Source organism: Pyrus communis, chromosome 15, assembly GCF_041283825.1.
Source record: "Pyrus communis isolate YQ-2024b chromosome 15, ASM4128382v1, whole genome shotgun sequence".
In the NCBI taxonomy this organism is placed as follows: domain Eukaryota; kingdom Viridiplantae; phylum Streptophyta; class Magnoliopsida; order Rosales; family Rosaceae; genus Pyrus; species Pyrus communis.
The window spans coordinates 32,803,659-32,854,850 of NC_142579.1; the positions used below are offsets into that span (position 1 = coordinate 32,803,659).

At 37.6% G+C, this 51,192-nt stretch overlaps 7 protein-coding genes and 1 pseudogene across 11 annotated transcripts; 4 read left to right on the plus strand and 4 right to left on the minus strand.

Moving 5' to 3' along the window:
- The first annotated feature begins 385 nt into the window (after window positions 1-385).
- LOC137735992 (protein S-acyltransferase 24) lies at window positions 386-5,399 on the plus strand. Its single transcript, XM_068475345.2, has 13 exons — window positions 386-960; window positions 1,421-1,561; window positions 2,063-2,175; window positions 2,324-2,403; window positions 2,519-2,682; window positions 3,066-3,204; window positions 3,308-3,407; window positions 3,695-3,752; window positions 3,960-4,037; window positions 4,134-4,232; window positions 4,332-4,410; window positions 4,522-4,670; window positions 4,848-5,399. Exons 1-13 carry the CDS (start codon window positions 679-681, stop codon window positions 5,274-5,276), a joined length of 1,911 nt encoding a protein of 636 aa, XP_068331446.1. The 5' UTR covers window positions 386-678; the 3' UTR covers window positions 5,277-5,399.
- A 3,097-nt stretch (window positions 5,400-8,496) lies between these two features.
- LOC137729966 (uncharacterized) lies at window positions 8,497-13,935 on the plus strand. 4 transcript variants are annotated; one of them, XM_068469021.2, is made up of 16 exons: window positions 8,497-8,766; window positions 9,301-9,618; window positions 9,724-9,852; window positions 9,935-10,142; window positions 10,385-10,531; window positions 10,744-10,818; window positions 10,935-11,006; window positions 11,232-11,303; window positions 11,524-11,595; window positions 11,786-11,857; window positions 11,951-12,022; window positions 12,206-12,277; window positions 12,551-12,694; window positions 12,944-13,015; window positions 13,195-13,341; window positions 13,493-13,935. In XM_068469021.2, the coding sequence occupies exons 2-16, from the start codon at window positions 9,415-9,417 to the stop codon at window positions 13,675-13,677; spliced, it is 1,743 nt and encodes a 580-aa protein (XP_068325122.1). In that variant the 5' UTR covers window positions 8,497-8,766; window positions 9,301-9,414; the 3' UTR covers window positions 13,678-13,935. The 4 variants fall into 4 exon arrangements, with proteins under 4 accessions (XP_068325122.1, XP_068325127.1, XP_068325136.1 ...); XM_068469026.2 differs by having other exon boundaries at window positions 8,592-8,857; XM_068469035.2 differs by having other exon boundaries at window positions 8,636-8,766; window positions 9,308-9,618.
- A 234-nt stretch (window positions 13,936-14,169) lies between these two features.
- On the minus strand, window positions 14,170-18,104 carry LOC137729951 (protein PHOX1-like). Its single transcript, XM_068469003.2, has 4 exons — window positions 17,407-18,104; window positions 15,084-17,153; window positions 14,734-14,985; window positions 14,170-14,603 (listed from the first exon to the last, which is right to left on the minus strand). The coding sequence occupies exons 2-3, from the start codon at window positions 17,128-17,130 to the stop codon at window positions 14,837-14,839; spliced, it is 2,196 nt and encodes a 731-aa protein (XP_068325104.1). The 5' UTR covers window positions 17,131-17,153; window positions 17,407-18,104; the 3' UTR covers window positions 14,170-14,603; window positions 14,734-14,836.
- Window positions 18,105-19,337: 1,233 nt separating this feature from the next.
- On the plus strand, window positions 19,338-22,384 carry LOC137735346 (protein OS-9 homolog). The gene is made up of 8 exons (XM_068474771.2): window positions 19,338-19,564; window positions 20,046-20,122; window positions 20,577-20,780; window positions 20,921-20,992; window positions 21,491-21,606; window positions 21,717-21,783; window positions 21,873-21,979; window positions 22,089-22,384. Exons 1-8 carry the CDS (start codon window positions 19,480-19,482, stop codon window positions 22,249-22,251), a joined length of 891 nt encoding a protein of 296 aa, XP_068330872.2. The 5' UTR covers window positions 19,338-19,479; the 3' UTR covers window positions 22,252-22,384.
- Window positions 22,385-22,620: 236 nt separating this feature from the next.
- Window positions 22,621-26,460, minus strand: NUB1 (ubiquitin-associated (UBA)/TS-N domain-containing protein). The gene is made up of 11 exons (XM_068474760.2): window positions 26,066-26,460; window positions 25,402-25,524; window positions 25,180-25,276; window positions 24,926-24,961; window positions 24,590-24,777; window positions 24,397-24,499; window positions 23,950-24,131; window positions 23,794-23,871; window positions 23,585-23,687; window positions 23,411-23,504; window positions 22,621-23,260 (listed from the first exon to the last, which is right to left on the minus strand). Exons 1-11 carry the CDS (start codon window positions 26,368-26,370, stop codon window positions 22,872-22,874), a joined length of 1,698 nt encoding a protein of 565 aa, XP_068330861.1. The 5' UTR covers window positions 26,371-26,460; the 3' UTR covers window positions 22,621-22,871.
- A 2,576-nt stretch (window positions 26,461-29,036) lies between these two features.
- LOC137728978 (calcium uptake protein, mitochondrial-like) lies at window positions 29,037-30,853 on the minus strand (annotated as a pseudogene). The gene is made up of 6 exons (XR_011067951.2): window positions 30,770-30,853; window positions 30,489-30,649; window positions 30,244-30,327; window positions 29,969-30,139; window positions 29,569-29,865; window positions 29,037-29,463 (listed from the first exon to the last, which is right to left on the minus strand). The product of XR_011067951.2 is annotated as a calcium uptake protein, mitochondrial-like (transcript).
- Window positions 30,854-33,279: 2,426 nt separating this feature from the next.
- On the plus strand, window positions 33,280-34,490 carry LOC137740571 (uncharacterized). The gene has a single exon (XM_068480436.2). The coding sequence runs from the start codon at window positions 33,398-33,400 to the stop codon at window positions 34,196-34,198; it is 801 nt and encodes a 266-aa protein (XP_068336537.1). The 5' UTR covers window positions 33,280-33,397; the 3' UTR covers window positions 34,199-34,490.
- A 9,213-nt stretch (window positions 34,491-43,703) lies between these two features.
- On the minus strand, window positions 43,704-44,842 carry LOC137736041 (uncharacterized). The gene has a single exon (XM_068475386.2). It carries the CDS (start codon window positions 44,692-44,694, stop codon window positions 44,071-44,073), a length of 624 nt encoding a protein of 207 aa, XP_068331487.1. The 5' UTR covers window positions 44,695-44,842; the 3' UTR covers window positions 43,704-44,070.
- Between the last annotated feature and the right edge of the window lie 6,350 nt (window positions 44,843-51,192).

Genomic DNA, 51,192 nt, shown 5'->3' on the forward strand with positions numbered 1-51,192 from the left:
TGAGTCAAATGACTCAACTACCATGTAAATTATGACATCTCTTTTAAAAGAAAATCGTGATGTCTTTAGTTCTAGTTTGGCCTATTTGACATCTACTACGAAGATGTTTTAAAAATTAAAAATTAAACAAAAAGAGAAATGCCGAAGCCTTGAGAAATGAAATATTAAAAGAGTACATACTAATTTTTACCTTTCATGCATTATTCTCAAATTTTGGCCGTCCAATCTAATATATTAGAAGATTAATTAGCAAAAATTAACAAATAAGAATAGGTGTGTCAAACTATCAATAATACTAAGGAAAATTAATGAAAATAATTTGAAAACTTTAAATTTTAACGATAAGAACAAAATAATAGATAAAATGAATATACCAAAAAATTGATTTTTTCTTTAAAATTCCCGTACGATTATCGTATTGGAATCGGGCTACTGACAATCCTTAGGCAAATCCTTTGGCTTCTTCTTCTCTCCCCACCTCTCTCTCTATCCTCTCTCCTTCTTCCTCTCTCTCCCCACCACCCCACCCCAGTCAACACGGCCGGCTTCGCAGAAGAACCCTAAATATCCAATCCCCCAATTTGATTGGTTTATTTAATCCCAAATTGAAGGTCAACGAAACCAAATAAGCCAGCTCCGCCGGTCGTGCTGCTCAATTTTTGGTTTTTGTGCGTAGAAATGTCGTCGGAGATCGAGGTCGTCGAGGACGAGGTCCAAACCCACGATCGCGAATCTGCCTCAGCCAATTCAGCAAACAACAATGGCGAAGCCAATGGGATTGGGGAAGAGAGTCTGCGAAACGACGTGTACACGGCAGCTGCATACGGGGATTTGGAGAAGCTTCAGAGGTTGGTGGAGTGTGAGGGTTGCTCTGTTTCCGAGACCGATGGGCTCGGCTACTATGCCCTCCAGTGGGCCGCTCTCAACAACCGCACTGCCGCCGCTCAGTATATTATTGAGGTGAGGGTTCTCCATTCACTCTCTGCCTCCTTTTTTTTTTTTTTTTTTGTTTTGCATTTTCATGGAGTTTGGTGAATCAGGTTTGCTTTGTTTGATGGGTTTTTGAAATGTGCTTAAGTTGTTTATCCGAATTCGAGATTTCGTACTGATTCGAGGCGTTGTAGATAAATTTTGTGCTACTTGGTTAACTAAAAATCCAACATTTGCACATAATTCTTCTCTTCTATCTATGAAAAGGAAATAGAAGCCAAGAAATGAAATTTTCGGTCTATAGATGTTTGCTTTAGAATGAAGATTTCGTAAGGAAAAAAAAAAAGGTGAATTTAGCATTGGGCAGGTTGCTATTTTTTTCTTCTTGATGCTATTTATGATTATTGCTCTTTTTTATTGAAAACAAAATCGAATACAGGACATGTGTATTGGTATAACAGGCTTTTTATTTGGTTTTGTTAAATGGCAGCACGGAGGAGATGTGAATGCCTCAGATCATACGGGGCAGACAGCATTACACTGGAGTGCAGTGCGGGGTGCAATCCAGGTTGCAGAGCTATTACTTCAAGAGGGTGCTCGGGTAAATGCTGCAGATATGTATGGCTATCAGGTCAGTTTTACTTTTTATTCCCGTTCACAATCCTAATAACCCTTCTTAAGGAAATAGTATTGTTTGTTGATTATGAATCTTGGGATAGAATATTGGGATGTAAAACTTGTGCACAAGCATCTGTGTCCATATCTGCGTGTTTGTATCAGCTAGTCTATGTACAATATCTGCATTGGTAAATGAAATTTTCATGTAGTTGTACCATAAAATACAGATTTTGGGGTCATGGTGTGCTGCTAGTAATTTTGAATCTTTTTAGTCAAATCAAACATTAGCAACCAGCAGTTAATCATTTTCTTCAAGTATGAGTTACTGAAAGGCATCTAGTGTTACAATTTTGAACTGAAAGTGGACAGCTCAAATTTTTTTTGTCTTGCACACTTGTTTTAAGTTAAGTATACGGTTTTGGCAAAAGCTTTTTATTCCCCATTTTAACCTATAAGCTGGCTGAACGAGTCTGAAACATATTTGTTGTACTGATCAAATTTGATATGATCACAGGCTACACATGTTGCGGCTCAATACGGTCAAACAGCTTTCCTGTACCATGTTGTTTCAAAATGGAATGCTGACCCTGATGTGCCTGATAATGACGGGAGAAGCCCTTTACACTGGTACATGACAATATTATTTTTCTATTTTTTGTGAATAGTACTTTCCTACTCTTTTCCACGATGTGTTCTATTTTCTATATGGAAAATGTGCACTATGTTTCTTGTTTTGTTATGTAAATTTGATTCTCTCTTTTCCTTTTGAGTTTAGGGCTGCTTATAAAGGGTTTGCTGATTGTATACGTCTTCTTTTATTTCTGGATGCATATAAAGGACGCCAAGATAAAGAGGGTAAGTACCATATTTGTTCCGTTATTGTATGACTAGGGTAATGGATGCTAAAATGTTTTTGTGGGGTTCACCTATTATGCATAAGCATTAACTTATTGCCTTTTTGTTACTCCAGGTTGCACTCCTTTGCACTGGGCTGCTATCAGGGGTAACTTGGAGGCATGCACAGTGTTGGTACAGGCTGGAAAGAAGGAGGACTTAATGGTTACAGATAACACTGGCCTTACACCAGCACAACTTGCTGCTGATAAGAATCACAGACAAGTTGCCTTTTTCCTTGTAGGTGTTCCATAACCTAACACTTTTAACATTGGTTAGTAATGTTACTTATTTGGTCAATGAATTTGAGGACTTCAGTTTTCATGCTGTGCAATGATCTGATGAATCCTTTAAACTTTTGATTGATTCTGTTCTGGGACTTTTATGTTTAGAAAGAATGCCTCGTATATCTGACAAGTGGAGAATGTTGGTTTTGTTGTTTTTTTTTTCTATTCTCAACATGGTTTTATTTATTGACTTACCTGGAAGTTCCTCAATTTTTTTTTTCTTTCTAATTTGGTGTTTTTTAAGGTTTGAGCCTTACATATAATTTTTATACAGTTGAACTTGTGAATGAAAGAACAGAAAGAACTGACCATGCTCTTATAAATTTGATTCTCTAGGGGAATGCTAGAAGATTGCTTGACAAACGCTGTGATGGGAACAGTCGTCTTGGAAGAATTTCGAAACTAGGACTTGCGCCACTACTTTGGTGTATAATATTTGTGCTCCTGGTGACCTATACTCATTCTGTCATTGCGGGTATATGCCCTTAACTTTATATGGAAATTCAGTATGTGCCCTTAATGTCAGGATTATACAATACATACACCGACTCCTCTCCCCCTGTCCAACTTTGTTGCAGCACCAAATCTGCCAAAGTTAACAGCTGGATCAGTTTTTGTTGCATGGCTAGGAGTTTTCCTAGCAACATCTGGGCTTGTTTTGTTCTATAGATGCAGCAGGTATGTCATAGAGTATTTGTAAGTTCTATGATGTTAGTTGCCCATATGTTGCATTCACTCTATGATAATCAGATTTGTGCTGTTTTGTTGATACTTTAGCTGGCTGTAGACTGACGGCAATGATGGGAAGAATTCAAGTTTTAATTAGTCATGTTTTGTCTTGTGCACACACACACACCCACATTGTTTCGTGGATGTATGCATGGATATTATGGTGCCGTGTAGAGCAATGTCACTTAATTAAATGTGTTGTTGATTATTATTATTTTTAAATTGTTCTTTTGCAGCAAGGATCCAGGTTACATCCGAATGAATGTCCACGATTCACAAAATATGAAGGATGATGTTCGTACCGTAACTTTCTTCATCTTCTCTTATTTCCACCACCTTTCCACATAATTTTTTTAATCCATCTCTGGCCGTCCCACTTAAATTTTTTAACAGTTCAGAGTTATTATTATGACTTTCATATTAAAGATGAGAATCATAATGGGCTCTTGACTTACCGTTCCTATAAGTTAAGTTAACACATTGGTTTATCATTTTGAACAGGAGCCTCTTTTGAAGATTGAGATAAATAATCCTGCCTTGCTAGCTGGTAATTGGTCTCAGCTCTGTGCAACGTGCAAGGTACCATTGATTGCCTATTGTAGTAATTTATGACCCAATCCTTTTATTTAGTTCTCAGAACATATCGCCTAACATACTTGCTGGCGTTGTCATCAGATTGTCAGGCCTCTTCGTGCAAAGCACTGTTCAACCTGTGATCGTTGTGTTGAACAATTTGACCACCATTGCCCTTGGGTATCCAATTGCATTGGCAAGGTGCACTGACATTGATAAGTTTTGGTGTTACGGATTGTTTTTCCAACTTTTCATGTTATAGTTAGTTTAATCTATTTTCTTTCTTTTCATGCTGTACAGAAAAACAAATGGGATTTCTTGGCTTTCCTTTTTCTGGAAGTTTTGGCGATGGTGTTTACTGGAGGGGTTACTCTTACGAGTATGTCCCAGTTTCTCCAACCCTATTTTCTGAAGTTTCTCTAGGCATGGAATTGTTTGTGTGCGTATATGTGCTTCAACCTGCTAAGGGAAATTAATTTTCTTCTTTCAGGAGTTTTGAGCGATCCATTGAGTCCATCTTCTTTTGGAGCATGGATCAATTATGTTGCTACTAGTCATGTGGGCGCTCTTTCATTTTTGATAATGGATTTCTTCCTCTTCTTTGGCGTGGCAGTATTGACTGTTGTCCAAGCTTCTCAGGTAATTTTTCTTTTTAAAATTGACTTGCTCAATGCAAAAAATGGAAAAACTAATAGCGAAGATTGTTATGATCTGAAAAGTAAATATTTCCCGAGGCTTTTCTCCCCACGACAGCAGCTCTATGTAAAGAGTGCCGCCTTAGCAATTTGTTAGTCAATAATCTTTCTCTTGTTACAGATATCACGGAATATCACAACTAATGAAATGGCAAACATGATGCGCTATAACTACCTTAGAGGCCCAGGTGGTAGGTTCAGAAATCCGTACGATCACGGGATAAGGAAGAATTGTTCGGATTTCTTGATCAAGGGTTACAACGAAGATGTAGAATTCATTGAAGAATCAGCTCACGATGAGGAGGGTATTGGAATGAGGCATATAAATTCTTCAAACTTGCAAAACGGGGACGCCTATCCTCACCGCACAAACGGCAACAGTCATGTTGCAATCAATGTAAATTCTAATTCGACAGGACATCACGGTCACGTCCATTCTGCCCATTGCAGCCATAGCAATAGCCAGGGGAAACCGAAAACTGAAAACGTTCCATTAGGCTTGGGTCTTGGTCTGGGGCGGAACAGTGGCCGATCTGTTGTAGCTTCATGATAGTAATTTTGATGCCTGAGTGTAGCTGAAGATCTGTTGTGTAGTATAATCATATTTACACTTCAGCTTTTTTGTAAGTGATTGTCACTCCTTAAAAAAGCAGTCGCACCAAATTTGTTTAAATTGATCCTTTTCCCTGAGTTATGCTGTAGCTGTACAGATTGATTAACCTCACTTGCCTTGTGAATGTTGAGTGCATCATGACTCATGCTTCGAAACTTTTGGTTGGTGAGCACTGCTTTACACCATAACACGCGATCCGTTTGCGATTTGATTTCAAAATTTCATGAAGTTTGTTTGGAAGTGCTTTTGTAAGAAGCTCTTTTGCTCATAAGCACTTTTAGTAACACAAACCCAAGTCCTTCCTCGAGCACTCTTCTGCTTTTGTAAGAAGCTCTTCCGCTCAGAACAAGTTTCAAGTCTTATCCATAAAGATGTTAATGTTTAAATTATCGTGTGTGAGCATGAGCAGGACAATTGGCTTGTAAAACACTGTTAAGGTCATGATTTTGACAGCAAGACATAAGTTTCATCAACTTTTTTTTATTTTATTATTATGGTTAAATGAAATTTGATCAACTTTCAATCTTTTAATTAAGCGTTAATTGTCAATTTATTTGGGATATAAAGCCTTTAATTATTTGTGACTTGACCTTTGGTTTATACTTGAACTTGAAGCCTTGAAGGTTAGTTGTGTGATGAAAACAAAGGAGATTCAATTCAACTAACCAACCCCACCTACAAAATTTCAGTCATAAAATGGAATTTAAATGTAATTCATGCCAAATAATATACTCAAACAGAAATGCTAAGGAGACTCGTTTAACGTGTGATTCTCCATGTATTTTCTGATACCTCACACACAAGTTAACGTCAACTTATATGCTAACATTATAAACATTATGCAAAATATATAGGTTGTGTTATGAAAACAAAGGGGTTCACCCCACCTACAAAATTTCAGTCATGAATCGGAATTTAAATGAAATCCATCTCAAATAATATACTCAAAAGAGAAATGATAGGCAAATTCATTCAAAGTGAGATTCTTCATAGACTCCTGACACCTCACATTTTAACGTCAATTTATATGCTAACATTATACAACGTTGTGCCAAAAACATAAGATGATAAAAAAAACATAAAGAGATTCATTTTTAAGAAAATCTCATTAGCATCTCTCCAATGTATCCAAAGTCCAATCATTCTTATCCTCAAAGTTAATATATATAATTCTGCAACTTGTTTTTATTGAAAGTTTTTATTTATTAATGTCAACATCATTGCTAATCATGATTATTATTTGTACGATTCCATGATTTATTCGAATTGTTTAATTGCAAATTGTAGTCAAAGGGGAAAGCATTTCTTGGAAGATAGATCTTCTTTTCTTCCTCATCGGTTCATCATTTATTTTGAGACTATTCTCCTTCCACGTAACTGTTTAGCGCGAGGCTTACACATGAATTAATACTAGATATGGCGGTATTATTCATCTTACGAGCACCATAAGTTAATGTCACATGAATTTAAGATTATGTCTCGTTCGTTCCCATTGTATAGGTCACTTGTCAAATCCGGTGTACAAACATGTAATCAGGTGTTAGTCGGATGGTAGGCAGCATCCTAGTGTCTAGACAGAGGCGGAGGTCTAGGCAGTTTTTTTTTTTAATTTTAATTACGTTTATTAAATAACATATAAATGATGTTTACTTATACTTAAAAAAAAATACATTATTGTATTAAATACATAAATCGTAAAATAGAATGATATATAACACAAAAAATAGGGGGAACAAACATCTGAATGTTCATTCAAGTATTCAATAAGTCTCTTATAATTTATTGAAAAATAAAATGCAAATAAAAAATATTTATTTTCTGTCTAAGTAAGTCGCGACCTAAGCATGCTAGGCATCCTTTGTAAAATTCCAAATGCGTAAGAATTAATCAGGATAATAGTCAGCCCTAGCGCCTAGGCACAACTTAGATGACGCTAGACAATACTTTTTAAAATAGCAAACTAGCATCACTCTTATAAATTTTAATAAGAATAATAGAAAAACCAATGACCTCTAAATATGGCCATTAGCGTTAGGGTATTATATTCGCTTTATCTATAAATAAAAAGTTTTGTGTGACTTGGTACTACGGTGTAGTGGTATGCTTCTTCATTTATAAGTGAGAAGTCTTAAACTCGATTCTCGTCAAAAATAAATTTGAACCATATTTTTACTATCACCCCCACCTCTTTAATGTCAATAACATCGTAATTCTCGTGATTGACTCAAATAAATAATAAAAATATCTAATAAAAATAACTAACTTATCGTATTTTAGCTCATGTCTCTCACGTATCTAATGAATTTTTAGTCTTTCTAATTTCTCATGTTTTGTTCGGTTAAGTAGAGACTGTAGAGTAGAGGCCCATTGGTTCATCCTTTACTACTACACGCGGCAACGCCTTTGCTTTCCGCGCCGGCGGAAAAAAAGAAGAAAACGACACTTAGAGTGGGGCCGGCCCGTCCTAGGGAATGAAATTTTTAGTTGTGGCAGAAACACAGATGATACACCACGTGTTTTATGTAAGTGGTGAAAAATTTAATTTTTAAGTTATTAATCTTTTAACACATATATCCCACTATTTATATAAGAAGATATGATGTACCACCTTACGTGACGGTTATATTGAAAAATTTCTTCTAAAGGACCCACAGAACCCGTGACCACATGGCGCGTCGCTCCCTCTCATTACTCCTCGAATCTCTTATCCCATTTGAACTCATCGCGAGTATGGTAGATGAATACTGTCTCTCACGTATCTAATGAATTTTTAGTCTTTCTCATTGTCTTTCTAATTTCTTATGTTTTGTTGGGTTAAGTAGAGACTGTAGAGTAGAGGCCCATTGGTTCATCCTTTACTACTACACGCGGCAACGCCTCTGCTTTCCGCGCCGGCGGAAAAAAGAAGAAAACGACACTCACAGTGGGGCCGGGCCGTCCTAGGGAGAGAAATTTTTAGCTGTGACGGAAACACAAATGATACATTACGTGTTTTATGTAAGTGGTGAATTTTTTTAATTTTTAAGTTATTAACCTTTTAACACATATATCCCACAATTTATATAAGAATATATGATGTACCACATCATGTAACGGTGACATTGAAAAATTTCTTATAGAAAGGGACCCACAGATGCCGTGACCACATGGCGTGTCTCTCCCTCTCATTACTCCTCGAATCTCTTATCCCATTTGAACTCATGGCGAGTATGGTAGACGAATAATGTCTAATCAGCGCAAATGACACGTGGCGAAGATCAGATGGGCGGTGAGATTCGTCTCTCACCTCACCGTCTCTCACCTCACCTCTCTCTCTCCCCACTCCTCCTGCCAAGTCGCAACTCTCCAACCCCCACTCTGTTGATATTTCAGTTCCAATATCTCTCTCTCTCGCAGCTCGCTCTGCTAATTGATCGTTGATTGATCGGTGAGACTTCTGTTCGTGTTACTGCACACTCTGTTTCTGTTTGGTATCTGAGAAAATATGACGGTGTTACGGAAACCGAAAGAACCCAAGAGTAAAGTTTTGTACTTTCATGCTTATTCGATCGTTTGTATGTAAAAAGTGAAGATTTTTGTGTGTAAAATTTGATTTATTGATGTAGGTAATTCTCCACTTTTTATTTTTGTAACTTTCATACTTGTTTGATCCTTTTGTTCGTAAAAAGTGGAGATTTTTGTGTGTGAAAGTTGATTTTTGGATGTGGGCAGTTTTCCTTTTTTCGTTTTAGTATTGAAAAATTACACTGAAAGTGTTTCTGTTGCCACTGGTTGGATAGTTTTTCTCGATAGCTTTTACAACATTTTGTGTTCTGGGTTTGTTTTGGTATGATGCAAATGAACAGTAAAAGTTAATTTACCATGTTTGGTTTAGGAAATGAATTGGTTTGCTCAGAAGTTATTTTCCGTTGATATAGTAACTTTTGTGATGTAAATACGATGATACTGTTTGTTTCTTTAGCTTCCAGGATGAATTAGAGATCAATCCCATGAACCTCTTTTATGGAATGGGCCGGAAAGTAGTTCTTTTGCTGCGAATTGTGTGAGGTTAAGTGGTAGTTCAATCCACACTTAGATGATGGGGGGAATTTGTTCAAGAAAGCGAAACCAACCGGTCATTGAAGATGGCGTTTGCAGAGCTGTGTCTGGAAGATACGGTAAAAGTAGCAGTTCAAAATGGTTGACCAATTCATCTTTTCGACCCACTGTAGAGCAGCCTCCAGGAGGAACAGGGACTTGCCCATCTCTCTTGGAATTATGCATTTATAAAATATGCCAGGTACTTGCTTTCTATGGCTTGTAAGCTTGAACTTGTGTGTTGTGGGAGGAGATTATATGTGTAATAATTTTCAGGTTGTGATTTGTATTTGCATATCCGTTACAGAACATTGACAAATATAGCTCGTTTTCGATGCTGCCAAGGGATGTTAGTCAACAAATCTTCAACGAATTGGTCTGTTCCAATTCGCTTACTGATGTTTCTCTTGAAGCTTTTAGAGATTGCGCCCTCGAGGTAATGTGCTAGTGGATGGTTGAAATTCGGAAGTTTGGAAAGGCTTTGTCATTTATTAGACATTCTTCTTTTGTGATTGCAGGATATTCTTTTGGGGGAATGCCCTGATGTGAAAGATAGTTGGATGGGTGTCATCTCTTCACAAGGTTCATCGTTACTTTCAGTTGATCTTTCTGGTTCAGAGGTGACAGATTCTGGGTTGGCTCTTCTGAAAGGTTGCTCAAACCTTCAAGCGTTAACTTATAATTACTGTGACCATGTTTCAGAACAGGGACTTAAACACATAAGTGGTAATATCTATGTCTTTTACTTCTTGTATTTTTTCTATTTTTCCAATTTAAGCATTTTTCAGTTATCTTGTTTAATTTGTCCTAACTTTTCACTTAATGATACTGTTTATTGCTGGAGATGATAGTTAATTTAATTTGATCCTTTCCTTACTAATTTCACTCAGTCTTTTTTATCAGTCAAACTTTTCATGTTGGCTTTTCTGTCGAGTAATGTTTATGCTTATTCTGACCTTGTTCTGTAGGTCTTTCAAACTTGACATCCTTGAGTTTTAAAAGGAGCGATGCAATAAGTGCTGAAGGGATGCGTGCTTTCTCTGGCTTACTTAACTTGGAAAAGTTGGACCTGGAGAGGTGTTCAGCCATTCATGGTGGATTTGTTCATCTTAAAGGTTTGTCCTGCCTAAAGTAAAAAATGAATTATGACCGTTTTAACTAAATGGAACTTCTTGAGGCCATGAGAATTAGGAGTAGAGAAAACTAATTGAGGCCATGAGCTCTGTTGCATTGTAACGAATTTACAATTTGAGTGTTTGGTGAAAGATCTTACTATATGAAATTATTTATTCATCGGGGGTAATAAATTGTAATTGTATGCTTGCAGGTTTGAAGAAGCTGAAGTCTCTTAATGTAAGATGTTGTAGATGCATCACAGATTCAGATTTGAAGGCCATCTCAGGTATTTTTTTTAAATGTTAGATGAATTTTTGTAGTGGTATCATTATTTTTTTCTGTCCTTAATTGCACAGTAACTATTTAATCAACTCATGTTGATCTTGTTTTTGTATTTCTCAGGACTTATTGACCTGAATGAGTTGCAGCTATCCAACTGTAACATTACTGATTCTGGCATTTCTTATTTGAAAGGTATAATATTGTCCCTAGTTTCTGTAGTGATGCACCAAAAAATTCTGCTTTTGCTCTACTTAATTTGTGTTTGTGTAGGATGCACGCATGCACGCTCACACACACACACATCCAACAAAGACACCTCATATTGCTTGTTTGTCAGTACCTTTTAGTTTTAACGCATAGTTGCTTGTTTATCAGTACTTTTTAACGCAAGTTGCTTCATACCCTTGTGTATGGCAGGCTTGCACAAGCTTAGAATGCTGAATTTAGAAGGATGCAATATTACTGCCTCCTGTCTGCAGTCTATTTCAGGTTTGCTTTCTTCTGTGTTTTCTAATGATTCCATTAATATACTGATAATTGTTCTTAAGACTGCTACAACTTCTTAACAAAATATCCACTTTAATATGTCTAAAAGAAATGTGTCCAACTGTGGGTATTACTATTACTTTATTTTTATTCAGTTATTTTAGGGGATGAAGATTGTGACATGCATCCTATGCATTCTTAAAATTAATTGTTTCTGGTGCAGCTCTTGTTGCCCTGGCGTATTTAAATCTCAACAGATGCAGTCTATCTGATGAAGGATGCGATAAGTTTTCGGGTGAGTGACAATATTTGGCTCCACATGGATCTGGCTATTTGTTTAACAGGTTTGCTCAATGGGCTGAGTAGCTGGTAATCTTGACTTTTCCGCGCTAACCATATTTCTTTGACAGATTTCGCCCGTTTTTTATATTTTTATGCGGCTGAATAGTTCATAATCTTGACTTTTCCACACTATGTTTCTACAGGGCTTACAAACTTGAAGGTCTTGAGCTTGGGATTCAATGAGATCACAGATGCATGTTTGATGTATCTAAAAGGTCTCTCTCTCCCACGCACACACACACAACTATTCTGTATATTAAGTTTTTTTCTTTTGTTCATACATTTATTTCCATGATTGCTTCTATCAGGTTTAACGAGTTTGGAGAGCTTGAACCTGGACTCCTGCAAGATAGGTGACGAGGGGCTTGCTAATTTGGCAGGTTCTATTCTAGTTCTACCATCCTTCATTTTGGATAACAGTGTTATAGTTTGCATGGTCTGGGCCTTTTCCAATAGTTTAAATTGGTTTGGAAATGGGACATGCTTCGTTTGTTCGCTAGAAATGCATGAGATCGAAAGACGTGGCCACCTATCTGATTTTATCGTGTTGTTTCTATATTAAGGGCTGACACTCTTGAAGAACTTGGAGCTATCTGATACTGAAGTTGGAAGCAACGGGCTTCGTCATCTCTCAGGTGATGATTGCATTGCATCAGACTATTGCATGGTTATGATCTGAATGTTTTCCGAGTTCAGTGTAAGGCTGTAGGCTATACATTATGCTGAAGCTTTGAATTTACTACCTTGTTAGTTTGTGGCTCAAATTCTTTGAAGGTCTCATTAGTGTTCAAAGTTAAACTGCACCTCATAATTTTTCTGCTAAGCAGTTTGTATTATTTGGTGCATGTTCATCTTTTTGAAAGCATTTCTTTTTAAGCACTAATTTGGGTGGCTGTTATCACTTTCAGGTTTGAAAAATCTTGAAAGTTTGAACTTGTCGTTCACCCTAGTAACTGACAGTGGCTTGAAAAGGTTATCTGGATTGACATCTCTCAAATCACTTAATCTGGATGCTCGGCAAATTTCTGATGCTGGACTTGCAGCTATTACAAGTAAGGATTTTTGTGTATTTTTAAGCTGTAGATGGAAAATATCGGCTATTTGTGTAGAAAACCTTGTGATTGATGCATTGATTTCCACTGAAATTAATCATGTTCTTGAATTCTTCTAATCATAACTGTATAGACATATTTATCATATATTATCAATCAAAATGTTTTAGCTTCGTTCACTTCCCGTAAGTTTGGTTGAAGATCGAAGCTTTTTGTCCCAGTCAAAGAATTTATGCCTTGCTGGTGCAGGTCTTACAGGATTGACACATCTGGACCTATTTGGTGCTCGCATTTCGGATTCTGGAGCAAACCATTTAAAATGTATGCTATAAGATTCACAGTATAAATCTTCATTTAATTCGTAACATACTTTCCAATGATGAGATGGACTGCAGAATAGAACGGGGGAATTTGATTTTACATTTGAACTTCCGCAACTGAGCATAATCTTCTCATTTTAAAGTCGTAGTTCTGATGCTTTACTTTCATGGTGAAATCAGACTTCAAGAACCTTCAATCTCTTGAAATATGCGGTGGAGGATTGACTGACGCTGGTGTGAAGAATATCAAAGATCTTGTCTGTCTGACATGGCTAAATATATCACAGAACTGCAACCTGACCAATAAATCTTTGGAATTGATTTCTGGTACTTAACTCTTCTATTCTCTTATTTTCTCCTAGAGCAGTTGCTGCATTGCTTCAGTGATCTTTTGTTGCAACTCGCCGTTTATGATTGAACGTAACATTCTAATTTGATCATACCACTTCTCATGTTTCGTTTTCCTCTGAAAATGTAGGATTGACTGCATTGGTGTCGCTGAACGTTTCGAATTCTCGCATCACCAATGAAGGATTGCAGCACTTGAAGCCCCTAAAGAATTTGCGCTCGCTGACCTTGGAGTCATGCAAGGTGACTGCTTCGGAAATCAGGAAGCTCCAGTTTGATGCCCTGCCTAATCTCGTCAGCTTTCGGCCCGAATAGATCGGAAGCACTGTAAGATACTCCATGTAAATAGGCTGCCATCTGCCCTTGGATAGCTTTGTGTACAGGTTAATAACTCCATATGGATAAAGGTAAAAGGTGCCAAAATTTGTGGATGTAAAAAACCAGACTCTGATAAATGTATAGATGGCCTTTATCTGGATAATATGGATATTTGCAAAGCTTCCAAATGTATATATACAAATATATTTAAGTTCATGAAAAACATTTGCCGCAATGTGTGGCTGAGTTTAATTATCTTTGATCTTGAAGTGAATTTCGATGAAAATTTTGTTTGGCAAGGGATGAATTTTGCAGAATTTCACAAAAACGATCGAGAATCATGAGTTATAGCTTACAATTTTTTCTAAAAAAAATGTGATTTTTGAGTACTTGTACGATGTTCTACGTACTTGAAGAAAAGTAAGATTATTGAATTTTCGCAAGATCTTCAACCTGCGTAATAAATAAAGAATTATAAGCATAACAAAATAAAGGAAGAAACATAGGTGATGTTTGTAATAGTAAACTACTGATGAGTTAACATGAACCTCATTATTCCAGTACAAATTTTCCCCCTAATACACACTACATTTATAAAATTAATGTTAAATTACACCCCAAAATAACATGGATTTCACACTAAAGAAAATCATGAACATGCCGTCGTCGACGCTTCAATTACTAGTACAAATATTCGGACAGAAACTGCAAAACGAAGCGGATGATTGCAGAAACTGACTAAAATGAAGATCTGCAACTTCACCTCCGACCCTCCCTACGATCGAAAGAGAATGAAAAGAATTTGTTTTCTGAACAATCTACTCACAACAGAATTTGAATCCACAAACTATCCACTGTGTATAAAACTAATAGTTCAAAAGCTAAAAGCCTGAATGTAGTTTACAGGGCAGTAGCAAGGAAACCTGCAAAAGAGACGAGCCACTTGTGAATTAATCTAAGATGAATTTGTACACCAAGTTTTAAGCGTGACACGAAAAGCAAACGAAAGAAAAAAGAACGGATTAAAGATGTATAAAATCAGTTCATGCCTACCTCAATGTGCATGATTATATGATCCAATCCATGATAATATGGTAGTGAAAGTGTGTCTAATCCAGTGCTACATTTTCAAGAGCCAGAACTTGACGCCGTGAGCTCAAGCGTGCTCCAAGGCAGAATAAATTCTGGAAACTCGTCTTCGTAGTAATGGCTCTAACCGGAATGATGGAATTCCAGTCTGCCACTTTTTCGCTTCGTGCATCTCGTTCCATGCTTGTACGATCTCGTCAATTTTGAACCCCAGACCTGTAATAACAGAAAACGAGCTATTTAAATGTCTAAGTTACTTAAGGAAATGGCAGTAGATGATTAGTTTCGGAGTGCAAAAGTTTGAATTGTGTCACCTTCCAACGCATTATCATTTGAAGAGTGATTTTTGAGCATGACTGCTATATCTGTAGGTGAAGCCCCGGCAAGTCCAAATTTTTCAACTGCAACTTCCAAACATTCTTTCCATACGGGTAGCCCTACTTTGAATTCCACAATAGATCGCTCGTACAGCATGGTGCCCCATAGGAGATTTATCTGACATCTCATGCTTGTAGCCTGGTCTGCAGCCTCATTTGCTGATACGTCTTTGCAAATTCCGTTCAAACCCATTTTCTGCACCTGAGTTTTAACACTGCTTGGACCGGAAAGTTCTCTCAGTCGTTGCTCTTCCAATTCCTCGAACAGCTGCATGCCTTTTTCCATATTGTCTTCGGCGTAGTTATAAAGTCGCAGAACCTCAGTGGAAGGCCACGTCTCCAGATCAACATTGCTGCTAATTGCATAATACCAAGAGAGTTTTGCCTGTTCAAACTGCTGCTGCCCGAGGGCCAGATAGCCTTCATAAAAGTCCGGTTTGATCTGCAGCGCTTCTTCGTATCTCCTTCCTGCTTCTATGTATTCCTTCTGTGCCCAATCATATGCACTTTTGATATTTGAAATAATAGATTCTTTCGAAGAATCTTCGGTGAAATACACCTTCTTTCTCGCCCTGGCCATGTGAACATTTCCCCAGTTGAACAGCGCCAAAGCTCCCATTTCTTGAAACTTCTCCCCTGCTATGTCAAACAGGTCTTGCGCTTCTTCACTTGTGACTGTCTCCTCCATTGCCTCGGAATAAAGCTTCACCCCGAGTTCATGAAGATCCAAGTATGCATCAGATTCAATCCCAGCATAGTTCTTGAACAGCTGAGCAAAATTGATTACCCAATCCTCAATGCAAGGTGGTCTCTTTGTATCCTTGTGTTTTACCACACTACCATTCTCAGCTACACTATGTTGCTTGTGCGGTTCGATTTCCAGTTTCTCGAAGAAGGGATCCTGCTCGGGGTTAACTTCCACTACATAAAGTCTGACAGACCCTTCCGATTCTGCTGATCCTTCAGCCCATCGCAACTCTTCATTGGAAGTGATTGTGACCAAATCACCTTCTTGGTCTCTATATTTGATGAGAACTGCTCTTGAGCTAGGAAACCGATCATGCACAACCTCTCTCAGTTGCAGGAGGGTGCAATTTAGCGGCAACTCAGCCCACCTTATGTCCTCTCCAAATACCAATTTCACACTTCTTTTAGGCACTTCTTCATTTGAACTGCTGATTGCCTCCTCGACAACTACCTTGACCTCTGCCTTCCTCTCCTCAGCTATTTCCACCGCCTTCTTGTCTTCAGTTATTTCCACAGACTTCTCTTCCTCAGCTACATCCACAGCCTTCTTTTCCTCAATCTTGTCCTCAGCCTTCTCCTCAATGTTTTCCTCGGCCTTCTTCTCATTATCTTTGTTGCCCTTCTTCTTCTTCCGACTCTTCAACTTCATTATTTTCCCTGGCTGCGAAGCATGAGTTGGTTCAACATAATCTGCAGGCAACTCAATTACCGTGTCATTCACTCTCAACCCCTTCTCCTCAAGTACGCTTTTCACTCGTTCTGCGACCTCCATTGCCATGACATTTTTTGGCTCCATGTTCAAAACGGTACCAACATCTCTCAAAGCCAAATCCAACCTATTCAAAGCCTCGTAACACTTTGCTCTCTTCAACAGTGCCTTACTGTACTTAGGTGTGACTTCAAGCGCCAAATTACATTCATTGATAGCCCTCGCGTACTCACTCAGCCCCATCTGCATATAGCACGCTGCCATGTTGCTCCTAAGATAGGATACATCAATGTGATTCCTCGGAAGCAATTTGAGGGCTTTTTCATATTTCAACAAAGCTCCTTCAAGATCCCTCTTCTGAAACAACTTGTTCCCCTCGTCCTTCAGTTCTTGAGACATCGAAATGAAAACTTCTGTGTCCTTATCATAGGCCTTTGGGCTAGTATCCCCGATTTTGCTTTGATTCGAACTATCACCTGAATATTCTCCTGCGTTTTTCTTCTTTTTTCCACTTTGCTTCCCCATCATAAACTCAACAACTCATACAAGAGCTACAAATAAAACTAAAACGTAATCACACTACAGACCCGAATGCTCAAAACACAGTAGCTGATCCAATTAAGTAAACAGGGAAACCAACAACTTATTGAAACCACTTTCTATCATATTTCCCCAACTTTCCCGAGAAACAAACAAGATTTTCCAAAACCAATCTAAGCCCAAAACACAATTCAACACAAAACAGATCCTCACAATTCAATCAAGTAACAATACAACTATTCAGAAATAGACACAGCAGCATACCAGAAGCAAAAAAAAGCACTTTTCCCAGGAGCCAATTCCGCCCAAGAAAACCTCCTTTTCAAAATCTGAAGCTACTACCTTGAAAGCTCAACTGGGTTTCTTTTCTCAACCATAAGAATCACAAATTCATCAACTTTTTTCCCTCCAAATCAGGATTTGTCAGTGCCTATCAAATTATATACAAATCCCAATTGTGAGAGAAGCAGCCGTCCCCCAATTCAGCTCAAAAAACAAGCTTTGAGAAAAACCAAGATTTTGGGGAGAAAGAAACTTATCTGGGAAATGAATTATCCGTGAAAAAGCTCCGGATTTTCCAGGAAAATCTCCGCCGAGAAAATGAGAGAATTTTCGGGGCGAGAAGGGAAAAAGAAAACCAACCAATGTCCGTTGGCTCCTTTTGTAGGTGGGAATACAAGATTTTGTTGTTCTTCACTGCTTTACGTAAACGCCACAAAAGCAAAGAGATGAAGAATCTGATAACTTGTAATTTTCCTTTTTTTTTTTTTTTGTTATTTCACAAAAATATAATACTGAAATTACCAAAAAAAAAAAAAAAAAAAAACTAAAATTTTGAACACGGTGGGTCCCTTGTTTCTGTGATATCCAAGTTTCTTGTTCGATCAGCCATTGCCAGAGCCATTTGAGCTGCTTGGATTTGCAGTTGCCTCTTCTTCTGGTTGCTTAAAATGCTAAAAAATATAAAATATAAAAAAGAAAAAATACGGAGAGTGGAGGGGTAAAATAGTCATTTAGGAAGAGAAAAAGAATTCAATTGGAATAAGTGGACAACCTCAACTTTTTGCCAACGAGTGTTGGCCACGTGGCCCTAAGCATGTGAAGAAAAGTAACGAACTATCAACTATGGCGGTACAACTTCAACTGCCAAAAATCACAAAAGCAGAACACGGTTGCATACTTGACAAGACAAGGAGTAGTGGCCTGTACGGGAGACAGCCTGGTTGGGCAGCCTCTAAAAGTAAAGTACGCTTCTAGACTTTTACGATGCGATGCCCACGTGTGAGAAGAATATTTTTCCCACAAAACGTAATCGTATGTAATAGTATTACAAGTTAATTTAAGTTTAATGATATATATATATAAGATATTTTGTACGGATTACGATAAATACGATGCAAGGCTAAAATGTCTAACACTACACTTTTAGACTGTTGTGATGTGTTAGTGCAAAACGTTTTAGTGTCTGCATTGCAATCCAATCACGCGCTATTGTTATTATAACATTCTTGAGATAGATAAGTTGATTTCTTGAATGTGAGTCATGTATTCAAAGTTTATCACGCAACATTAAAATGCAATATATGATTGATGTGGAATACAATATTTTGTAACAATTAACACCACATTTTACAGTGAAACCCAAATATTTAAAGTTTAAAATAATTAATTTGGGATTGCCGCCACATTATACTTTCGATATTGCCATATTGGTAAGCTTCCTTCGCATGCGTGACATGTACTCTAAGCCACCGCCCACCGCGCACCGCCCGCCTGAATGTTTGTTTGTTTTTTTACAATATTTGTGGTGGAGGGCCTTTTGCCTTGTATTTTGTTTATGTTTTGCTGTAAAGCCGGGTCAATCGGTCCGACCAATAGAAAAAACAAAGTCAATGGATAATTCCAAAGTTCTCCAGAACGTAACTAATACATAGTAACTGTAATTTTTTACGTGATGGGTGGCACCTGACTGGCCCAATTGAAGCCCAACCCCACCAACTTGGAGTTTGCAAATTGAAGCCCAACCCAATCCAATCTTCCAAAATAAAAGATTGGGCTTTGCAACCCAACAACAATTTCGTACATAAAAAACGCCACGTCGACTCGGTCACGTGAGCACTACCACGTCTGACGCGGCGTCCGCTGATTGGCGGGCGCGCGTGGATGTGCCAAACAACCAACAGTACTGTTTTGGGTGCATCGCTTCTTCTTCGTCTTCGTCTTCTTCGTCGAGACGTAGCAGCAGCAGAAGGTTTCAACACCTCCTCCTCCTCCTCTCTGTCTCTGCTTCTCTCTGGTTTTTGGGACCTTTTATTTTTCTCTGATATTCATACAAATATGAAGGTGTTGGTGTTTTTTGTTCAAGTTTTGTACCTTCTCAGCCACTTCATCTCGGCCGATCAGATCTTCCTGGATCACCTAGGTAAATTACCCTCTTCTTAAATCCATCCATGTCCCTCTCAAATTTGCGTAATTTCAGTATTTCTGCTGAGTTTTGTAAAACCCATCTGTTGTTCATAGCCGTTTTTCTCTATTTGACTACAAAATCATGTCTTGCGTGCCAAATTTTGTAAATTTCTCAACTATATATATGTATATATTTAGGGTTTTAGTGTTCTATTAATTCTTTTCAATCAGCTTCCAAGCTCAAAAGTATTGGCGGAATTTTCAGTTAGTTGGTGATTTACAGCTTCTAGCTTAATTAGTTTGAAAGCACTTGAGGGTTCGTAAATGTTTAGCCTTTAGACTGAAGGGCCAAATTTTGATGTAGGCTACTTTCGTGATCAGTTGGCTGGATAGCAATAGTTAGCATTTCAACTCGGTGGATAGAAGTTTGTTGGTTTAATTCGATATATTGTATGCAAATTTAAGTTCATTTTGATTCTTTATCGTTTGATGAGCAGGTGGCGCATTTCGTCGCAGCTCTCGTGAACCAAAATACAGGATTGAATTCCATCCTGAAGACTCACCTTTTCATCCTGTAAGCTAATACTGTATTTTTTATCTATCCATTGTTTTTACTTGTATTTGTTGTTTGTTCCCTTGACATATATAAAGATTTGATGCCAGGTATAGATTTTTAAAAAGTATATTTCTTGCCTTCTACTTTGATTTGTAAGTTTATCATCTCCAATTGATTGTGAAAATGCTCAATTTATTCATGCGATTCGATTCTTCAACAGTTCTCCATCCCAAAATTGCACACCTTATGTATTTTCTTTGGTTTTCCTTTAGAATAAGCAATGCATTAAACATTTGCTCCTCGTCGAACACTGCCTTGTATCATATAATGGACTTAGACGAATGATTCTGTCACTTATTTGTTCCACATTATGGATAAATTTGTGTACTTCACTGATTTGTCTCTGAATTTTTCACTTGTCACAAATACGTAGTATACTTGTTGATCTAATGATTGGGTACAAACATTGCAGGATGATGGCCAGGAGTCTGTGGTTATGCCAAATAACAATGGACAAAATTTTATATGTTACTTGCCTAAGGTAGAGGAAGCCAAGAGCGGCAAGCAAGTTCTCCAGCAGAATATTAGCAGCATGATTGTGGAAACTGAGAAACGAATTAAAATGAAGACACCAGATGAGCTGCTTGAAGTGCTGAAGGACCAATGCTTTGTCAGAGTAAGATCCATGACATTAAAACTCTCTTTATCATGGTTATTTAACTTATAAAACTACAATAATACATGTTTACTGTGCCCCCAGTAGTTGATGATGCATGTACTGTGAACTACGCTAACATAACCAACTCCTTTATGCAGCAAGAGGGTTGGTGGTCATATGAATTTTGCTATCAGAAGAGATTACGACAAATTCATGTGGAAGATGAAAAGGTATTGTGTTATGTGCCTCTCAAGTGCTCGCTTTTAAATGTCCTATTCTTCTATTGTTAGTTCTTATTTCTTTTGTGTGCTTGGTAATATGTTATTAAACTGCATTCAATGAGAGGAAGTGGGATAATATACACGAAGTGTAAATAAGTTCCACATGTATCTAGGTGATCTTGGCCTTTGATGTAGTGTTGGCACACAGTATTGGATGCATTACCACAAGTGATTAACTACCAAAGTTTTAAAGTTGGATGATCATGCCTGTTCGGTGTATTGTGGTTCCCCCATCCTTGTAGTGGTTACAGTGTTATATTTAGTAGCTGTGCTACAAGAGCAGAGTCATTGTTCCATTTGTTACGTTCTTGACCTTTTTCTTTTCCAATTCATTAGTGTTATTGTCATCATCTTTTCAGATATCTCATTTCTTATTGGAACGCTTTCAGAAAATTTAAAACCTCATAATAATGCTCGTGGATTGGCTACTTTCTTCTCTTATTACAGCTTGTTCAGGAATTTGTTTTGGGTGAATATGATGCAGAGGCCACTGCTGCGGTCAACCAGAACCTCTCTGACATATCTACACTCAAAGATCCACGCTCAAAAGATGCATACCAAAGGTATGGGATTTGGCGTTCATAAAATGTGTAGGACAAGTTTGAGGGAAATATTTCTACGGATAAGATAGAAGAGATTGACTACAATTTATGAAATTGTACGACTCTTGTAGGTACCATGCTCATCAATATACAAATGGGACTACTTGTGATCTTACAGACCTGCAACGAGAGACTGAAGTATGAAGTTATTATATTTCTGTGGTTTTAAATTTCCTTTCGCTTCTTTCCTTCTGCCTTCCGGTCCGTACTTAATACGCATTTTGCAGGTGAGATTTGTGTGCGCAGAGGGCAAAGCTATGATTAATTCAATTACAGAGGTATCCACATGCAAGTATGCAGTTACAATCCAATGCCCCAAACTTTGCAAGCACCCGTGAGTCTCCATCCCTCCCTCCCCCACTCCAATACGTTTTGTGCTTGCGTTTTCTTGCGACGTATGTTACTACTAGCTCCTCTAATGACTAAGCTATTTTCCCAAACAGAGCATTCCAATCAGAGAGACCAGTATGGCAGACAATTGATTGTAACGTGCTACCCAAGGATTACAAGGAAACCAGAGTAGGGGAAGAATCTAATACGAAGCAGAAAGTTACGGTTGCAGATGCAGATGGTGAAGATCCCTCTAATGAGGTTTCGGATGAGTGACATGTGCATTGATTCGCTTAATCTTTGTGAATAGCAGTGACAGTCAAACTTTATGTACTCTTGTATCTTCCGATTACACTTTTCACAGGATAGGAACATAATCATCGACATTCTTAATACATTTCCTTGTTAAGGTTGCCGTCCCTTTACCTCTGTTTACTCCGGAGGACTTGTGTCGTATAGTAGTTAAAACTGATGTGTATGTTACTCCAAAATCGTTCATTATCGAACTAATCTCATCATAGTCGATTTCAAAATAATTTCTGCTGCCGTACAATCTTAATATGAAGATTGAATTGCGTTCTTTCTTAACTTCGTTGTTCAAGAAATGTTAAGACAAAAACATGTATTGCATTGACGACGATTCGGTTGTAAACAAAACGAGCTGTTTATATTAATGCCAAAAACAGTAAGAGATGCCGTGAGGATAAACGACAGAGAGAGCAACATTGATCGTCTGGAATGCCAATGGTAACTGTAAAGGCAACTGCAATGCAATCACCATTCACCAAACCTAAGTCGATCACCTACTTTGTTTTCATATATACAATCACACACAATGATTTCCTTTTGCGTTATTCTTAGAGTTGGGATCTTGTCATTGGGACGGCGATGCTCTTTCACTCTCTGCCTGTCGAGTCCAGCAGAGCCAAATACTCGCTTATGGCCACACCTTCTTCAGTAACTTCAAGGTCATAGTCCGAGAATGCATCTCCTTGTGCAAGTTCTCCAGCGAGTGCATCTTCCATTTCTGCATCACGTTCTTCACTAGTAGCTGAAGGACCTCCAGCTTCGCCATTTTGATCAGCATTATCTAGCCTTGAAACAAGAGAATTCACAATATCATTAGCAGCATCAGCAGGGATATTGTTGTCAGCAGCAGCTGTGGGGATCGCCTGAGACTGGTTGTTGGCAGCATTCGTGGGGTCTGTTGCATTTCCTGCGAGCAACTGACGCAATGCTTGCTCCAGTGTTGCCCCAGCACCAGCAGCCTGAAAAGCGTCAATCACTGCATACAAAGGTAAACATTAGAGCCTAGCTAGGTGCCTCATAAATTTGTTACTTCTGAACCACGTTCTTGCTATTATAAATTGAGCATTAGTTTCTGATATCTATAATGTATATTCTTAGATTTGATTGGTATTTTGCTAACAAGTACCTCTTGATCTTTCAAACCCCATGCCTACAAGTGATTCAATTGAAGAATCAATTGCTTGGCGCTGTCGTTTCCTTTGCTTTGATTCAATGTATACCTACAGGTCGGACAAAGTTAGTAATGTTAAAGAGTCTAAATAAATTTCAGTTAAATCTTTTTATAGAGAACGCAATGGACCTGTATGGAAGAATTAACTTCTGGATTTGTCAAATCATCCAATGCCTTCTCAGCATCATTCTCGTTTCTTCTAAGTGATTCAGCAGCAAGCTCCTTCTCAAAACTGCAAATTCAAGCAACTTTTATAATGACTGAACACGGACCCCAGAATTTGTATGCAAGATTGAACTTTAAATTGAAAACTGATGAACAAGTCTTGGCTTGCTTACCCAATGGAGACCAATTGGTTCAATTTCTCGATATCCACAGCTTTCTTCAATGGCGTTGTCCCATACTTCTTTTGCTCCCTGCCAATTTCTTGGTCTAAGTAACACTGCAAACAGAGAACTAGAAGAAAAAAAAAATCTATTTCATAAGACACTCACATAATTTCATTTTGTCGCTGAATATCTTCTTCCCGTTTTTGGGCTCTCTTTGTCTTCTGCTCAACAAGAAAATCAACAGCACTAGATACATCTTGATTGCTCATCCGCAATGCCCTTTTAGAATCTCGTTCTTTAAATCCCATGCTCATAACAAGTGATAGAGCTTCATCTGGCACTTGTAGCTGCAATCAACAATCGAAAATGTACTCAAGTTGAAGTTGCAATGTAGAGATGGTAGGTTACTAGGGTTCTGTTAAAACTACTAGAATCACCAAGAAAAATGAATACAAGCATATGAATTTTGTGGAGGTTAAAATAATTTCTGTTCTTTTTTCAAATTCAATCATTTGGAATATGTAATGTGAAACATGGTGGTAGTTCAGAAAAATTCGATTGCAAATTTCAGTGCAACTAATGAATGCAGAATTCCACAAGAAGTCAACTAACCTTGGTGAATTTTTCTTGTGCAGAAGTCAGCACCTTCCTTGATTTATCGTACTGGCCACTATGATACGCAACCACCCCTTCCAGTAGCTCCAGTCTCAAATATCTATGACCAGAAAATGAAAAAGTGATTAGACCAAAATTCTCCCAAGCAAGGTACATTTAGGTAAAATACAGGTAGCAGTAAAATACTTACAGTGCAAGCTCTGGATAGCGACCTCCCTGAAGGAGTCTGACACGAGAAGAGTCCTTTCCATGAGCTCTCTCAATACCTTTTCTGGCTTTTTCAAGGCGAACTCCTGCCACTGCAAGCCAGCTGATATCTCGGAGCATGAAATAGCACCAAACCATATCGATTTGGAGTATAGGAGGATTGTCAACAAGCTGAAAGCAAGCATGGAGTCAAACAGACATAGTAGTATATCTAAGGAGGCACAAATTTTGATGTAGTTTAACGGTCAAAGTTACAGGGAGGGCAAGTCACAATAATATGGCTCAAAGTGATAAAAATCTTTCAGCATGGCTCACTCACCTCAATAACCTTCGGGTCACAAAGAGAGAAAGCCTCCTACAAGAATGAAATAAGCACACATGGGTTAAGCAACACGTTTAGGCACATAATATTTCCTGACTGAATATTTCAATTTATGATAATTTACTTCACATACAAACATGTCTGAAACTGATATAACTAGCACTGGCAAGGTGCAAGCTATAAAAAAATGTGAAATTCCCTTCAAGGTCATCAAATCAAAATATTATCCCGAGTTTAAGGCAGAAACTGACCTCTCCCATGGTAAGCACTTCTAACGCGTCTTTGTAATTTTGTCCTTGAATTAGTTGCTTTGCATTCGTATGAAGCATCAGGCCCATCATAATTGCCCTGTCGAATGACAAATCTTCAAACTTAGAACGCAACTGTATACTCTTCAACTTCTCATAAAAGGAATTAAGTGTGGACATCCAATTGCACTATGAAAAGTATTGAAACCTAACTATCTATCATACCTCTGATCAGTCTCGGATCCCAACTCTACTTTCTTTCCACTTTGATCTTCAAGAACTATATTGAAGTCTTCAATTGGCAATGATCCATCTGCATGTCTCTTGGCCAATGCAGTGGCAGCTGCCCTGTAGAGTTAATATATGTACAATCAAGTTAAAACTTAAATATAGACATAAACAAATCAATAAAACTGAACACGTTAAATGTGCACATGCCCACTGATATACATCTGAACAATTTGGGACCATTATCAAAGGAAGAAAATATAGGATCACTAAGTCCACGACTTCCTTATTGGAAACAGTTCCACTCTCCCTCAACCAAAAGCTCAAGAGTATTCACTATTTTTTTAGGTCCAACTCCGCACTCTCGTGAATCAAGCTCCAAATGCTTGAATTCAGCTCCAAAATCATAGTCCCTCAATTGTGCGTAAGATAATAACATCAATCAAATTCCAATACGATTTTCTCACTCAATCCGAAATCAAAAACACGAAATACACAGTTCATGAACAACAAACACCCAAACAGCAAACCATAGACATACAAACTAAAAACCCATCAAAATTGAACGGATTCTAACACCAAATTAATTCCTATAAATTACATTCTTCGCCAAAAACCAGTGCTTTCATCAAAATTAAAAAAATTCAAGAGAAATACTCACTTGACTCGAGTCAATCTTCGAGAGCGTTCCTCCTCAGCCATCAACTCCTCCTTCAACGACTTACCCTCCTCCACGCACACCCGACTGGCAAGAATCTTGGCGTTGTTTTTGATACCCACTTGGGCGAGCTTCTCATCGCCGCCGCCGTCTTTCAAGACCCTGCCGGCACAAATCAGATTGATCGAATTGCGGTCGCAGTTTGATCGCTTTGCAACTTCGTCTCTCAACATGGGCACGGTCCAATTCTCCAATTCAACCTCCAGCACGCCCGCCCATGTCCCTGCAATCTTCAGCTTCGACGCCATGAGAGACTAAGTGAGAGGACTGATTGTCGTGTGGGGTATCGAGGAAGAAGACGGAGACTACGGGTTAATAACAATATATATATATAGAGGGGAGAGAGAGAATTTCGTGGTGATCAAGGATTAAACTTTCCACCGCGCTGCGTCGGAGCGCACAGTCTAATCTAATTCGAGTCTTTATCTTGAGGAAAAAGAAAAAGCCCCTTTTTTTGTTGTTAATTTACTAGAGTAATGTTAGAAAAATTAAATTAGGATAATAGTACTTTACAAATTCGACGAATTGAGTATCGATTTATAATAACTATATTCAAACAAATTCTTTCTTACAAGTAATATTATTTAGTTATATTAGGGAAGGGAGAGAGTTTTTAATCTTTGTTCGAACCAATATGTTATGACCTTTTTTTTCCTGAAAATGAGACAATAATTTTTCTTTTTATCAGAATAATGAAATTTTTTTCTCATGCAATCAAATTTTAATTTTCGTAACGTGAACTACTAATAAACAATTACCAGGTATTTAAAAAATATATTATTCATCCACTGAACAATCGTGGCATAATAAACGCATGTGTTACATGAGAGAATCTCCCCACAGTAAGATGGTATTATGAGTCAATGAGTCATGACTTCGTGAACAAGCAGCTTAATTCCAAATTCTAAATATAGCAAAAGTAAAGTGGCCATTATAGAAAGTCTACTTTAGAAAATGTTACTTTCTAAAGGACCAAAAAGCAAAGGAAAGTAACCAGCAGTCCGTATACTTGGCCCAAAACAGTCACACTGCGTGCCAACATCTGACTCGTTAGTAATCGAAATCCCACCACCAATGGCTGCCGGCGGCGGAGGCGGCATAGGCGCAGCCAAGAGCACCACCAAAGGCAAGGGCAGAAACAAGAAACAAAACCAAACCCACAACAACAACAACAAGCCCCTCAATCAACACCACCTCGGCAGCCTCGTAACCGCCGCCACGTCACTGGCCCACTCCTTCCTCTCCCAGAACGACCTCCTCCTCCTTCCCGCCCAAACCCTAACCCTAGAATCCCTCCTTTCATCCGCCTCCACCTCCCTTTCCACCCTCCTCTGCTTCCCCAACCCACCACCGCAACCACCATTACGCCCTCCGCCGACGCCGCTAGAATGCTGGTTCAGCCGCTTTCTCTCCGCCACCGCCGCCGGCGGAGACTTCGACTCCCACTGGTCCCAGACGTTCCGCATGTCTGAACACTCCTTCTCCGTTCTCCTCTCCCTGCTCTCCCCATTTCTCAAGTCCACAGTCCCTTCAATCCCCCCCAATTTCGTCCTCGCCGCCGCGATTTACCGCTTGGCCCACGGTGCGAGCTACAAGGCTGTGGGAAGGCGGTTCGGGCTCGACTCCATGGAGGCCTGCCGCGCATTTTACGCCGTATGTAAGGCGGTGAACGATCAATTGGGGAACTTGTTCGAATTCCGGTCAGATATATCCCGGGTATCGGCGGCGTTCAGGTGGATTTCGCTGCCTAATTGCTGTGGGGTTTTAGGGTTTTCGAGATTTGGGGTTGGTGGTGAAGTGCTGGGGGCAAATGGGTCATTGTTGGTTCAGGCAGCGGTGGACTCTGAGGGGAGGTTCCTCGATGTGTCCGCCGGGTGGCCGAGCACCATGAAACCCGAATCGATTTTCCGGCAGAGTAAGCTGTATTTGGGTGTGGAGGAGTCCAGGGACTTGCTCAATGGTCCTGCTTTTGAGCTTGGGAATGGGAATTCCATTCCTCAGTACATATTGGGGGACTCTTGCTTCCCTCTATTGCCATGGCTTCTAACACCTTATGTAAGGTCGGACGAGGCGGATAGCTTCAGTTCGATGGAGAAGGCGTTCAATTCGGTGCATACTCGCGCAATGGGGTTGGTTGGCACGGCATTTGGGAGAGTTCGGTCTCGGTGGCAGCTCCTGGCTAGGCAGTGGAAGGAAGAGTGTGTGGAGTTTCTGCCTTTTGTGGTTGTTACAGGGTGTCTGCTGCATAACTTTCTGATCAAGTGTAGCGAACCGATGCCAGATGACAATGTGAAAGGCTTAAAGGAGGAGGAGCTTCCTGTTTTCGATGGACAAGTGAACGAGAGTGGCGAGCGGATGAGGGATGTACTCGCCATGCACTTGAGCCGGGTAAGCCTCAGAAGATGAATTCTTTTGTTGCCTTGTAGTTGCTCTTAGTTGCTATGATCGATTAGCAGTGCATCTTAGGTTTTTGAGAGAATTTTTCGGATCAATTGGAGTCTTGATATGGTCTGCTTTCACTGCATTTATGCATGTATTTTTGTATGTAAATAGCCAATGAAACCATAAATGTCAAGGCTCCAACTTCAAGTTGTATATCATTTCGGCACTGAATGTGTTTGTTCAATCAAATTTCTTTCCATATATTCTGGTGATATTCTTATTGAGTTTATGATGCTAGTATCTTTGATGATCTGAGGATTAGATTTTGCGATTTTTCTCTTGTTTGTGATGCTAAGCATCCATGATGATCTGCAGATTGAATTTTACGATTCCTATCTTGTTTATGATGTTAAGTAGCTATGGTGATATGCAGATTAGATTTTGTGATTCTTATATGCGTTTTAGTTGCGCAGAATTGGCACCATTTTCAGACTACTATCTGTATTTAACAGAAAATATTGGTACACAAATTAACGAAGAAGATCTGCACTTATGTATTAGTTAGACGTTGTAATGGTTAATATAGGGTTACAAAAATTGGTAATATCAGCCTGCTGTGACGTTTAATTCTTAAGTCACATAACCACCCAGGTTTGGTAATTACATATTTTCGACTCCACCCCTGGATTAGAGCCGTAAAACAACGTTTGGTTATGTGAGTCGAAGGTAATTTAGGTATGATCTTAGAAACTAAAGCTTTAGTTGTTCTGACCAAAAGCTTTACAGGAACAGTTTAACCAGCAAGATAGGAGTCCCCGTAAGCCTGTCTCTTGGATTTCGCCTCCCCGTCTTTGTAAAACTCGTACATACTCATTTGAGCTTAAATCCCGGTCGCCATTTGCTTCGAATACATGGAATATTATGTCAAGCACATTAGTAGAAACAGAGATGCCACGTACCTGTATAAATAAAAGTAATCAAACATTGGTGTAATAAGCTACTAAATACTAGTTAATGATCAAATAAGCTTAGCTAGCACTAACAATAACAGATCAGATGTGTACTTGGGAAGCAGCTTTCTGGAGATCAGTTTTCGTCAACACCCTGTTAACTTCTCCATAACTGAAAAGAGCCAGAGAGAAGGACTGCAAGTTCTTACGCAGCTCTGCGAAGTCTTTGAATTCCTTGTATGGGATTCTTACGTCCTTAAGACGTGTGATGTTCTCAATTTTGTCCACCCGATCAAGCAACTTGTTTATGTCACTGCTGTCAGCATATGCAACCAAGGACACCGCGAAATCTTTGGCCAACATGTTTCCTTGTGCTTTGTAGTCGTAGTGAACAAACTCCAATCGCATAATCTTTCAAATTCGAAAACAGAGGAAGAAAAAGAAACAGGAAAATGATCAGCTGACTGAAAAAATAGTATGATAAAATCACAAACCCTGAAAAAAGATCGCATACTTCTTCGTGTAAATCACGGAAAAACTGAACGAATCTTTCAAGTTTCGACAGAAGTACTCGAGTAGTCCTCTGTCTTCGACAGAAACCTTGAGCCTGTGGCCTTCGATGTTCTGTTTACTTTGAGATCGCATCAAGGCCATGACTTTATTAAACTCCTGCCTATCAATGTCTCTGTAAATCACAAATGTAACAAGTTAAGCTTTCCGTCAGCAATACATGAATGAAAGTTTCTAACTTATAGCTTGATGGCGAAGACGAGAGCAATGTAAACCCACCCACTGTTGTCGAGATCAAACATTTTAAATGCAATTGTAAAACTCGGTTCAGGGATGCTGAGAAGTGTGACGAAAAAGATGAACCTGATCGTATCAAGAAGGAACATGTACGTTGTTTTTAGATCTTAACAAATTTCAACTAGACTAGAGTCATTGTAGTATCAAGATCTAATAATACTCACTCTAAAAGGAAATCAGGCCATCTCCGTCAGTATCGAAAAGCATAAAGAATTTGGAAGGAACACACTGCAGCTCGCCGGGAACCTTCTCCCCTCTCAGAGACCCCTCTCTTAACGCGGGTTGATTCTGAGGGAGGAAATACAGGAACCACCGCTCTCATCAAGTCTGTTGGCGTCATAAGCGCCTCTCCGTTGGGGTTTTTAACCGGTGCAAAGTACTCGAATAACTGAAAACCACAAGCACACAACACAAAACACAAACATGTAGTGTTTGCAACCACAAAAATCATCACACAAACATAATAACAACTTCGTAAAAATCAACTTTCTAAGTGCATGATCCATACCTTCTCCGAAGGACTTTGATCTCGGAGCCGCCTTTCATACGTGAAGAATTTCCTTCTCCTGTATGAAACTGAGACGAGATCCATCAGTGTAAAACATTAAAGAAACCTCAGAAAACACGATATACGGTTAAGTTGAAGAAAAACAATGAAACAAACAAGGTACCATCAAAGAGAGAACTGAGTTTCTTTAGGATCTTCGCCGATTGCCCATGCTGCCGCTTCTTTTGGATAATTATCGGCGTAATACACGTAGGAATTCGGATCCAGAGAAGAAGACGAATACGAAAACCTTAGGCTGGTCCCGAGAATCAGAACCCCCGAACAAATGGATCTCAGCAATAAATCAAAAGTTTTATCGGAGATCTACCTTTATGACTGCCACCATAGGCAAATATATATGCCAACCCATGAGCTGAGAGAAGAAGAAGAAGAAGAAGATGGTGACGGAGAGACCGAGAACAAGGGTTGCGATTGTTGAACGGAGGACGAGAGCTGAGGCGTTTTAACATCCGAAAGAAACCGATGGATGGACCGTGAGGATTCCCTCGAAGATGCCCTAGTAAACATACCATGAATCTATGGCTTTAGGGTTATGGCTTGTGACGTATAAATGGCGAGCTAGTGGAAGTTTAGATTCGAAGTTTAGAGACGAAAAAATACAGAGTATTAGGAAAAGCGGGTCGAGATTACTAATGACGGGTGGAGACACCGAGAACATGTTCGGTGCCTAGCCCTTGTCTCCTTCGCTGGAGACTGCAAATGATGGAAATCCTAGCAATAAAGAAGAAGCATAGGCATCGCCGGTGAGAGAGATTCTTCTTGTCAAATTTGGAAGCGGTGGAGATTATAACGAGGAGAGGGTGAGAGGGAGAGATGATGGAAGGAAATTGGAACGGGAAAAGTGGGTGGCTTTCTAGGGGGTTTGAATGACTCTATGTAACGGTTTTTCAAAAAGTTAGTTAATGGTTTGGGTCTATTTGTGTGTTCTCAGTGGATTTTCGATACTTAGATCGATCAGATGGGTTACAAATTCATCCGGTTAGAATTTTGCGAAAACAAAAACTAAGAATCAACAAGCGTCTAGATAAAAATATAAATTGATAATATGAAAAATCTAACCAATACAAGATTATACATTAGCTTAAATAGAGAACTAAAAGATCTTAAGTAATATGTTCTAAAATATTCCTAAATCGTAACAGGTAACAAAATATTATTTATACACCTTGCCAAATATTGTCACGCTTGTTGTACTCATGTTATCCGAAATGTCTCAAATGTGTGCCTTGCTTCCTTTTCTGACGTGATACTTGATGCTTAGGTTTGAAGGTTCTCTCTTGCTTGATTTCTTGCCAATTTTGGATCACTTTATATTAATTAGTTTGTTTATTCACTTTAAATGCCTCTTATTTTGTCTCGCATTATATTTATATGTAGATGATTGGCAAAATATTGATGAAAATACTAAATACAAAGTTTGGAAGAGTTATAACTTCGTAGAAAGCGGTTTTCAATGTCCAAAAAAATATTACTATACTTCATAGCTGGAGGTTTCACTCACACACTTGGTCAACTTGGAAAGGAATTTTGTATGGTGTTGATCTTGTTAGGAAAGGTATGATTTGGAGAGTGGGAAGACGTGTATGTTAAGTTCTGGAAAGATATTGATGACTAATGTGCAGAGAGCCTGGAGGAATTTTACCACTGATGCTTCTTGCCGTTCCTTGTGCTTGGCCTTCTGAAACTGTTCTTCACATTTTGCGAGATCGTCGTGATGGTGTTGGGGATATTAGTCAAAGCTGTGATCTATAAAAGATGATTTAAAAATTTGATCTCCTTAACATCACTTTTATATTAATGTGCGACTCTTTTGCGTTTTTAGTTATGCAGGCATATGATGTAACGGTAGATTGAGAAAATTAAATGTGATTAAAAGAAGATTGCAGATTTGTAGCAGGTTGTTAAGTCATATCTCTTTTACGTTTTTGGGAGAAACATTATCACAATCGAGCAGGTAAAACAGTTCAAGGTAAAGAGGAGAGGGACTAACTAAAAGTTATAGGGGCCCTTAAAATCTGGTGTGTTGAACTTTGCCTTAATAATTTCATCAAATGGTAGTAGGTTATCCGATTTAACATCCTAACCGCTCCCCAATTATTTTTGGGCCCTATAACGTTAGGCTTTAGCTTTAAGTTTTCATCAATCGTACCTGCCCAATCTCACACTGTAATTTGGACTTGTGCTCTGTATTATTGAACAATTAATTATTAGAATTATTTCTGTTTTTCTGGTTTTGCATGTGCTTGCTAAAACATATGAAATAACAAAACATGAACTGTCCGAGTAACAATGCGTTATTTAATACTTAAAATCTCAAGTATTTTGGAATTATAGAATCTAGATCACGAGGTCGTTAAGAGCTGCTCATGCTCAACTTTCTGGATATTCAATACCAACTACCATCCAAATTTTCTACAAATTGAGCGAGGCCCCCATTATTTACCTACCACATTAAATTTTATTTATTTTCACTTCCCATTTTATCAGTTTATATCATCGTCTCCTCGTATAAATGTAGTACCACATAAGAAAACCCCTCAGGCACATTTTAGCTAATCTAACCTAGCTATGGACTGGTTATCATGGCTGTCAAAAACCGGCCTTGAACCCTCCCTCATCTACGAATACGGCCTCGACTTTTCGCACAACCAGCTGCAGCTCGACGACGTGAGATACTTAGACCACGAGTTTCTTCAGAGCATGGGAATATCTGTGGCCAAGCACAGGCTAGAAATACTCAAGCTTGCCAAGAAAGAAACCAGATTTGGGCACCCGAAATCGCTTTCTCGGCTTAGTTGGGCGCTCATTCGGACCAAGAAGTGCTTCTCCAAGTACTTTAACAAGTTGGTTTTTCATGAGGAGGTGTCTTTTGATGGCAGGGGTGCAACTCAGGCTAAGCCAACTTGGTATCAAGAGCATTGGAGAGGAGCTTTGTTGAGGAAGCACAAGAGTCATTCTGAGGAGGTCGAGGATGAGAAGCCTATGGTGGTCAAAACTAGGAGCGTTGCGCTTTCTGGACCGTTGGATGGGAGGGTCCAGGAGAGACTGATGGCTCATAATAATCGGAGCTTGAAGTTATCGGGACCGTTGGATGGGAAGGTTCATGAGACGTTGATGTACACAAATAGGAGCCCAAGGCTGACCGGTTCTTTGGTTGCAAGTTCGAGTCCCAAGTTATCTGGACCGTTGGATGGAAGAACGTATGAGAAGATCATGGCCGCAAATAAAAGTCCAAGACTTTCTGGGCCGTTGGATGGGAGAGTTGTGAGCCCAAAGTTTTGCTTTCCTTACGAGAAGGAAAGGGAGCATGTTGATTATGATGATCATTCACTTCGGACTGCACTGTTTCAGGATCTGAAGCCAACTTGAAGTTTGTGGTTTGGTTTGGTTAGTTTTGTCGTAACAGGAGAGTATATGCCTTAGAACCGAAGATATATCTATTTGCTTCGATTACATTATGAGTATTTTAGACATTAACAGATGTGCATCAATGACACGAAAAGATAAATAAGTTCATTTTTGTGGTGTGTTCTTACAAGTTTGATTGTTTTTCTCAATGTATTACTTCCTTGTGCATCTTCTTGTGCTTTTAGATGGCAATATATGGAAATCCCTATATACATTTACTGGTTGATTGGATTTGCCCATCATTTCATAGTAATTTCTTGAAACATGTGTTTTCAATGGGGGGAAAGAAAGGAAGTGATTTCTTCACTTTTTTTTTCTCAGCAAATTAGAGGACAAATAAGTAAGAGTGTGCAGGAAGAGAAAAAAAGTGTACGTAAATCATATCGTTGAAAAAAAGTATAAGTTGAGTGTGGTTACTATGATCGAATCAATCAGTACTAGATTTACAGCAAACTTTCATGATTCTGCTTCAACAACACATTCAGTCCCAACCACCATATGGTTCATAGGATACAGTCGAGAGCTAAAATTCTCCAACTGCAGTACTGTTGTACAGAAAAAGCCGAAAAATTGCACAAACTACAATTTAGAATTGGACATGTGTTGATTCTTTGGTTCTGAAGACGGATTTGAGAAACTAAAACTTTCTACGTACGTCTCAGATAGTTGATGTAGTTGTATCGAGATGTGCTCGAGTATGATAGCTCTATAGACAGTAGAACTTCCACTCGCCGCCCCTTCATCTTAATGGTTTGTATTTGGAAGAACCCTCAAGGATCCCCCAGCGTAAAGCATGTCGTAAACGGGCTTTATATATCACGTAAACCCAGAGTCTCCTTCGTCCCCAAACCTCTGCATTCTTTTTTCTTCTCCCACTCCGATGGCTAGCGGCGGGAAGCCGTTGACCCACGCCTTGTTTTCTCAAGAACAATTCGGCACTTGTAAATGAGCATGAGCTTTACATTTGCATCCGACTGTTGGTTCAATTTTGACTCGGAAGAGCAGCATAGTTGTTAGGTATATGAGATTTTTTTTTGGAAGCGGGATCCAAAAGGAATGCCGATGAGAAACTTTTATTGAAAAAAAAAAAAACACATTTACAAACCAAAGGAAGGCCTAATTTATTTCTAAAAACAAACAGAAAACTGGCCTAAAAACAAAGAAGACACAGAAAAAGAGCCCAACATCAGTGAAGCCCAAACAAAAACGAATAACCGAGAACCATCCATTGTGGTTGCCACCGCCGATTTGAGAATCAGCCAGCTACTCGATCCTCCACCCACCGCGGATCATCCCCTCCACAGGCGCCACCTACACACAGCCATCAACAAGAGACAGTCAACGAGAGAGAAGCCAACCATCGGAAAGAAGCTCCGGGAAATTTTTGAGCAACACCATCGGAAACGGCAGACAATAAGGAGAACGTATTAAGTAAAATGAAATAAGGAGAATGTATCATATCTGTTTATATTTGACCGTTTGACGGTGTGCATGCATTAAGTAAAATGAAATAAGATTAAATTCAATTGTTAAATTGATGAAAATCAAATATGATTAAATTCAATCCTGTATTTTAATTGAAGTTTGAAAATTATAGTTTTATATCATTTATCTAGTTTCAATCCCTTTAAATCGCATGTTTAATTCCACTTTTCTTTGTCAAATAATCATACTTTGTAAATTTTATACTTTTGTTTTGGTATTTCCTTCATCGAAAACATAATTAATGTAGGCTTCTCACAATTGTTATTGTTCGTCAGAAACATAATTAATGTAGTCTTCTCACAATTGTTATTGATGAAGAAAAAAAATTATTATTAACACTCCAAAAATCAATTGTGAACTCTAAACTTTCTATATTTAGCAAGAAAAATAGTGTACAAATAAATTTTTAGGGACCCAATAACAATTAAAAAAAAAATACTTCTCAATTTTCCTTTTTTGTGGACCAAATGTGCCCCTTAGGCCCTTACTATACGTTTTTTTTTCTAAGTACATCTTAATTTTTACACTAAAAGGAGGGGTAGTTTGGTTAAGTCATATAATAGGCAGCCTAATTTAGTATCGAATTCGCCGTTCACGAGATTCGAACCTAAGACCTCTCACTTTTTTTTTTTTTTTCTTTCCGCAATTTAGATTACTTTAGAGTTGAATAATATTTTGTATAAGAAAAAGAAAAGAAAGGCCTCGGCCTGGCCTCATTAAAGAAATGGTTGGCCCAATTGAACATCTTTGTGTTCTTGATTCCAAGTATAAAGGTGAAAAACAATGGTCCATATAAACATGCTTTTATAGCTCAAGCAGGAGCCTTTGCATGTTTCTTTAATATCTACCAGACCCATTGTTTTTCCAAAGAAGTTGACAAGAGGGTTCAGCACACGATTATAAAATAAAGATAAATGATAACTACATACCATTTTTCTGCGCCGCACTTATGTTTAATCTTATCCGTTATTTTCATTTGACTTGTTCAATTCGATAACAAGAAATAAAGAAAGATGTATAAAACGAGAAAAATAGTAAGTGATTATCATTTCTCGAAAAAAAAAATGAGCATAATTAGGCTGTTTTCCTTTCGTTTTCCTTGGGGGTAAAGGTGGCATGGGCTTTGAAACCGTTAACAAACACCACAGCAGCTATCCTAAGGTGATTGGGCCTCTCCTCCCATTAACCTCTTTTACTAAACGTTGGCTCCAAGTTCTCCCATTAACATTAAGACCATCTTTAACTCATGAGATAAAGTTTTAAAATCTCCCTCAAAATCATCTCCAACCATTGAGCTAAAATAAGTTATGGGGAGAAAATATATCTCTGAGCTAAATTCCCCTTAGGATTTAAACTATTATGGACCCACCAAACTGTCATTTTTTATTTTTTACTTATAATCTAAACAGTTGTGTGATCAAATTGGAAAAAAAAAAAAAAAGAAAAAGAAAAAAAAAGAGATTTGACAGTCCAAAATTAAATCTAATGTCTAAAATTATTTCAATCAAATTTCACTTAAAACTTTATAAATACTCATCTATTTGTATGATTTTTAATTACTTATTAGAATTTAAATATTTTTATATTGAAATGGCCATAAAAATAAATTAGGATAATTTACATAAATCTTATTTTCAAGAAAGTTATCCAAAATAAAAAGACTAAATCCATTATTTAATAATCTCGAACTAAAATTTAAAGACACAAAAGTTCTAAGTTATGACTTAAAATTTTAAATTTTATTTTTAGAAATTAGAGATGGTCAAACATAGATATATAAAAAACGGACTGTCTCACGAGATTTTGAATCCAACAGGCATGCCAACCCTTGGGCTGTCATCAACTCCAGGATGTGATGAGGAGATACCATCATACCAAGATGCCAAACAACTTTGTCGATAAAAGCTTTTGAGAGTAGTTAATATTTTTATCGCAGACAATCATGTTTACATCAGAGTGAGCTAAGACAATTCAAACTTTTGGATGGCTAATCCAATCAGGTACACGTTGTCCATCGCATTTGGGTCATGTCAATCCAAGTCACCTCTGAGATAGTCTTTTGGCAAGTGTAAATATCCATAGGCCAGCAAGAACATAGTGTTGTCAAATCTTATCCAAAATAATATCTTTTTAATTCAAACTGATCTAGACAACAACATTACGCTTTGCAAATATCTTTGCTAATATCTTTTTAATTCAAACTGATCTAGACAACAACGTTACGCTTTGCAAATATCTTTGCCAAAGGCAAAGATATTTGTGACTAAGCCGACTTGAAATATAAACCATGAACAAAGTTGTATTACAGCTGTGCCCATAATATTGTAATTTCAATGAATACACAACACAAAACAACCAAAAGATGAAAATCGAAAGCCGTAAATCGGCATGTCTGAAAAGGGACAAAACACAGATGATCTATCCACTTTTTAGTCCCATAATGATGGATAAGTTTCTTTTTTTGGTGGACTGGAAATTCTCATAACCGTAACAAAGGTATCAAAAGTCGCATTATTATGTGTGTCATAGTCTCATAGCTAAAGAACTCTCTAGTACAATTACCATATATAATACTAGATAAGTTTTCGTGTTTCATACTCACATCCACAAGTAGCATTATTTATTTATGTTCATGTTTTAGTGTCACAACCAGACAATTGGCTCATGCATTCACCCAAACCCTAAGAACAAGTTCACCAAGAGGGTATAGCCTAGCACCCAGCAGCCAAAATGACCCGGTACACAACCCAATCCAATCGGCCAACTCACAGCCCAAGCTATCCCATAGGCCGGTCCAGAATGTGTTGAGCCAAGGCCTGGCCTATGTGATGTCATGCTAACGCTAGTGTGATGTCATAGGCCGTTTCAAATTTTTTTTGCGCCAGGCACGTGGAAAACACGTGTGAGTGCCCGACAACATTGCAGAGGCAGGGCCCATTGTGCAGGTGCACTATGGGGTTCCGGCTTGGGGACACGTGGCTCCTCTTTGTCCGTTGGATTTCCAATGGCTAGTTTTCTGGGCCGTTGGATTTCCAGTGGTAAAAAAAATTTAAAATTTAAAATTAATGGCTACTGACATGGCACAATGAGGACCATTCGATTTTCAGATCAACGATTTTTCAACCAAAATTTAAAAAATAAATAAATAAAATGTTAGACATTAATAATATTTTTTTTATAAAGTCAAAAATTAAAAATAAAATAGTTATTTTTTAGAGATAGAGATGCATTTGACATATTACTATTCATTGTAGTCTATCACTGTTCACTTAGTGAATTAAATAGGCTGAGTGCTGGCGTATTTGTTTAGGGATAGACTTACTCGGATTTAGATCCTCTTCTGAGCCCAAGGTGAGGATCCTCTTGACCAATGAATGTGGTCTGTTGGATGAAAATTCAACAGCTATAATTATTATAATTTTAAAGGGACCCCTTATTTATAATCGTTGGATTTTTATCCAACGATCCACACTCATTAGTCAAAAGGATCTTCACCTTGGTCTCATGAGAGGATTCAAATCCGGCTTACTCTACTACACACTTGGGCCCCACTGCACTTTGTTCCACCATCTGGGCCCCACTGCACTTTGTTCCACACTTGGGCCCCACTGCACTTTGTTCCACCATCTGGACCTACACGACCGACTTCCAGTTGCGTGCACATGCATATGTCAAATTATTACAACTTCAATTGCTGGGGGGTGGGGGGTGATTTTCCAATTTTGCCAAATCAGCACGCGTTCATCAGATTTCAGTACTCCAAACTCTCTTCCTTTGCCGATCTTTTATGGGTACGTGGCAATTTTACTAGATAATCTCTCCATTAATTTTCACTATTTTAATTAATTCGGGTTTTGTTTGAGAGTAGGGTTAACTCCTAATGTCTAGCGTGTGAGAGCCTAACACATACTAAGGGAGGTGTAGTTAAATTCGGACTTGAGAGGATTTTAAAAGACTTTAAAATTCTAGTATAATCAATTAAAAGATTTTAAATGATTTTAAAATCTATTCAAATCTAAGTGTAGTCAATTAAAATAATTTAAAGGATTTTAAAATCCATCTAAATCTAAGTGTATTAAAAAAAATTAAAATTTTGAAGGATTTTTATAAATTGTGGATTGTGTGAGATATGAGAGCCAAAAGTATATATAACTAAAATTAAAAAGAATCCAACCTCACCCGCTAGGATTTCAAATCCTTTTCCATCTGGGCATCACTCCTTCTTCCCCCTTTGCTCTCGTCCATATTCCGAAAGGTAGGCCATCACTCCTCGATTGCAATTCTTTACAGGAAGAGCTTTATGATTAGGGTTCCTGATCCACTAAATCATCGTTTTGTTAATCTGGATTTGAATTTGTATTTGATCAGTAAATCATATTTTTTGTTTGATGGTTAGGGTTTTCGCATCAATTTATGTTCTCAATCTGATCGAATTTTGTTTCTTTTCTTATTAGAGTTCCAGTTTCAAACCATACATGCTTTCGTTTTCTTTGTTCAATTTTTGAATTGAGCTGCAATCTAATAAGTTAATGATAGTGACAATTCGCTCGAGGCCTGATATTTATTTGAATTTTTCTCAAAATTTCATCAGGGTTTGTTGTTTCTTTATCGAATTTTATACCTTCATGGGTAAGGGGAAAGATTTTTCTTTCTCTTTTTTTTTTCAATAAAAAAATTATATGAAAATCCACCACAATCCATCAAAATCTACAAACTAAATCCATTCAAATTCTTTAAAATCCATATGAATTTTGTAGGAGTCTTAAATCCTCCTAAATCTTATCAAATCTATCACTTTTAAAATCCTTTAAAATCTTAGTTTGACTACACCCTCTAAATTGCCAATAATATACAAACAATGGTACGAGCTAATAGCAACATACCTTCCTAATGATTTTTTGTTTACTTAGTTATAATGAGCTAATGAAGGCTTATTTACAACAGTGTCCTACAAATTCATTCTTGCTCTCATTTTGTATCTTGAAACTCATTTTTTCTCACTTAATCTCCTAAAACTACATTACCTCTCTCATGATGCTCTTATCTTTGTTCATTCTGCCAAATAAACGATATGGTGAAAATTCTTACCTTCTAACGTTGTACGGCGACAATGGTTGTTCGAGCTGGAATTGGGACTAAGGTGTGGTGGTCAGTGGTCGGTTGTGGGCTCGTGTTGTAGTAGTTTTATTTATTTATTTATTTTTTTACGGAGAAGTTGCAGAGGTGAGGTCGAGAGAGAGATGGAGTCTGAGTCGAGAAAGAGTTTGGGAGGTCTGAGGGTGAGGTCGAGATAGAGAGATAGTGTCAAGTTGAAACGAACGGTTGAGATTCAATCTCAACCAAATTCAACGATTACTATTAAGTGATTTAAATATAAGATTACATTTAAACATTTTTGGTTCAGTGTTATCGAACAATGGTCAAAGGAAACCGAATATCATACTGAAACTTTTGGTATTGTTCGATTTTTAGTATTAAGAGATTGGTAAAATTCGGTTCGGATTTTTTCAGGTATTTTTTCCAGCCCTATCGTAGTACATTCTTGGGCATATCATACTGAAACTTTTGGTATTGTTCGATTTTTGGTATTAAGAGATTGGTAAAATTCGGTTCGGGTTTTTTCAGGTATTTTTTCCAGCCCTACCGTAGTACATTCTTGGGCCGTAGTACATTCATGGGGGGCACCGTGAAAAAAAAAAAAAAAAAAAAAAAAAAAAGAGTTTTAAGGGGTATTGAAGTGAATAAGCCTAGAATGGATGAAGTCATGAATCAGAGGTGGTCAGAAGTAAGCGGAATTGGATCAAATGAAGAAGTCATAAAGTCAAAAATCATATCATTTTCATTATGATTATAATATGTCATGAGTCATCCGGTAGGAATTGAAATGAAATGTTCTTCTTGTGAAACTATGGATTTAAATTATTTATCAAGTTGACTATTTACTTCGTCGTCTCATTACGAGGTTCAGATGCACAATATGATCATATAAGTAGTTGTCCGACAACATAAATCGAATTTCGGTAGCATCCCTCGCTAACACAGAAGGCTCTCATCCATACAATAGACTTACCAACTCAATGCATTTCTTTTTTAAATTATTATTATTAAGGAAAGGGGCAAGGATACAAAACCATTACAATTATTTAAAGGAGAAGAAAGTTTCAAACCTCGGACACACAGATGGAAATCAACACCCTATCCACTAGGATGTTGGATCACATGCTTCGAACTCAATAGATCAAGTCAAGTACTATGTATTCTAGCTTCAGTGTTTTTGTGGCTCTTTTGAAAAAAGAAAAAGAAAACTTATATGACACGAGTTTTTGTGCCATAAAATATAACATGTGTAAGTTTTTTCTTACACATTCTAGTTTTATTAGCACGTGTGACTACGTGATAATGTGCTCATATCATGTAAGTTCTCCGATTGTAAATGTGACAGAAGGCTACCCTTTTTACCATTTTGTTGTAACAAACCATATGATTCAAAGGTTAATTTAGATGAACAAAATTAAGAAATACACTCAATCCAGCGTTGAAATGGAAAACCAGGCAGAGGTTGTCCCGGTATTAAAGGACTTGGGGGAACAAAAACCTAAAAAGCAGGTACATTATCCATTCATCCATGATCCATGCACCCGTACTTTCCTTTTCAAAGCCTCATCCTCCCCGAGGGGCCAAACTCGAGTTGGGTGCTAGCCTTACGGATAAATACGATACAGCGGTTCAAAATTTAAAAGAGCTGTATGGGCTTTGGGGCCTCATCGGTTTGGCAGGACATCTTCTCGAGAACAACTTACGTGTCATAGCTACAATGTTGTTATTGTGGCATTCCATACCGTTAAAAAAGTTCTCCAATAGTCGCCAAAAAGATGGAAAATAACCATTACTAACGTTGTATTAGTAACACGAAATGCCAAAATGACGAAAAATATAGGATAAAAATTATCCATGGGACCACTGCCCTTCTGTCTTTCATATGTTGTTCAAAAGCAACTTGTTTGTTGCGTCTAAGTCGCGTCAGATATGAGCACCCCAACAGTTAGCTTAATTCGTCACCAATGACTTTCTTTGATATTTCAAAATTAGAAAGAAGAGGAAGCAAAATTTTAAAAGTTCAACCGACCTGAACCTGATTCCATTTAATTTTATAAATCATGTACAGCTACGAAAAACATAATACATGTTTTATTCAATAATCATTTTTGGTATCTCTTAATAAAAAAGAACGTGTGAGTCATCGCCTGATGATTAAGAACTAAACTAAAGTCATTAGCTGAGATTACAAGATACTTGTAGCTCGATCGCGGACCAGCACAACGGTATTTCGTACTCGATTATTCCTCCCATAATTTAATTGATCAAGAAAATTCATCTATTTTTTTCGTAATTTAATTAATTAAGAACATTTACCTTTATTATAAAGTAATTCATTAAAGACATTAACCTCTCTCTGTCATAAGTTGATTAATCATTAGTGAGTTTTATCGGTTCAAATCATTAATTCAATGAATCTGAGTCACTCTCAATTTTCGTTAATTGTTTTATTCACATATTTTAGTAAATTTTCCATCAATTAATCAGAATTTATCATATTCCTTCCAGTCAACCAATCCTTCTCTCCAAATTAGGGTTCTTATTAGGCATTTCTAGCCTCCCAACTACCGAATCCCTCCAAAAAAAATCATTTTCTCAAATTTTGGTGTAAATACCGCAGGAAAATATATATATACCTGCACAAATGGAAATAATAATCAATAAATAATACGAACAAACGAAACAATTAATGAATTAATCGACAACGAAACAACTAACCTGTATAAACCAATGAATCCAGAACCCGGTATACGGAAACGGAGTGAACGGAACGAACGTACGGCGAGGGATAGCGGAGAGGTCAAAACTAACGGATAGTCAGAGAACGGGTAACTGTGAAACGGAGACGATGAAGAATTGGACTGGAATGTGATGTGAATCCAAATTTTAACTAATGCGATCTGTTAATTTCGAATTTAATTTGGGGCTGCGATAAAAATGGATGCTTATAAGGAAGTTAATAAGGTCCCAGAAAGCTTGGAGTCGCCAACAAAATGGCACGCCAATCGATACAAAGTTGCGTATTTATATATACAGAGCGGAAATCATAGCAGCTAAGGTTTCAAATATACATCCCCTGGCTGTAATAGCACTTCGGTCATATCACTCGGGCTTCGCCGGATCCAGACACGTCATCACCCAACGAGCGCCACCTCACCTCGCTGCCGGAAAATAAACAATTTGCAGAGGAAAGCTCAAAAGCACCAAATCCGACTCCTTTTTTTAAATTTCAAAATTGGGTTTTCAGATTCCTAGTCGGACTTGGACATGGCGGAGAGCCGGCTGGGCCGGGGACAGAAATCAGCTCTTCGCCTCTGGCTGTGGGAGGAGGGGCGGATCAGAGAGGCCAAGGCGCGCCTCACCAGATCGCCTTCAACGCCGCCGATTCTCACAAGCGAGTTCGTCATGGCGGATCTGCGCGCGTTGAGACGGTTCTGTGAGTACGGTGCGGAGGCGGTGACGTGGGAGTTGTTCTTGTGGAGGCTGCAGCGGAAGGAGCCGGGATGCGTGGTAGGGGAACACATGCAGGTTCGCTTCGGCTGACTGATATTCCGGCCGCTGGGGACGGCGGTGTGGTGGTGGTGGTGGTGGGTGCCGGTGCCGCGCGGTGAGACGGAGATGGATCGGCTAGGGGAGGTTGGGCGGTCGAAGGAGAAACGTACGGACTGGGCGGAGGGAGAGGCGGTGGCGACGTTGAGGCGAGGGGGGGAGACGGCGCGGTTGAAGAAGCTGGAGGAGCGGGATGAGAAGCCGGACGTGGAGGAGGCAAAGGCGGAGGAAGAGGAATACTGAGTGCTTTGGAACCTTCCGACGGGTGGAGGGGAGCGGAGGACTGGGCCGCAGCCGCTTGAGGATCTTCTTGAAGTTGCTGCCATGGTGGTTGATCAGGCTAGGCTGAGGTTTTAGAGAGAGAAAGTGAGAAGATTTGGAGACCCGATGAGAGAGAAAGAGAAGAGAGAGGGTTTTGTTTTTCTTTTCCTGTAAGCTGCGTTTCGCTGCCCAATTCGGCAAACCTAGCTTCACTCGACCAATCTATTTATAGCGAATGGGGAGGAGAAAATGCTTCAGCTCCCGCGATACTTCCTTTCATTATCTCGATATTTTCATTAGTGCCCCTACATTTTTGGTTATTTGTGTTGTGGGCAACACGACTGCGACGCGTGTTATTTATTGATTATATTGTAATTGATCGTTAACCATATATGCTATTGATTCCATTCCAATGGGTTGGTCCATGCATATAAGCGATGCGGTAGGTCGACAAACGCTATGCATTGTTTAAGAGGTAAATCAACTCACGTTGCATCAAAAGCATATCTTATTTAAGCGATTCATATTTACATTTTTTTTTTATTCTTCAACTCACGTTCAACTTTTAAATTGAACAACATATTTAGTATGCAATTTTTGTCATTTTCTTCGCATTTTAACTACTTATTAATTGAAAAGGAGTAACCCAATTGGACATATTTTTTTTGTCTGCATTCATTGTATGCAACATGAATTTTACAATACCTGATCATAAGATCTAAATGTCACGATAACTCTTTTTCAAAAAATTGAGATAACATTTTATTGGTATTTCGATCTCAGTTTAAACGTATATTTGTTATAAATTTTTTATATGATAGTATGTGATTTAGACAATATCCATAATCACATTGTCGTTGCATACATCATAATAATTTATTTTGGGGAATTATTCATTGACTTTTTTGTAGTAACATAAAGTGCAAGCAAGAAAATTAAAAGATTATTCGTTCACGCATGTGAATATTTCTGAGCACAATGAATTTGGATTCGATTTTTATTAAATTAAATTAAATTATTCCTTAAAAGCTTTTGATCAAGTACAAAGCACTTGCCTAATTGTAAATTGTAATTAGCCACATAATCAAAAGATTCCTTCATGAAGAAGGATACAATTACAAAATGGTTAAATACCAGAAAGTTTGGGGAGTATTCAGCAAAAAGATTAACCTAACCAAAGTGAACAGTTGGGGGTTTGGTTAGAATAAACCGGGGGCGCACGTTAAGAAAATAACGGTTTCGACGCCAAGCTATGGGCAGTGCAGCCCGCAGAGACTCAGTCACGCGACAACCAATAAAATAATTAAAATATAAAACGACGAAAAAGGGGACCGTTTTATCTGACAACTTCTTTAGATCGTGGTCAAGCAGTCTCAGTCTCCCACGTACTTCCGCATTGTCCCGCTGTATATCTTTTCCAATTTAGCTATCCATACATATTTTTTTACTTTTTACATATTTTTTGTTAATTTATGTTATTTGATTTTTTTTAATTTATTCTATTTGACAGCTAAAAATTAAAAAAATATGTAAAAAGTAAAAAAGAGTATTTGGATATCACATCCGGTGCTAAATACTACGTATCAGCCCCTTGTTTTCCTAAATTTCTGTTTTTTTAATATTTTTTTTCTGTTTAGTTTTGCAGAGATATTTTCTGCGATAATTCAATGATTGATTAATTTCTCTAATACGTAGATTAGCTGGTAATTAGTATTAATAATTCCGTAACCCATTGATTTGATGAATTTTATAACACATCCTTTGCACGGTACGTTCAAGTGTATTGGATTGTGACATCTGAAGTTGGAGTTTGAATTAAGAGCATACCCACGTAAATAATACACGTGGCATGATTTAAATGAAATAATAACAGTCACCACCTAATAGGGACAATGAACAAATTCGCACTCTTGGAAGTTGCATAGAACATGGCATCACTTTGCTACACAAGATTTCAGCATGGGTAATGCTAAGGGAACTTTCTTAAAAGGGAGCTCTCGATAACTTCTTTATCACCTTATATTTTTGATATAATACTTTATAATGTTGGTAGGAGAGTAAATGTAAAACTGTGAGGTAATAAAAAATCTATGAAGAGTTTCACTTTAGATAGAATTCCGTTAGCATGTCTTGTGTAGCATAGATGAAAGTGAGACTTTATATGGATTCTATGTCACCAACATTATAAAATATTGTGTTAAAACATAAGGTGACAAAGAGTTCATAAAGGATCTCACTTTTAAGATAGTTAAGCATGTGTAAGTATGAACAACTGATTCATGTCATTGGTTCGTAAACAAAAAAACATGGGATGTATTGTTATTAATTCATGAAATTATGTGGAACACTACTTAGCTGCTGTAAATTTAACGACAACTCTTGTTTTTACTCAATCATAAATAAACACGTATTTAAATAATTGAAATTATGAACCCAAAGTGCTGTTGAATTACATGTTATTACGTGTCCCTAGGTGACCCCAATTATATGAAAATACCGAACTATAAAGTAAATTTCATGTAACAATTGAAAAAGGGCGGTTTATTAAAATATTTTAATTTAGTTGAGATCTACAAAGTGTTTAAAGAAGATCATGTGATGTCTTTTGATTATTCCGACAATGGAATCGATCTGGGGACCCTGCAAATGGAAGAGAAGGTGTATGTGGCACACTTGCATTGTGCTGGGGGGGACACATGGAGCTCTCACCATTCTTGCAGTTACATACGATGCTCCTTGTCCTCACAGTTGTCCAAAAAGCGATGCTAAAATCATGTAAGTGCTTACAGCAAAAGCACTTAAACCCCTATTATTTATTTCTGAAGATTCTCAACTCTGTTTTAATATTTGCACACACCAACTATACGTACCCCATAATGCATAATTTTTTGAGTACAGAAACACAAACTACACAGTATATTATTTCATGTTTCATAATAAAAATAAACGATAAAATTGATAATTTAACTTTTAAATTATTATTTAAATGATACAAGATAGATACGTGTAGCTGTGTGTAAGTATTTTGAAAAATTATCACTTAATATTACAGCCTAGTAACATTCATCTTCACATATAATTGTGAGCTTTTAGGTTTGATTCTCATCAAAATGAATTGAAACACATTTTATCTAATCCATTGTAAAGATTAACCCCCTTTCCACCCCTTAAGTGTAGTCATATGCCCAATAAACCAAATGGGTTGTTTGACAAGTCGTGCAAAGATGTCGACACAACCAAGCGGTCTAATTACAATAAATATGGCCGCTTAGTAATACAGTCTAATGATATTCATCTTCATTTGTAAGTGAGAGGTTTTAGATTTGATTCTCGTCAAAGGCGAATTTGAATCACGTTATTGCTAGTTCATTGGAGACTTAACCACTCCCTACATCCTTAGTATAGATAATATCGATATTGGACTAAAAAAATTACAACAAATATGACAAAGTTGAAATCAAATAGTGCAATTTATAAAGGGTGGACTGAAATGTTTTTATCTGTTTTAGAATTGAACTAGGATTTTCTATCCTCATTTTTCCGTCTCTTTCCATCTCTTTCTTTCACACTCTTTATTTTGTCTTTTTCTTTTATAAAAAATAAATATAAGGTATTAATGTGACTTAACTATAACCGTTCAAATAGAAAGAAAAGAAATAGAAGGGAAAAAAAAAAAATCTTTCCCCTTTGGAATTTACTGAAGATTAGCCCTATTTTTCGAAGTGCGGAACACCCCAGACTTTGGCAAATAAAATAGTATACAATTTGATGAAAACAAAAAGAAAATCAAATAATGGAAGTAAGAAAACGTTTTAGGCACTCATGACTTCTGGAGCATAATACATTCATGCCTTCTCACTTTCATGATAAGTTTGCTAGTGAGTCGTGACTATATAATTGTCTTCTTTTTCACTTTGATCAAAAGAAAAAGGAAATCAAATATTCTTTTTCTTTCTTTTTGCTTAATTTACTTGTCGACCTCACAAAATACTTTCTAAAGAAATATTTATTAAGAGTACTATTTAAATACAATACGTGTTCTTTAGGAGTCTTTTCTTTTTCCATCAAAGCAAATAGAAGTAACACTTTTCTTTTTCCATCTAATCAAATAGAAGTTGCTTTCTTGGTTCCACAGATGGAGAGACGACCGAAGAAAAGCACTGTTCATTGGCCATTCATACATCGTTTCATACTTTTCACTTTCTTCGTTTATATATATTATTAAATGTTACGAGTATTGGATGATATAAAATTTTAAATTATTTGATTTTATAAATTTAGACCGTCTAATGTTTATGACAATTAATATTATGTAACACAGAAGGAAGGTGAAATGGATGGCCATACCTTGAATGAGAACCACCGGTCTCTATATTATTGTATAGTTTTGTGAAACATAATATTAATGAAGAAAAGAAAATAAATTTGTAGCTCAAGTGGTCACCCCATTGAAAATCCTAGCTAGGTTCAATCTTTTTCATTTTCACTATCGCTTGTTAAATGAAGAAAAAAAAAATTCAGAAGAAAAATTCTTTGTAATTGAATAACGAAAATGACATTGATGTTAATCAATAATACACATACACTAAAACTCTACATAGCTAATTTATTTTGTTAATTAGTTTCTTTTGTTGGCTTGTAAATGTTTTTAATGTACTGTTGTAGTCCAAATTAGATATTTTGATAGATAAAAAACCACTAGTAATACAAAAAATTAAGTACAATTAACTTATTTCATACATTTGCACGTACATTTTCATGGATAAGGAGGCTGCAGTACCACCCGTGTAGTGACCAATAGGGTTGCTGGACGAAGCCAATAAAGGTCCACTCAGATCATCAACTACTTCCAGTCAAGTAATTTCGATCTTAAGCTGCAGCCTGCAGTTGTATATATTTGAACAAATATATTGTAAAGATGAAGAAGAATATAATGAAGTAGAGAGAGAAAGCTGTTCTTTTGCCTCTCTTGTATTATTTCTCTTTCACTTTTCTACTTTTTCACTACAATGAAACTTTTGTAACTTTAAAATTGTGATACATCTTGGCATATGATATCATCGGCATCACCAATTTGGGTATGAACCATAACATAATAAATTCGGTAGTATTATTTTTGGTTTTCCTCCGCTAAAAGAAATTTCTAGTTCCATCCTTTATAGTAGACACGGTAGTTTACGCTCCTAATAGTGCTTCATGAACAATTAAGTTGCTTTCAAGACAACCCACACAAACCTACTTGCCCTAATTAATTAAAGAAATTACATCTTTATAATATATTATCCATTCGTTAAAGATAATGAAAGTAGATGGCTAACCTCAAAACTTGAGTCTTTCCTAGACAAATCATATTACGACAAAGTTATCCGATCACAATTTTAATTAATCAAGTTGTGGAATATCATAACATCTCTAATGATGTCCGACAACGTAGCAAGTGTGGCAATATGATGGGTCATGCGTGCAGATAGAACACTAGAGTCCAAATCTGCAATGCTTGTACTTTACAACTGGATTGCACTTTTCGAGCAGTTCTTCGATACATTATGCAATACATTCTACATCAGTTTATTATATATCGTATTTTATTTTGTCAATTTAACTATACATTTGTTGATACTATGTAGTCCTCGTGTAGTTGGTCATATTATACTGACAGGCAGCAAAAGAATGAGCTTAAGCTAACACAAATTTGTTGATTATTTATCAATAATCAATGACAAATATATATATATATATATATATATATAATGTACAAATATTATATGCTAATGAACAATAAATTGCCACTAAGTATATTGACTGAATATATATGAACGAAATTAATATTAAACAAACAATATAATGATTAAGGCTTGCGTACCATAATGTTTTTGAAAGAGAATTTCGTCCCTACTCAGGTTGTGGGATTTTAGTAGTAGGAGAGATGCATTTTTTGTGTTATATATATTAATTATCACAACCCAAAACACAGACCGAAGGTTTAAGCCCAAATTTCCTCTCCAAGGTTCATTTACCAATCACTTGGTAAGACTGACAAGGAATTACAAAGTGTGGGAAAGGTTTCAACTTGACCAATGTGGAACAAATGAGTAAGAAATAAATTTTCACAAAGAAAACTTCGACAAATGTTAGTTAATTAGATACACCTACATCGATCTAGCACCAAAATTAGTAATATAATTACCTTGGTTTGTTGATTTTACGTAAGGATTTAGGTTAGAAACTTTACATGCACTAGTCTTCAACAACTTGTCAGTTGTCACACAATAATAGTCTCTTAATTATTTAGGATCAGTAATTAAGAATTAGTTGGGTGGCAAATCCAGCTTCTCGAATCTCCCTACGAAAATTAATCATGTCTTGTTTACATACCTAGCTATTAGCTCGTTTAAGTTTTTAATTAGTTCACAAATGAAGATATTGTGGACGAACCAGAAGGGCAAATTGTGTCAAAGCTTTTGCATCATGCATGTTACTTGTTAGGTTGGTAATGAGTCAAATCATCGAACTTACGTTCTCTGTATGCTGCACTAATGCTAATCTAACCCATCTGTGCCGGT

What these genes read in the sequence shown, in the direction of transcription:
- LOC137735992 (XM_068475345.2), top strand. Translation starts at nt 679, where the DNA reads ATGTCGTCGGAGATCGAGGTCGTCGAGGACGAGGTCCAAACCCACGAT. An exon ending in CCGCTCAGTATATTATTGAG is followed by an intron (nt 961 to 1,420) that starts GTGAGGGTTCTC and finishes GTTAAATGGCAG; the next exon opens with CACGGAGGAGATGTGAATGC. An exon ending in TATCCAATTGCATTGGCAAG is followed by an intron (nt 4,233 to 4,331) that starts GTGCACTGACAT and finishes CATGCTGTACAG; the next exon opens with AAAAACAAATGGGATTTCTT.
- LOC137729966 (XM_068469021.2), top strand. Translation starts at nt 9,415, where the DNA reads ATGATGGGGGGAATTTGTTCAAGAAAGCGAAACCAACCGGTCATTGAA. An exon ending in AGATTTGAAGGCCATCTCAG is followed by an intron (nt 10,819 to 10,934) that starts GTATTTTTTTTA and finishes TGTATTTCTCAG; the next exon opens with GACTTATTGACCTGAATGAG. An exon ending in TGGACTTGCAGCTATTACAA is followed by an intron (nt 12,695 to 12,943) that starts GTAAGGATTTTT and finishes TTGCTGGTGCAG; the next exon opens with GTCTTACAGGATTGACACAT.
- LOC137729951 (XM_068469003.2), bottom strand. Translation starts at nt 17,130, where the DNA reads ATGATGGGGAAGCAAAGTGGAAAAAAGAAGAAAAACGCAGGAGAATAT. An exon ending in AAATGATAATGCGTTGGAAG is followed by an intron (nt 14,986 to 15,083) that starts GTGACACAATTC and finishes CTGTTATTACAG; the next exon opens with GTCTGGGGTTCAAAATTGAC.
- LOC137735346 (XM_068474771.2), top strand. Translation starts at nt 19,480, where the DNA reads ATGAAGGTGTTGGTGTTTTTTGTTCAAGTTTTGTACCTTCTCAGCCAC. An exon ending in AAGACTCACCTTTTCATCCT is followed by an intron (nt 20,123 to 20,576) that starts GTAAGCTAATAC and finishes CAAACATTGCAG; the next exon opens with GATGATGGCCAGGAGTCTGT. An exon ending in ACCTGCAACGAGAGACTGAA is followed by an intron (nt 21,784 to 21,872) that starts GTATGAAGTTAT and finishes CGCATTTTGCAG; the next exon opens with GTGAGATTTGTGTGCGCAGA.
- NUB1 (XM_068474760.2), bottom strand. Translation starts at nt 26,370, where the DNA reads ATGGCGTCGAAGCTGAAGATTGCAGGGACATGGGCGGGCGTGCTGGAG. An exon ending in CGCTATCCAGAGCTTGCACT is followed by an intron (nt 24,500 to 24,589) that starts GTAAGTATTTTA and finishes TTCTGGTCATAG; the next exon opens with ATATTTGAGACTGGAGCTAC. An exon ending in AAGTTAATTCTTCCATACAG is followed by an intron (nt 23,505 to 23,584) that starts GTCCATTGCGTT and finishes TCCGACCTGTAG; the next exon opens with GTATACATTGAATCAAAGCA.
- LOC137740571 (XM_068480436.2), top strand. Translation starts at nt 33,398, where the DNA reads ATGGACTGGTTATCATGGCTGTCAAAAACCGGCCTTGAACCCTCCCTC.
- LOC137736041 (XM_068475386.2), bottom strand. Translation starts at nt 44,694, where the DNA reads ATGGCAGCAACTTCAAGAAGATCCTCAAGCGGCTGCGGCCCAGTCCTC.